Here is a 72,089-nt window from a genome sequence, read left to right as displayed (position 1 = left end):
CAACTTAGAGAAAATATTCTTCATCAGATACTCACTAAAGACAAAATGACTCACAAAACACAAGCTTGTTCAAAATGGTTTTCCTACTATAGGTACAGCAAGTTGTTCTTGAAGCACTCACATTCAGAGGACTTTATGCCTTTAAGGGGCATGAAACCCAATTTTTTTCTTTCTTAATTCAGATAGAGCAAGTGATTTTTTAAACAACTTTTTAATTTACTTCTATTATCTAATTTTGTTTTGTTCTCTTAATATTCTTTGTTGAAATTGATGTTTAGGAAGACCCAGGAGCTGCTGATTGGTTGCTGCACATCTATGTCTCTTGTAATTGGCTGACCTATGTGTACAGATAGCTCCCTGGTGTGCATTGCATCTCCTTCAACAAAGGATATCAAGACAATAAAGCAAATTATATAATAGAAATAAATGGAAAAGTTGTTTAAAATTGTATGTTCTATCTAAATCATAAAAGAACATTTTGGGGTTTCATATCCCTGTGATTAAATGTCACTAGCTCTTTATATTCAAACTACCCATAAGTAGAACAAGCTTTATTTGTGTTGGGTTCAAAAAAATATTGATGACATTGTTTTACTAGATTAAGTCAATCAAATATCAATATTACATTCAAATACAGATTTTCAAATGATAGTAGTCAAATTATGGCAATCAGATACAAATATTAGATTGGCTGCATTTTTTATTGGACAGATTGATTGGTGTTCATTTTGCAAATTTGAGCCATCCTATGAGTTTCAATTGTTTACTGGCTAGTAAGTCAAATTGAGAGTTAGTTTAACCTGCCTGCCAATGGACTCAAATTGGAAAAACTTTAGTCAAGTTAGTACAAACCAGCAGACAGATAGGTTTATGTAAAGGCAATTCCACGTGAGTCCAGATTATTATCAGTCATTTATGGAAAGTGTGACTTTTGGCGAACTACAATCTCTATTCTTTATGAACCTCATCCAACTATTTTCAGATTACTTTTTTTTGTTTTGTTTTGTGGATAGACCCTAATTTACTTTTTGTTAAACGGTTTGTGGATAGGCCCTACTTTATATGTTAAAGTTTATTTCTATTATCGGGAATGTGTACGTGTCTAGATCACTACATAGCAAAACTTTTGCAAGAATGCTTTAACATTTGCTAAAGCACTAAAGGGCATCAGTGATTATAGTCTATACGGTCCAGACATTTGCACACTACCAACCTAAGCATGCTCTTCAACAAAGAATATCACAAGAACAAAGCAAATTTGATCATATAAGCAAATTGGAAACTTTTTATTTTTTTTTAAATTGTTTGCTCTGTCTAATTTATGAAAAATTACATTTCATGTCTCTTTAATAAGGAGTTCAGGAGACTGGCATAAGAGAAGCAGTAATTAAATCAATTGATAAATAAAAATCCTTTTAGCAACAAAATATAACATCCATAAACATTATACATGAAAAATAAAATAAATACAAATGAATACAATTGGAACAGAATAGAATCTTTCAAACTTTCAGATAAATGATGTATTACAAAAAGTAATAAAAGTAACATACATTTATATTAACAAAAATATACACTGCTGCATTTTTCAATTTTTAAGTAACACTGGTTTTACCAGCTTATTTTGATTAAAGGGACACTGAACCCAAATGTTTTCTTTCATGATTCAGATAGAGCATGCAATTTTAATCAACTTTCTAATTTACTCCCATTATCAATTTTTCTTCGTTCTATTGTTATCTTTATTTGAAAACCATGAATGTAAATCTTAGCAGCCAGCCTATTTGAGGTTCCGCACCATGGATAGAGCTTGCTTATTGGAGGCTGACATTTACCCACCAATAAGCAAGCATAAGCCAGGTTCTCAACCAAAAATGGGCCGGCTCCTATGCATCACATTCCTGCTTTTTCAATAAAGATGGCAAGAGAACAAAGAAAAATTGATAATAGGAGTGAATTAGAAAGTTGCTTAAAATTGCATGCTCTATCTGAATCATTAAAGAAAAAAATTGTGTTTAGTGTCCCTTAAATATATACATTTGTCATTAGAGAATGTCTTTGTAGGTGAGAATAGGGGTTGGCCATGGGGAGTTTCAGAGCATTTTAAAGGCAGGGTCAGTGTTTTCCATTTAAACCTCATTTAAGCATGCAGAATGAATACAAACAAAACTCTTATTCTCTTGGTATCCTTTGTTGAAGGAGCAGCAATGCACTACTGAGAGCTAGGTGAACACATCAGGTGATGACTTGAGGAATATATGTGCAGACACCAATCAGCAGCCAGCTCCCAGAAGTGCATTGCTTCTCCTGAATCGACCTAGGTATGCTTTTCAACAAAGGATACCAAGAGAATGATGCAACATAGGTAATAGAAAATTGGAAAATTGTATAAAATTGCATGCTCTATCTAATTAAAGAAAATGTAATTTTGTCTTTACTGTTCCTTATATTATATTATAGTGTTATGGCCCGTGGTTCGCCTTTTTAAACTAAATATAATGTGGGATTCTTAAATGCTCAATCAAATATGTTTTTTTTTTTTTATAAAGTCTCAAGGCTCTAAAGTAAGTGGTGAGATTTCTCAAATAAATTTTGTTCTACAGTTTCAGCTATGTCTATTTTCAACATTTGTATTTTAGAAAATGTTGAACATATTCTGATTGGCAGTTCACAAATAAATGCAACAATTTTGTGCTAAACAGTATCTACCAAATATTGGTATGGCATTCACTTGCAATTTTTCCACAAGGGAACATACCTATATATTTTATGGCCTCAATTCTGTTTTTGTTCAGCATGTTCAGTTCATGTCAATCAATCTTTCTGATATTATCAACCTTTTTAAAAAAAATATATATATATTTCTAAAGCAAAAGTTTAAGATCCCTAACATGTAAATATTTTTTGCCTGAAAAAAGTTAAAGGGACAGTCAACACCAGAATTTTTGCTGTTTAAAAGATAGATAATCCCTTTATTACCCATTCGCCAGTTTTGCATAACCAACACAGTTATATTAATGTACTTTTTACCTCTGTGATTACCTTGTATCTAAGCCTCTGCAGACTGCCCCCATATTTCAGTTCTTTTGACAGACTTGCATTTTAGCCAATCAGTGATTACTCCTAGATAACTTCACATGCGTGAGCTCAATGTTATCTATATAACAAACATGAACTAACGCCCTCTAGTGGTGAAAACCTGTCAAAATGCATTCACATAAAAGGCGGCCTTCAAGGTCTAAGGAATTTGTATATGAGCCTACCTAGGTTTAGTTTACAACTAAGAATACCAAGAGTACAAAACAAAATTGGTGATAAAAGTAAATTGGAAAGTTGTTTAAAATGACATGCCCTATTTGAATCATGAAAGTTAATTTTGGACTTGACTGTCCCTTTAATTTAAAATTGTAAAGAATCATTTTAAAATGTAATATGAAATATTTATTTTTCTGGTAAGGATAACTTCCCCACATGTATTTGTGGACAGAAACATAGACTCATGGTACATGAATATATTTTGTTATTTTATTTTGCTGTAGTACTTTTTAAAACTCTTTTTAGATAATAAAAAAAATATTTTCTACACTGAACATTTTATTTCCATGTCCACTTTCATGATTCAGATAGGGCATGTAATTTTAAAAAAACGTTCCAATTTACTTTTATCATTAAATTTGCTTTGTTCTCTTCATATTCTTTGTTGAAAGCTAAACCTACATAGGCTCATAAACTGATTTCTAAGCCATTGAATGCTATCTCTTATCTCAGTGAATTTTACAGATTTTCACAGTTAGAACCCGCTAGTTCATGTGTGCAATATATATATCATTGTGCTCACTCACGTGGAGTTAGGCAAGAGTCAGAACTGATTGGCTAAAAGGCAAGTTTGTAAATAGTACTGAGATAAGGGTCCTGTCTGCAGAGACTTAGATACAAGGTAATTACAAAGTTAAAACGTGTATTAATATAACTGTGTTGGTTCTGCAAAACTGGGGAATGGGTAATAAATAAATAAATGATAAACTTTATTTGCTAGTAAAGCAGATGTGTATATCACAAGATCAGAATGATACTATATACAAATCTGAAAACATGTTTCTATATAGTAAACATTAAAAATATAAAAGGAAAGTAACAAAATCTCCTTACAGGTAAACAGATATCTCCTCCTTGTCTTTGGTGAGTTTGTCTTGAACTTTTAATGCATATCGAATACATTTTCAATTGTTTTATTAAGGCTTGTGCATAGTGTCTATCCTCAATTATTAAGGACTGCATTTAACTCTTTACCTGTAAGGAGATTTTGTTACTTTCCTATTGTATGCGGATACACACCCCTGTGGATCTTACCCCCGGTTGTTAAGTCTCCTCCACGCTGAAGGACGACAGCATTCTCTCCACCATTTGTACAGGTAACCAGTATACTTATCCCCCTTTTTCTTCTCATTGAAAATATCAATATGGTTCTCTATCAGACCTATATTAACAGCACAAATCTATTTTACATTATTAAAATATATAGCACTTTTCCTGTACAAAGTTGAAGGATCTATACAAGACGATGGAAGCTCAAAACCATAAATTGGTTTCATGATTCAGACAGAGTATACAATATTAAACAACTTTCCAATTTACTTGTATTATCAAATTACTTCATTCATATGGTATCCTTTGTTGAATGCTGCAGGGGTTTTTAAACCTGTCCTAAGGCCAGGTTTTCAGGATTACCTTGGATGAGAGCAGGTTAAAAACCATGTTTACTAATCAGCTGATTATTTCACCTGTGCTCCAGTTCAGATATCCTGAAAATCTGGCCTGTTAGGGCCAGGTTTGAAATCCCCTGCACTGCTGGGAGCTAGCTGAAATAATCAGCACATATATGCAGCCACCAATTAGTTGCTAGCTCACAGTAGTGCACTGCTGCTCCTGAGCATAACTAAGTATGCTTTTCAACAAAGGATACCAAGAGTACAAATCAAATTAGATAACAGAAGTAGATTGGAAAGTTGATTAAACTGACATAATCTATCTGAATGATAACAGAAAATGTTTGTGCTTCATGCCCATTTAAAGAGCTATGTATATCCTATGTAACACCTTTTCATTACAAGTATTGTCTTCAGTGTTGCAATACATTATAACATACTAGATGAGTGTGAACAATTTTGAATGCATTTTAACACCTTGCTTCTTGCAAACAAACAGCCAACTTCCATCTACCACTTGCCTTGTTTGGAGGAGCCAATCTAGCCTCTTTACTGAAGTATACAAGTATAGGGATTGCAATTTATTAGCAGAATATTGTTTGTTTAAAATGTCTTTATCTTATCATCTCTGCTCATATCAGTTTTGTGGCAAGTGTAGGCTGCAACGTGCACTTCCAGTTCTCAGAACTGGAGATCTCACACTATCAGAATTAAATAATAAGAAAAGAAAGCTAAATAAGTAACTAAAATATATTGCATATTTATATTAACTACACATAGGGGCCCATTTATCAAGCTCCGAATGGAGCTTGTGGGCCCGTGTTTCTGGCGAGTCTTCAAACTCGCCAGAAACAACAGTTATGAAGTAGCGGTCTAAAGACCGCTGCTCAATAACCCTGTCCGTCTGCTCTGAGCAGGCGGACAGGAATCGCCGGAATTCAACCAGATGGAATATGATCTGGTTGATTGACACCTCCCTGCTGGTGGCCGATTGGCTGCGAGTCAGCAGGGGGTGGCGTTGCACCAGCAGCTCTTGTGAGCTGCTGGTGCAATGCTGAATACGGAGAGCGTATTGCTCTCCACATTCAGCGAGGTCTTGCAAACTGGATCCGCACTGTTGGATCAGGTCTGCAAGACCTTTGATTAATTGGCCCCATAGTCTCAAAGTGTTTGCTGTCTCATATGCTGCACATACAAAACACAGAGCTGATTACAGTCAATAGTAGTAGTATATAGTAGTAGGATTACTTCTTTTCAACTATAGTTCATGTCCGCTACTGACAAATAAAAGATAGATAGATAGATAGATAGATAGATAGATAGATAGATGATAGATAGATAGATAGACAGACAAACAGATATAAGATTAGACAGACAGATAGAAAGAAAGAAAGAAAGAAAGAAAGAAAGAAAGAAAGACAGACAGATAGATGATAGATAGACAGATAGACAGAGATGAGATTATATAGACAGATACATTATGATAGATAGATAGATAGATAGATAGATAGATAGATAGATAGATAGAAAGATAGATAGCAGACAGGCAGATAGATATCAGACAGACAGATAGAGAGAGATAGCAGACAGACATACATATATAGATAGATAGATCAATAGCAGACAGATAGATAGATAGATAGATAGATAGATAGATAGATAGATATCAGACAGACAGATATATAGAGAAAAAGATAGCAGACAGACATACATACAGGTAGATAGATAGATAGCAGGCAGGCAGATAGATAGATAGATAGATAGATAGATAGATAGATATAGAGATAGATAGATAGATAGATAGATAGATAGATAGATATGTAGAGAGATAGATAGATAGATAGATAGATATGTAGATAGATAGATATCAGACAGACAGATATATAGAGAAAAAGATAGCAGATAGGCATACATACAGGTAGGTAGATAGATAGATAGATAGATAGATAGATAGATAGCAGGCAGGCAGATAGATAGATAGATAGATAGATAGATAGATAGATAGCTATGTAGATAGATAGATAGATAGATAGATAGAAAGATAGATAGCAGACAGGCAGATAGATATCAGACAGATAGATAGAGAGAGATAGCAGACAGACATACATATATAGATAGATAGATAGATCAATAGCAGACAGATAGATAGATAGATAGATAGATAGATAGATATTAGACAGATATATACTGTATATATATATATATATATATATATATAGAGAGAGAGAGAGAGAGAGAGAGAGAGAGAGAGAGAGAGAGAGAGAGAGAGAGAGAGAGAGAGAGAGATAGCAGACAGGCATACAGATAGATAGATAGATAGATAGATAGATAGATAGATAGATAGATAGATATGAAAATAAATCCATGTCTTTTGTCTAAGCAGTTGACATTGGAAATTGTGCAAACCATCAAATTAATGTATTTCCCTACCAGAGAGGTACAAAAGGAAATGCATTTGATCAATGTTGACCATATAGTCTACAAATGTTACATTTTAAGAATAACCGTCTTTTGAGCTGTGTGCTTTGCTTTAACTCAGATATATTGGAGCCAATGACTAATTTCAGATATGACAGGAATTTGAGATGGCCCATTATATGCCCGCACAGGAATGTTTATTCCCCAGAATAATACCTGTGTGGGCTGTTTAATATTTACATGTGAAAATTTGTGCCAATGTGTAAAAAGTCAAGCTTGTGTTGAATACTACTGCAGAAGGAGAATATGGACTTAGTGATGAAATACATGGAAAAAACTGTAAATAGAACAAGCTGCTGAATACTGACACATGACTGGGCTACTGAGCACAAACCCTCCTCAACAAGCATTCAAGAGCCCTAGATACATGAATTGTGCATACCTAGATTACCAGAGAACTACATGGTCTGTAATGCTCATATCAATGACTTACCTGAATTACACAAAGAACATTAGGACATAACTAGATTACAAGTGGAGTGCTAATTTATTGCGCTCCCATAAACGGGCATATTCGCCTGTTTACAAGCACATGATAAATAACCAATCATTTCAAGTGGCTGGTTATTTCTACCGCAAGATTGCGGTTCATTTTCAAATGATGCCTCAATTGCCCCCAAAATACAGTTTAGTGTAGTTATTACTAAGATACAAAAGTAGCAGTTATGATGGGTTAAAGTGAGCGGGTAGTGGGGTGTTAGAAAAAAAACAGCACTGAAAAGTGCCTTTAAATTGTAGTCTATGGCGACTGTGTTATTACTATAAATATATATGTATATTAATAGATACATATATGTTTATGTGTGTATATGTGTATATTTATAAACACATAAATATATATATATTCATATATATTTAAATTTGCTGCCCAATGCTGCGCGGATTACCCACTTCGCAAGTTCTCATGCCATCTGACAGCATGAAAACAAAGCTCCCATTGTAGCCTATGGAAGCACACTCTCAAGAGCGCAAAGCTTCAGTGCAATGTTAAAGCGAGGTCGCGTTTACTTTGCACCTAACGTGTAATACCTGTTCACATCTGCATGCACTGGTATTACTGAGTGGAGCGCAAATATCACTCTCGCATAAGCGATATTTTCTGCTACATTCGTAATATCGCTCATTATTGGTTACAATTGCCTCAAGTCACTAATTTGTCAGACACAGTTTGCTTTTTAAACACATATAAATGACTATTTTGCAGTTACCTGTAGCTTGTGTCTACACATATAAACATTTAAAAATCAGTCTTATACAGAGTCAATTCCCCTTGCATTGTCCAATTAACTACATTATAGGCAAATTGTTGCTGAATGCAATATCCTCATTATTAGGTGCTGGTGATACTGGAGCCTGAACAGAATATTGTGACAGCTCCACACTTAAAGGGACATGTAACAATTTGAGAATGTAATACAAAATTTTAAATTATTCACAGTTAAAAAATACATATATTTTCATTATTTATTTTAACTTTTTCTGTAATTTATCTTTAAAAATGTGGGTTTTGCAATTCTGAGAACTGAAAGTGCCTATTAAGTTGTGTTTTTAAGGTTTGTGCTAGGATTAGCGACATGGTAAGGCCTGAATTGAGCATAGGACATACAGTGCATTTTCCCAGTGGGCTGGGGCCAGGCATGGGCCAGGGGACTGTTGCCTTAGACTTGCCCAGTTGGAGCATTATTATTTATGCATGATGCTGGTCCAGCTCTACTCTGCTTCTCCCTGTCTTGCTGTGTCTGTGAGCTAGGTCAGGGCCAGGTTGCACCCCAAGAATTACATCAAAATGATCCTCATCACAATGGCTGGCTCTGTAGGCTGCATGTGTCGTGTCACATAGTGTCTACCTGTTGTCTGTCCTCTAGTACTTACTTATACACTTCCCTTATTTCCCTTATTGTGTTATCAACTTGTGCTTATCTGTAAACTAGAATTTTAGGTTTAACTGTGTTCTATGGCAGAGGTATAACTGCAGGAGCCTAAAAAAAATAATTGGAGATTGGGATCACACATCTAGGGGCCCTTTCTGGCCCTTCAGACAGTTGTGGCATTCCTAGGCTCCACCTGCATCATGTCTGGCCCTTTTGTGTGCCTCACCATGGCAAAAGAGGGCTCATGGTATACAAAAGCTGTATACATGTGCATTTATGGTGCCAGGGTTTACAAGATAGTAGCATAGAAACATAGTAACATAGTAGATGAGGTTGAAAGAAGAAAGAAATCCATCAAGTTCAACCAATGATGGCTACCAATTATTACAATGATGGCTACCAATTAGATGGCTACCAAGTATAGTTGTACAAATATAAACCTTCCACCATATTTGTACAGATAGATAAGCTGTGATAGTGCACATTCTCTGGTATGGACTAACCAAATGGGAAGGTCGACAGTCACAGAGAAGCAACTCCTCTTAATGGTGCCTGTTGATGTCTATGGGTGCCTATTGGTGGTTATTCCTAATTTAAATGTGAAATTCAACAGCTTCCGTATTTATTTATTTATTTTTATTACACTTCACTGGGTTTTTTTTACTATTTTATGACAACTAAATTAAAATAGAGTGACAGAATGTGTTTGTAAATTAAACTACTAGTACATTTTACTTGTAGGTTTTTGGTTATGGTTAAATAACAAAAAGTGGAGGGAGAATTGGGCTGATATATAAAAAAAAAACAGGCCTAATTTTGGTCCCAGTCCAGCCCTGGACATGGTTAGGTGTAGACTTGGGGGTAAGGCTTAGGTAACATTTAAATGGACATAAAAGTCAATTTGTTTAGTAATGTCTGAAATATAATTAGCAATTAAAATTGACCTACACAGTGCTTAATACACGTGTACACACCTGAGTTTATTTAGGAAAGCTTTACAAGAAAGGATTCCAAGTTAAAAAAGCAAGATTGATAATATAAGTAAATTGAAAAAAAATGCTTGAAAAATTGCATGCTCAGTCTGAATCAGGGAACTTTATTTTTAACTCTCATTTCTCTCTTATGTGCTTATAAAACAGAAAATCTGCAAAGCTTTTCTCTTCTCATAATCACAATTTGCAGGGGGCAGGTTATACAAACACATGCAGCAGTGGTTGATGAATTCTAACATTCATTTCTTTTCATAAGAATTCCATTTTCTAGGGAAGTTATGATCATCAGCTTTTTGAATCTCCTATTTAACATTGCAGTTTTCTGTGGCCTTGAACTAGAATATCTGCACACATTTCAGTTGGTTTCCAATGAACAACATTCCAAGATAATTCACTTGGTGCAGTATTGTGAACATATAGAACGTGCATAATAGAGCAGCAACTGTTCAGTTATAAAGGCACATATTTGAATGAGCTTTTGTCAAGGCTAGAAAGTGAATACTTAAAGGGACATTCCGGTCATAATGTAAATACACGTAGATTAAGTAAATCTTTGAATAGAAACATTTGCAATATACACATAAAAGTTATTACTGTTTTAGTGTTGACATTTTTCTCTGCACGTGCATGTGAAGCATATCTAGATAGTCTCAGTGCACCAGCATTTTAAATACTATAGCCAGTGGGGCTTGTATCATGTCAGCAATTATCAAATTGAGTCATCACCAAATATTACAAGCACATTAGGCTCTTTGAGCAAGAGCTGTGTTTAAAATGCTGGTGCACAGTCAGTGCATACTTAAAGGGACATGATGAACCCCACATTTTTTTCTTTCATGATTTAGAAAGAGAATGAAATTTTAAACATCTTTCTAATTTACTTCTATTATCTAATTTGTTTTATTCTCTTGATATTCTTTGCTGAAAAGCATATCTAGATATGCTCAGTAGCTGCCGATTGGTTGCTGCACATAGAAGCCTCGTGTGATTGGCTGACCCATGTGCATTGCTTTTTCTTCAACTAAGGATATCTAAAAAATGAAGCAAAATAAATAATAGAAGTAAATTGTAAAGTTGTTTAAATTTGTATTCTCTATCTGAATCATGAAAGAAAGATTTTGGGTTTAGTGGCCCTTTAAATACAATTTTGAAACAGCTATAGCTTTTATTAGAAGCATTTTTGCTAATACATGTATATTACAAAATGCAAATTTTTAATAAATCCATGTGGGTTCCAATTTTGGCTTGAATGTCCCTTTAAGGGGACATCACAGGATTTCTAATAAGTACATACTATACATACACAGTTGATAGGTTATTTAAGTCATTTTTATCACTACATTCCAAACAATCTACAAAAACTGCAGTCATTTTGTTAGCAAAAAAAAAAAATTCAGATCAGAAACACACCCCTTAAAAGGAAATGAATCCCCAAATTTTTATTTCATGATTCAGATAGACCATGCAATTTTCAAGAACTTACCAATGTACTTTTATTATCTAATATCTTTAATTCTCTTGGTATTCTTTGTCAGAAGGCATACCTAGGTAGGAACAGGAGCTGATGACTGGTGACTAAACATATATGTTATTGGCTCACCTAATGCATGTCTGTTTCTTCAACAAAGGATACCAAGAGAATGAAGCAAATTAGGTCATTGAAGTAGCCTAGAAAGTTGCTAAAATAGTATTCTCTCTTTTAATCTATTGTTTTAGTTTTGTGTCCCTTTAAGATTCTCTTCAGTGTGGTAAATGGTATTCTTTGTTCCTTATTATGACAGATATAAATGAGATATTGCATTTATCAACCATTTAATGTGCAGTATGTAGGTCATGCTGGAATGGGGGGGGGGGGACTTCAGTTTTTTTAAAGTTAAAATGACAGGAAATACAGGCAAAATAAATAATGAAAGTCCAATTTTGTTTCACCGATCCTAATTAAACTTTGTCTAGGGAATATTACGTTTTGAGTTTAAAAGTTGCATGCAAAATAATTGTTTTATAACCATTAAAGGGACAGGCAAGTCAAAATTAAACTTTCATGAATCAGATAGAGCATACAATTTTAACAACTTTCCAATTCACTTCCAATATCTAAATGTGCCCAATATTTTATATGCACCCATTTTAAAGGCACCAACTCCTACTGAACGTGTGCAAGAGTCACATTATATACTTACAGTATATGCATTTTGTGATGGCTGAGATGCATTAGAAGAGAAAATGTAACTAACTGACAAAAATATCTACTACTCATTTGAAATGCTAAGTGATTTTTGCATTGTCTTTTTATTATGTATTTATTGATTATGCTAGTCTACTGGGTTTAATTTAGTATTGAGCTAAATGTATATTTAAAGTAACATGAAACCCATTTCTTCTTCCCTGATTCAGATAGAGTGTACAATAAAAAAAACTTTACAATTTACTTCTGTTATTAAATATACTTTGTTTGCTTGGTCTCTTTTGTTGAAAAGTAGGTAGGTAGGCTCAAGACGTGTCTGAAGCACTACATGGTGGTGGTTTTCATGAATATTTCTAATAATTTTACATTGTGGGAACACTGCTGCCTTCTACTATTCAAAATCATTCTTGCAAAACAGCTACCATATAGTTTCCAGACACATACAAACTTCCTACATAGATGTTCCCATAAAAAAAGATAACATGTGAACAAAGTAAGCGAAAACTGAAGTAAATGGAAAACGTTTAGTTTTGTTAAATTGTATGCTCTATTTGAATCATGAAAGAACAATGTGCTTTATGTCCCTTTAAATAAGGTTATTACCTCTTTCAAATGTACTATATTTTTTCTCCCCTTTAAAGGGACAGTCTACTTTATTTTTTAATTTTTTTAAAAGATAGATAATGCCTTTACAACCCATTCAACAGCTTTGCACAACCAACTTTGTTATATTAATGCACTTTAAAACCCCTCAACTTCTAAATAGTGGACTTATGTTGACATATACTGTCTTTTATTTTTTGTGTCACCCACATAAAGAAGCCCACACAGACAGTTTAATGCATATACCACATAGGTGGAATTGCATGAAAAGTGTCAATGGATATTGAATTTCATGTGTGAATTTCATGCCAATTGTTATAGCCCTTCAGATAAAATGAAAGGACAGTTCTCCCAGGCATGGGACTTTTCCATGTCTCGGGTGTCTACAATGTAATAGTGAGATTAAGGGAGGGGTTAAATTCAATATCCATTGACACTTTACATGAAATTCCACTATGTGGTAATGCGTTAATGTGTCCATGTGGGCTTCTTTATGTGGGCAAGATGACTCAAAAAATAAAAGACTGAATATGTCAACATAAGTCCACTATTAGAAATGAAGCTATCACCCACCCTCCAGTAGCTGACCATTTCCTGGAAAAAAGGACATCGGGCCAATCATCTTAAATTTATGATAATTGATAGTGCCCAAAAAAATCTAAGGAGAGGTAATAGAGTAAGAGATATGCTTCTTAAAGAAGCCAAATGGATTTGGAAATTGAATACTATGTACCCAAAGACCTCAATAGGGAATTTGATCTGTTTCCTTTAATTTAATTTAATTTAACCAAATTGAAATATAGCATTACTAGTTGATAAGCCTGGTAGTCTATGTGTTAAAAATGCAACCCCCAAACTACAAAAAATAAAAAGTAAAAATACAGCAAAAAATAAACAAAGCAATCCAAAATAATAAAATTAAACCTAAACTAATACCCCTATAAAAATAAAAAATCCCCCCAAAATAAAAACACCCCCTAATCTAATACTAAACTACCAATAGCCCTTAAAAGGGCTTTTTGTAGGACATTGCCCTAAAGAAATCATCTCTTTTACATTAAAAATAAAGTCACCCCTAACAGTAAAACCCCCCACCCACGAAACCCCCCAAAATTAAAAAAAAACTAACACTAACAAACGTAAACTACCCATTGCCCCTAAAGGGGCATTTGTATGGGCATTGCCCTTAAAAGGGCATTCAGCTTATTTTCACTGCCCTAAAAAAGGACATTCAGCTCTTTTTGAAATTGCCCAATGAACCCTAATCTAAAAAAACAAAACAAAACTTAAAAAAAAAAAAGCCCCAAATAGGTACTCACGGTTTCAGAAGTCCAGCGGAGAAGGTCTTCTTCCAGGCGGGTCCGTCATCTTCATCCACAGTGAAGGCGGCACGCAGCGGAGGTCCGAAGTGGTCTTCCCAGATGTGGTGATCCTCGGCGGTGGTCATCTGTGGAGGCGTCAGCAGTCCTCAGTGGCAGCAGTGGTCCTCGGCAGCATGGAGGCTCATCTTCATTCCGCTGTCCGTCGTATACTAAATATTGAATGCAAGATACCGCAATCAATTTGGGGTACCTTGCATTCATATTGGCTGAATATTTCAAAACAGCCAATAGGATTAGAGCTACTGAAATCCTATTGGCTGTTCAAATTAGCAAATAAAGTTTCAGTAGCTCTGATCCTATTGGTTGGTTTTGAAAATTTCAATGAAAAGTGTATATAGGAGCGCCTACTGGCTAAGGTATATCACAGGGCTAAAAATAGGTCAAAGATTGATAGAGAAAATAGAAAAAACAACTAGATTAATAAACCAATTTTGACCAAATGTTACGTTTGAAATCGTTTTAATCAATAAGGTAATACACAATTATCTCATGTATACCGATGATATTTAAAAATGTAGACAAATTAAAATAAAATAAAATACAGAATAAAATACAATAAAATTACAATTCGATACGGTATAGATATAGAATCTATAAATATCTGAGCTTGTGGGCTACAGATTAGGATACAATATATTCACAATAGAGTAGTGATGATCCTTAGGGGACTATACTGGTGGAAATATAAGAAACCTTATTTACAATTATTAAATCCTATTGACAATTATTAAATCCGCAGAAAATTTAGTTAAGATTGGTACAAAGTAATATCTATTAATAAACCATAAAAAGAATGAAATAATGTCTATTCAGTGAACCAGTGGATAAAACACTCAAAATTGTGTCTAATGTGTCAGAACAAACTAATGAAGCAAAAATCATTCAAAAATCGCAATATATGAAAAAACAGTGCTTAATCAAATCTTGTGGATCCTAACGAAAAAATAAATCCTAACAAAATTTACTCATACGTGTCCTACCCTAAATTCGAACAATACCGGTATGTTCTGGTGTGACTTATCCGCTTCCCTAGCGGTAATACAAAAAAGACCAAAATAAATCAAATCACTGATTGTGCGCCTAGTGCGATGAAATAGCCCCTACAATATCCTAAATGTTATTGTGGGGGTAACGTTCCAAAAAGTGAAGTATAAAGGGGGGGGGAAACAAAAAAGCTTAAAAGACAAAAAGCTTAATAAACAAAGCAAAGCAGACAAATATACGTATTGGGTAAATTAGAATAGTCAAGTGTGTGTCCAAAGTCTCTTTGATGTCCCTCGATAGGGTCCGAATTGGTCAAAAATCCTGGGAGTGTAGCAATCCAAACAGATGCTGTATAAAATAATCAGCTTTCCAATTGCATTATACAAGTCTGCACATCCATTGGGAAATGTTTCAGATCCATTGGGCAGGAAAGAATTAGTGTCAGCCAAAAAAAAAACCAGCAGACCAGAAATTAGACTGAAGAACTGAGCAAGTCGCACTCTCGCCACCGTTGGCCACCGCAGTCGCACGCACCCACACACCACCTGTCCAGCAGTGGTCCTCGGCAGCATGGAGGCTCATCTTCATTCCGCTGTCCGTCGTATACTAAATATTGAATGCAAGATACCGCAATCAATTTGGGGTACCTTGCATTCATATTGGCTGAATATTTCAAAACAGCCAATAGGATTAGAGCTACTGAAATCCTATTGGCTGTTCAAATCAGCAAATAAGGTTTCAGTAGCTCTGATCCTATTGGTTGGTTTTGAAAATTTCAGCCAATAGGAATGCAAGGTACCCCAATAAATAGGGGTAACTTGAATTTAATCTTTAGTGTGCGGCGAACAATCAAATGAAGAGGAACCTCCACGCCTTCACCGAGGACCGAGGAGTGCCACCACCGAGGAGCACCACATCTAGAAAGACCACTCCGGACCTTCGCTCCGCACCGCCTTCGCTGTGGATGAAGATGATGGACCCACCTGGAAGAAGACCTTCTCCGCCGGACTTCTGAAATCGTGAATACCTATTTGGGGCTTTAGTGTTAGGTTTTTTTTTTAATTTTTGGGGGGTTTTGTTTTTTTAGATTAGGGTTTATTGGGTAATTTGCAAAAGATCTGAATGCCCTTTTAAGGGCAGTGAAAATGAGCTGAATGCCCTTTTAAGGGCAATTAAAAAGAGCTGAATGCCCATTTAAGGGCAATGCCCATACAAATGCCCCTTTAGGGGCAATGGATAGTTTGTGTTTATTAGTGCTAGGTTTTTTTATTTTGGGGGGTTTGGTGGGTGGGGGTTTTACTGTTAGGGGGGACTTTGTTTATTTTTAATGTAAAAGAGATGATTTCTTTAGGGCAATGCCTTACAAAAAGCCCTTTTAAGGGCTATCGGTAGTTTATTCTTAGATTAGGGGGTGTTTTTATTTTGGGGGGGCTTTTTTATTTTCTTAGGGATTAGATTTCATTTTTTATTTTGGATAGCTTTGTTTATTATTTTTTGTAATGTTAGCCTTTATTATTTTCTGTAATTTTAGATTAATGTAATGTAATTTTTTTAATTTTAATTGTAATGCAGTATTTTTTTAATGTAGTTAAGAGGTTAATTTAGGGGGTGTTAGGTTAGGGGGCTTAGTCATTAAATTAGTTTTTTGCGCTGTGGGGGTTGGCGGTTTAAGAGTTAATAGGTAAATTAGATTTAATGCTTTGTGGGGGGTTGGCGGATTAGGGGCTAATAGATGTATTAGGTTGTTTGCGATGTTGTGGTTGGCGGATTTAGGGGTTTATAATTTTATTAGTTTTTTTTTTTTTTCTTAATACTTCGTGCGGGCGGTTAGTTTATTTTTTTTTAATAGTTCGTATGGGCGGTTCGTGTTTTTTAAAAAAATACTTATTGTGGGCGGTTAGTTTTTTTTTTATTACTTATTGCGGATGGTTAGTTTTTTGGGGTTTTTTTAATACTTATTGCGGGCGGTTAGTTTTTTTTTTTTAATGCTCCGTTTGCCTTCGCTGCATCCCGGTGGATTCCAAAAATGGCAGGGTGGTGAAAGAATGTAGCTTTGCTGCATCCAGGTGAATTATTTTGACTGCGTGCGTGCGCAGCGAACATTCTGTTGACTGCCTCGCACTGCTAACATTCCTTTGTGGATGCGTGCACAACTGGCGATACCGACGGACATGTTAAAAACGCACTTATAGTATAGATGATACAGGCTATGTAGATATTTTTTTCATAAATATCGGTAAATTCTGGCTAACTTTTTCCTGTTTGGAAGCTACATTGTTTGCTGCAATTTTTCTTAATAGGGGAGTTCCAATGTTTGCTGGGGGTGATGGAGTTAAAAGTGTTTATGTGAGGTGTGTAACTTGGAAACATGGTCATGGAATCTGTCGCCGCCCACTTACTAGTGATTGGTCCTCTCTTTTATTGTTTGATGTATATATTGGTGTGTTTTGTTACTTTGTATCAGCTTGACAACTTTAAATAAAGTTTTCCCTGAATGGAGTGTGCTACATCACTGCTATTTATTTACCTATGGACTTAGGAATCTTGGAGGCAGATCCCTGAGGTATAGCACCTTTTATACACTTATTGTGTATCCGAAAGGATTTACAACAGATGAGCTGATCCCATGGTCTATCTATACAAACTTAGCCCATACATTTTAAACTCTGCATCTGGTATAACAAGTCATTGGAAACACATTAAAGTGATGGTAAATCCAAGCGTTAAACAAGCGCTAGGATTTACCATCACTAAATTCAAGGGGAGTTTAAAGGGACAGTTCACCCAAAAATGTTCTCCCATTTAAATTGTTCCCAATGATCCCTTTTACCTGCTGGAGTGTATAAAATTGTTTACAGATAGCTCCTTTACCCATATTTTGGCCTTTAAAATAGCTGATTTAGCTTGTGGTATCCCAACCTATACTGAAAGTTTTGATACTGGAGTCTCAGCTATTGAATAGCTTAAGTAAACACAGCCAGCAGAAGAAATTACACTCACAGAGGGGTGCAGGATAGTTAAGTAATAAAATTATAATTTTTCATTGCTCTCTCTATGTATTGAGCTTTAGTTTTCCAGACAAATATAAGATAAGGAAGCAAGTGTGTGTACACAAAGTGATAACATAATGAGATATGATATTACCTTAAACTCAACCCATTGTTATAGGCTTGGGTTTAAAATCACAAAACCAGCTACTTAATAAACACAAATAAACCTGAAATGTATTTTCTCATACATTTTATACTCTGCAGCTGGTATAACAAGTCATTGAAAATACATTAAAATAAAAACAATTTTACAGTGTACTGTCCCTTTAAGTGATCAGATCTAAAAAAAAGGGTGCAAAACTTAGGGGCACCAGCCGCCCACGGCACATCGGTCTACTTCACTGAGCCAATAGCCGTGTGTGCATACAGAAACCTGTCAGTTGACACACATGGCTATTGGCTCAGAGGTGCAAGCAGCACCTCATTGGTAGAAGGCCGATGTGTTGTGGGCTTCCGGAGCCCCTGAGTTTAGCACTGTGTAACGGCACAGAAGGGTGAGTTTAGCACCCTTTATTTAAGATCTGATCACTTAAACTCTCCTTGATTTTTAGTGAGGGCAAATCCTAGCGTTTGTTTAACGCTTGGATTTACCATCACTTTAAGTGTAAAACCAATTTTACAGTTCATGTCCCTTTAAGTTCTAAAATAAAATCTTTTACAGATTATGCAAAAAAACATTTCTAAATGCAATATTAAGACATAATACTTTTGTTTAATAAATTAGTCATGTATATTGTTCAACAACACAATAAGTTATCTTAGAAAATGACCATCATGGCAAAGAAACAAAAAAGCAGATCAATTTAAAAAAATAAAAAAAGCTGGACACTGTACCTCTTTTATACAATGACTGGTAAGAATTATATTGATTTGTTTGTCATGCTGTAGGTTTATGAGAATTACTGTAAATCGGTTTTATAATAATTTATAATAGCATTTTTATTCATGTACAGTACTTGCGTTTTTTACACTATATTTTAATGATACTGCAACATCTTTATGCTTAATGTAAAAAACAATGCATAATTCTAGAATTTCTATATATTTATGCATAGATATATAATGTATCTTATGTGCAGGGTCTGGGCAACCTAATGCATTGCTGACTACAATGCTTTTTTTCCTATCTCTGTCTCGAACTTATGAACATTCTAAATAAAAGAAAATTAAAGGGACATTGTACACTAGATTTTTCTTTGAATAAATGTTTTGTAGATGATCCATTTATATAGCCCATCTGGGAGTGTTTTTGTAACATTGTAATTTTTACATTTTTTTGTGCAATTTTTATTGTTTTATATATATATATATATATATATATATATATATATATATATATATATATATATATATATATATATATATATGATAATGTTAATGTAAAATACATTATAGGAATATATATAAAGGTATAGGTATATGGAGATGTATAAATAGAAATATTTACTTACATTAGAAATTAAAAAATTCCTGTATGTGAAGAACATTGGAATGTGAAATATTAATAACTCCTGTTGGGTTAGTACACGAGCGATGTGTTAGGTTCTTTTCTTCTATGCTCTTCTTTGAATTCTATGAAGCGATTGTGTTAGCACTGACGTGATATCCGAAGTCCTGACATTAGCGTGGATCAGGTTTCGTTTGCACACAAACTTTTTTACTTTCAACTTGTTATACTCGCACAACCTGACGCACGCAAAAAGATTAGTTTTAGCAAAACGTACGCTCAAGCGAGAGCGCCCATAGCATTGTAGGGTAAATAATGCAAAAACTACTAAACTAATCACAGAATATAATTTATGCTCTTATTCACTGCTTGTAACCACATATATTCATAGTGAAGCATTTGATTCCAAACAACTCCTCTGCCTAACACCTTTTTCAACACAGAGTGACTAACAACATTGCTAATTCATGCACCTGATAGCTGATGTTAAAGGGAAATTAAACACTAAGGGCCAGATTACAAGTTGGGTGCAAAATATCATTTTCATTAATGGGCCGGCTCCTAAGCTTACATTCTTGCTTTTCAAATAAAGATAGCAAGAGAAAAGTATATAAGATACCTATATATTGTCTTTGGTTCATAGATCAGAAGCAAATGTGTCAAAGTCTGGAATATGCTTGACTCACTCTTATTTCTCCTTATAAGAGTTTTAGAATAATAATATTTACATGCACAAGATACTGCAGTTAGATAGATGTTACCAATGAGAACCTATTTTTCAGTGATGTTATTTCTAAGCCAAGATATAAAACTTTATGGTAAACTTGTCTGTTTTTCCTTCTTGGCAAACTATTGTATTAAAGAACCAGTAAATACAGTAGATAAAGATAAAGACAATGCAATAGCACATAGGGGCCGATTTATCAAAGCTTCAACTGATAATGCGCTGGAAGTTCGCGCCAAATTTGATGCAAATGTGATCCGCCGTAGTTAACAAAGCTTCAAGATCATCAAATGTTGAAACAACATAATATACGCTCCCGCAATATCAATCTGACGCAGAACGATGATTGTGTTGTTCAAGCGGAATACTGATCATCCGTCGTCACATTCGATTCCATTTGACCCTCTTGCCAATTTATCAAACATTCAACAGGTTGCATCAATTCCAACGCAGTGTACCTATCGTACCCATAGAAATCAATAGGAGTCTGAAAACACAGAAAGGTTATGTTTGATGCTGCAAGAGAATAAAGCATGTTAGATAATACAAGTAAATTAGAAACTTTATTAAAATTGTATACTCTTTCTAAATCAAACAATATTATTGCTCCAAATTAGTGCACTAGTAGATATAGAGATAAAAATGAAATAAATTCATAACATAATATAGTTAATTTCGCACCAAATTTGACGCAACACTTTTTGCACCAAATTTGAAGCAATACTCAAAAACAACCCACAATCTAGTGAAAATTTTCACCACTTTTGATTGGGAAATGCATAATTGCATGATTTATGACATCAGCCAATCTAATTTAAATATACATTTTCTACAATCACTAACAAATCAAATTGCTTGATAGTTGTGTCATTGATCACTCATCAGAACTTGTAAGTGCCATTTGTTACATTGTGTATTATACTTTGAAAGTATGTATATGGGAAATTAGTATTAAAGTTAAACATTGATGATGACATTAGGAAACACAGTGTAATATTTTAGACAATGATTTTAAAATTTGAATGATGTTTGATTCAATATAATCTTAAACAAATAGTGCAAAGGGATAGTGTACCTAACATTAAACTGTCATGAATCAGATACATCAGAAATTAAAATCACCTTTTTACTGTCATGCTATTTTGAGTGTTTTTCTTCCTTCTCTTGAATTTTATTTTCAATAAGAAATGTCATCTTATATGCCAGCCCATTTTTTAACACCTGTGTAGAGGTGGTGTTTAAAACTTGACTGCAATCAGGAGGGGTTACACAGGTGCGGAGAGAAAACTGGCCCAGCTCTTAAAATATCCATTGATTACAAATGAATACATATGATACCCTGATTACATGTTATTTTCGCAATTATTCCTGCTCAGAATAATAATATATTTACACTATATACATATAGTGGTATAAATCAACACAAAGATATGAAAGACAACATTGTTTAGAACAAAAAAAAGGAATTTCGGGACATGTAAATATGTTTGCAAAATATTTCTGATATAACACACATAAATATATATATATATATATATATATATATATATATATATATATATATATATATATATATATATATATATATATATATACACACAAGTACTGTATGTGCAAAGATATATGTACAAATTCCAGCATTAATAATCATTTTAAAAAACAAAAAACATGAAATAGCATATCATGATTTCTAGAAATACAAATACACATTCATTTATGTTAAAATATATACAGTATCAGTTTTTTGTATAACAAATACATAGAAAATAACTTTCTATGAGATATTATTGTTTGTTCAGGTACAATTCTAGCTATTTCTTGGACATTAACAAATGAAAAATAAAAGATTAACTTAAGAGAAATGTGCTTGTTCGTGGACAGTAATGAAATGGTATAAATAAAGTTGGAAAAAACAAAAAATCGGCAACATCGATGACTCTAATTTATCAACAGTCTGATGCTTATCGCTCCGTACTTGACGTGCGTGTTTTTGACAGACTTTTTAATAATTAAGGCCGTTGAATGTATATTCGTGACAGTGATGTCTGGCGAGCGTATTGACGCAATGGTAAATAGGCCGTATTGTCTTAATTTCAAATGAGTAGTACATTTTTTTTAACAAATGTTAAAGTTATGTATAATTCCACTTCCCCTGTATCATGTGACAGCCATCAGCCAATCACAAATGCATATACGTATATATTATATGAATTCTTGCACATGCTCAGTAGGAGCTGGTGACTCCTTTTATGGCACACTCTGTGGCCCTATCTGCATCGGCCAGTGATGGTGCTGATCATTGGTTGGTGGGAGCAGCTGCAGGGAGGTGGGTGGGTGGCCCATCGCTGGACTAATTCCGGCAAGGTGGGCGGGGGCGCGAGTACCCGAGGGGGTGGGGGCATTGCGCGGCTGACCTATCAACGGATCAATGCTGGATCTATGGGAGAGGAAGGAGGGAGAGGGGAAATATTGTTTGAAAAGGGGATCTGGGTGGGGGGTACGATATTAAGGGGGGGGCAGCTACATTACTGAAAAATGGGGTAAAATAAAAAAAAAATAACAAAAAAACACATTTGTTAAGAAATTGGGTACTGGCAGGCAGCTGCCAGTACCTAAAATGGCCACAAATAGGAAGAGGGGGGAGGTTAAGAGAGCTGTTTGAGGGGGATCGTGGAGGTTGGGGGGTTAGGGGGGACCTACACTGCAGAAACTATGCATTTTTTATTTTTTTTAAATGCTTAAAAAAAAAGGCTTTTATTTTAGTACTGGCAGACTTTCTGCCAGTACTTAAGATGGCGGTGACAACTGTGTAATGGGGGAGGGAATAGAGCTGTTTGTGAGGGGTCAGGGAGGGATTAGGTGGCGGGATGTGTCAGGTGGGAGACTGATCTCTACACTAAAGCTAAAATTAACCCTACAAGCTCCCTACAAGCTACCTAATTAACCCATTCAAAGCTGGGCATACAACCATTTGTGCCATAATTGCACAAGCTAATTGTAAATAATTTCAGTGAGAAACCTAAAGTTAGTGAAAAAGTTAACGATTTTTTTTTATTTGATCGCATCTGGCGGGGAAATGGTGGCATGAAATATACCAAAAATGGGCCTAGATCAATACTTTAGGTTGTCTATTACACTACACTAAAGTTAAAATGAACCCTACAAGCTCCCTACAAGATACCTATTTAACCACTTCACTGCTGGGCATAATACACGTGTGGTGCGCAGCGGAATTTAGCGGCCTTCTAATTACCAAAAAGCAACGCCAAAGCCATATATGTCTGCTATTTCTGAAGAAAGGTGATCCCAGAGAAGCATTTACAACCATTTATGCCATAATTGCACAAGCTGTTTGTAAATCATTTCAGTGAGAAACCTAAAGTTTGTGAAAAAGTTAGTGAAAAAGTTAGCGATTTTGTTTATTTGATCGCATTTGGCGGTGAAATGGTGGCATGAAATATACCAAAATGGGCCTAGATCAATACTTTGGGTTGTCTTCTAAAAAAAAATATATACATGTCAAGGGATTTTCAGGGATTCCTGACAGATATCAGTGTTCCAATGTAACTATCACTAATTTTGAAAACAAAATGGTTTGGAAATAGCAAAGTGCTACTTGTATTTATTGCCCTATAACTTGCAAAAAAAGCAAAGAACATGTAAACATTGTGTATTTCTGAACTCAGGACAAAATTTAGAAACAATTTAGCATGGGTGTTTTTTGGTGGTTGTAGATGTGTAACAGATATTGGGGGTCAACGTTAGAAAAAGTGTGTTTTTTTCCATTTTTTCATCATATTTTATAAAGAAATTTATAGTAAATTATAAGATATGATGAAAATAATGGTATCTTTAAAAAGTCAATTTAATGGCAAGAAAAACTGTATATAATATGTGTGGTACAGTAAATGAGTAAGAGGAAAATTACAGCTAAACACAAACACTGCAGAAATGTAAAAATAGCCCTGGTCCTTAAGGGTAAGAAATAAAAAAATGGCCTTGTCCTTAAGGGGTTACACCTTTATTACAGTCCTTTCACTACACAACTAATTGATGCCTTTAGTGGACATGCTGAACATCATCTGTAACTAATGTAACATCTATATTTTCTATATATGATGCAGAAATCTGGAATGAATTGTCTTATACTATTTGTTTTGGCCAGGAGCATTGACAAAGTCTTTGATAAATCAATTGTAAAGCAACACCACTGACCACATCACAACCTGATACACACTGTAGTTTAATTCTAAGACTAGTTTACAGTTTTATTTTTCGTTGCTTTGGTGAATTTGTATCTATACACAATATATATACCGGTATATATAATAGTTTAACATGTTTCTAACATGTATTTTATATGTAAAATAAATCAGGAAGTTTTAGGTGTTTGAAGAGCCATTTGGAGCAGTCTGACAATACAAAAAACAGGTTGCCTACCTAGAAGTTAGTTAACCAATAACACATTTCATGTATATTAAAAGTTGATTTGCATCTTAGTGTTAAAGACCATTCAAATTACATGATTCAGATGCAATTTTTGTAAATCTGTACAATTAACTTCTATTGTCATTTATATTTATTCTGGGTTGAATGTTGGCCCTTTCCATGAATACTGATGCAGGCTCAGGAACATGCACATATCTTTAGCTTCGTTGCAATAGCTCCCCACTGCTAAAATCCCTAACAGCTATTAAAGGGACAGGAAACCCCAAAATATTATTTCATGATTTTGATAGAACATCCATTTTTAACTTTCTAATTTAATTCTATTATCAAATTTGCTTCATTCTCTTGTTATCCTAATTGCTGATGAAACAGCATTGCACTACTGGCAGATGAACATATCTAGTTAGCCAATCACAAGAGACAAATGTGTGCAGGCACCAATTAGCAGCAGCTCCCACTAGTGTAGAATATGTGTGTATTCTTATTCAACAAGGGATACCAAGAGAACTAAGCACATTTGAAAATAGAAGTGAACAGGGTACGGCGCTGGTTGTTTAGGGATTAATCCCCAAAATGTCACAATTCCCCATCACAATAACCCTTGTGACTAAAACTCCTAACCTTTGCTAACCCCTAAACCAGCACAATCTCCAATGCAATAATCCCCAATCCCGCTGCAACCCCTTAAGACCTATTAACCCCTAAACAACCACAACTCCCCAAATCAAATTTAAAAAAGGAAAAGTATTAATATACATTCCTATTGTTTGTTTTTTCTTTTAATATAAATTAGGGGGTTTGGGGGGTCTTAGGCTAGGGTAAAATTTAGGTGGGGGGTTGGTTTTGGGGTACATGGCAGAGAAGTTCTTAGGGCATGGCTCGCCTAGGCGGAAGGATCTTGGGGTAGGGGTCTAATGTAAGTAAAGTAAGGTGGTTAACAGTGGAGGAATTTTTAGCAATGCAGGTTATTGCTGTTTCTACATTTTTAGCACATTTTAGAGGAGAGTGTGATTATGTTTGGGGTTGTGTCAGTTTAGGGGTTAATAGCTGTTAGATGGTTTAGTGTTTAGGGGAATTTAGAGGTAGGGGTTACATGCACTGGGGGTCTGGGGTTTAAGGGATTATTGCAAAGGGGTTTAAGGGCTAATAGCAGTTAATGGGTATTGGTAGTGGGCAGTGTTACCTCTAAGGCCAATTTTGTGGGCAGCCCAGCAGTGAAATAGTTAATAATAGAACCACACATTGCAGTCTGCAATGTGTAATAATATGTTTGCTAATTTCTCTAACTTTTTCACTGCTGGGCCACTCACAAAACTGGGGACAACTGGTAGTGGGGTTTTGGTGTTTTTTTTTACAGAGGGGTTAAGTAGACTGTAGTGTGTGTTGGGGGGTACTCTTACCACTTGCAGTAACAGCTTACACCAGTGGTTAAAAAGCAATACTAAATATTGATTATCACATGCATTGGAATTGCTAAATACCTCTTTCAATAAAAAGTATAGGATGTGCTATTTTAGCTGTTTGCACAAAACAAGACTTTGGTTACATTTTTTAACCACTTGTAATACCAAGCCATGTTATCTAGCCCTCACTGTTGTAAATGGAAGAATACCAGATCTTAACAGATTTTTTTTTTCTAAAGCAGTGGTAAAATAGATCACACCCCAGTGATTACTTTGAACTTTTTTATTTTTTCTTATATGAAATCTAATTTAATAAAATAACTGTAAGCATATAAAGAAGCACATCAGAGAAAAATAATTAGGTTTTGTAAAAGTGATGATGATCAGTGAGAGAATGTAATTCTATATTTCACCACAGAGAATGTAGTTCTACAACTATCCAAAACCGTAATATAAGGAAGTTTGTCCATTTGACATTACAAGTGTACATCATTGCCACCGATAGAATATGCTGTGCTTTAATAGCTTTTCTGTGGCATTGACAATCAATTTGTGTTTAAAACAGGTCTTTTTTAGTGTCTGAAAACCTTTTTAGATTTTGCTTCAGAACCATCCCAATAAATAAATCAGAAAAAGTACATATTTAACTGATGCACCTATATGGTGTGATACTGGTTAGAGCCTACACTTCTCAGGTTTTGTATTGTGCTTGATATGATTGATTAAAACCTATGTGGAGTAACCAGGAACCATAGGAAAACTTTTATCTCCTTTGTGCTTGATAAGACTGCAATAACGTGATCTTGCTATATTTAGCTGAGAATTATACATCCGTTTAAAGGGATTTCGAAGTCCCTGCATTGTAAAAGATACTGTATATAATAAAAAAAAAATGTTTTTAAAGCATTTTTTTTAAATGTCAAATTGCCATTTTTGATAGAGGTTGCATTATTTTTCAGTCTAGGGACACATGCTCTGTCAAATTAGCAGCAGATACAAATAAGCATACCAAGCAATCAGATTGTAGCATGTATGCTGGCTATGGTTCTGAATTCTACAAAACACACTCCACGTTCTCTGGATCTATGAAATAAATAGTTTCCAGATTTGAATTGCAAGAAAATCTGGCAAGTTATTTCATTATTCAACAGTAAGCATTTTAAGGGGATACATTTTGAGTTTAAAGCCCTTTTAAAAGCAGTTTCTGTATAGGTGAAAGAGGCTGTAGAGTTTAATCACTAATTTAACCAAATTCTCTGAAACAAAGTGCACCAAGGCATGATGATTATTTATATTTGTAAAGTATCAGCATATTCTGCAGCATAATACAAGTAGTATAGTAATACATGATGATACATACTGCTGTATATAATGTAAATACTTATACAGAAGCCATTAAAAAGGTAAATTCATCACTAACAAAGAGGTTCATTACAATCCTTTAGAAAAGTTTATCTTATCATTTTCCTACTAAATTCGTCATTAAAGTCTATAGGGATTTTTGTAGATAAATCATTGGATAAGCTATTGTGATTATGCCAATAATAATTAAGCCAATTAAGTTAATTACATTAAAGGGACATTAAACACAAATTTTAAGCTGCATAACAATGTACCTTCATATCTGAAAATATGCAGCATTATTTTCTCAAATTGTCATATTGTTTTATGTTTTTTTCTTTTCACTGATTTCCCTGTCCCCCAGAACAAAAGATCTATTGGTAACCAATCACAGGCTAATACACAGATACAGCATGAACTCTGTTTGCACATGTGCAGTTAAAGGGACAGTCAACACCAGCATTTTTGTTGTTTTAACCCCTTAATGACCACAGCACTTTTCCATTTTCTGTCCGTTTGGGACCAAGGCTATTTTTACATTTCTGCAGTGTTTGTGTTTAGCTGTAATTTTCCTCTTACTCATTTACTCTACCCACACATATTATATACCGTTTTTCTCGCCATTAAATGGAATTTCGAAAGATACCATTATTTTCCTCATATCTTATAATTTACTATAAAAAAAATTATAAAATATGAGGAAAAAAATTGAAAAAATCACACTTTTTCTAACTTTGACCCCCAAAATCTGTTACACATCTACAACCACCAAAAAACACCCATGCTAAATAGTTTCTAAACTTTGTCCTGAGTTTAGAATTACCCAATGTTTACATGTTGTTTGCTTTTTTTGCAAGTTATAGGGCAATAAATACAAGTAGCACTTTGCTATTTCCAAACCACTTTTTTTTTTTTTTTTAAATTAGCGCTAGTTACATTGGAACACTGATATCTGTCAGGAATCCCTGAATATCCCTTGACATGTATATATTTTTTTTTAGAAGGCATCCCAAAGTATTGATCTAGGCCCATTTTGGTACATTTCATGCCACCATTTCACCGTCAAATGCGATCAAATAAAAAAAATCGTTCACTTTTTCACAAATTTTTTCACAAACTTTAGGTTTCTCACTGAAATTATTTACAAACAGCTTGTGCAATTATGGCATAAATGGTTGTAAATGCTTCTCTGGGATCCCCTTTGTTCAGAAATAGCAGACATATATGGCTTTGGTTTTGCTTTTTGGTAATTAGAAGGCCGCTAAATGCCACTGTGCACCACACATGTATTATGCCCAGCAGTGAAGGGGTTAATTAGGGAGCATGTAGGGAGCTTCTATGGTTAATTTTAGCTTTAGTGTAGTGAATTAGACAACCCCAAGTATTGATCTAGGCCCATTTTGGTATATTTCATGCCACTATTTCACCGCCTAATGCAATCAAATTGAAAAAAAAAAGTAAAATATTTCACAAACTTTTTCACAAACTTTAGGTTTCTCACTGAAATTATTTACAAACAGCTTGTGCAATTATGGCACACATGGTTGTAAATGCTTCTCTGGGATCCCCTTTGTTCAGAAATAGCAGACATATATGGCTTTGACGTTGCTTTTTGGTAATTAGAAGGCCGCTAAATGCTGCTACGTACCACACGTGTTTTATGCTCAGCAGTGAAGGGGTTAATTAGGGAGCTTGTAAGGTTAATTTTACTTTTAGTGTAGTGTAGTAGACAACCCAAAGTATTGATCTAGGCCCATTTTGGTATATTTCATTCCACCATTTCACCACCAAATGCGATCAAATAAAAAGAATCGTTCACTTTTTCACAAACTTTAGGTTTCTCACTGAAATTATATTTACAAACAGCTTGTGCAATTATGGCACAAATGGTTGTAAATGCTTCTCTGGGATCCCCTTTGTTCAGAAATAGCAGACATATATGGCTTTGGCGTTGCTTTTTGGTAATTAGAAGGCCACTAAATGCTGCTGCACATCACACGTGTATTATGTCTAGAAGTGAAGGGGTTCATTTGGTAGCTTGTAGGGAGCTTGCTGATCCCTCCCAAACAGCTCTCTTCCCTCCCACATCCCACAGTTGTCCCCGCCATCTTAAGTACTGGCAGAAAGTCTGCCAGTACTAAAATAAAAGGTTTGTTTTTGTTTTCGTTTTTTTGTTTTGTTTTTGTATTATTCTGCTGTTTAGGATTCCCCCTTAGCCCCCAACCTCCCTGATCCCCCCCCCAAACAGCTCTCTAACCCTCCCCTCTACCTTATTGGGAGCCATCTTGGGTACTGGTAGCTGTCTGCCAGTACCCAGTTTACAAAAAAAATTTTTTTTTTATTTATTTATTTTTTTCTGTAGTGTAGCTCTCCCCCCCAAAGACCACCCCACCCTCTCCCAGATCCCTTAGATCATTTCTATAGGAATTCCCTCCCCCCTCTCTCCCACTTTTCTACCAACATTTTTCCGAAGTGAAGCGGTTCCCACCCGCTCCCTCCCTGTGCACGCGCCGCCATTGCAGGCATCACTGCAATAACCGGAAAGCGTCTGGAAGCGGTCAGGATCGCTTCCACCGCTTTCCAAGACTGACGACGTACGGGGTACGTCCTCGGTCATTAACTGTAATTTTTTAGAGGACGTACCCCATACGTCGTCAGTCGTTAAGGGGTTAAAAGATACATAATCCCTTTATTACCCATTCTCCAGTTTTGCATAACCAACACTGTTATATTAATATATTTTTTACCTCTGTTATTACCTTGTATCTAAGCATCTTCTGACAGCCTCCTGGTCACATGACATTTTATTTATTGACTTTCATTTTAGTCAATTAGTGCAGTGTCTGCCACAAGCTACGTGCGTGATCACAATGTTATCTATATGGCTGACATGAACTAGCTCTCCCCTGTTGTGAAAAGCAAATAAAAAAGCATGTGACAAGAGGCGGCCTTCAAGGACTTAGAAATTATCATATGAGCCTTCCTAGGTTTAGCTTTCAACTAAGAATACTAAGATTACAAAGCAAAATTGGTGCTAAAAGTAAATTGGAACATTGTTTAAAAATACATGCCCTATCTGAATCATGAAAGTTTATTTTGGACTTGACTGTCCCTTTAAGGAAAGAGATTGGGGTACCCTTCAATCTTCTATTCCTTTAAAGTGGTTTAGCACTGATTCAACTTACTTAATTAGTAATAATTTATTTAACAGGTATTTAAACAAGCAGGCATGTATTCCTTTCTAATATCCATCGAATAGTAAAATATAAATATGTATAATTAATGTATTTTGCAATACTGTTTCACGTTTAAGAATGAGACATTTTTACATTGTTACAATGTTGAGTTCAATGGCCCTTTAAAACTGATTCCATGTATGGGGTCAAGGTGACCCCTAGTGGTGTATAATGGGTACTGCATGTTACAACACAGGATGTTGCACTGAGCAGTATTGTTAGTGTGTACAATAAAAGTAACTTCTGTGTACATTTGTGTCATTCTTGCAGTACCAGATTTACACATTTGGTATCACATGCAAACCATATGTTATCGTCTCTCTCTCTCATTTACTACTCTTGTGATGATATGTGTAGGGGCATATGGAAAATGTGTTTGGTACCCATATAAACTAATGGATAGTACATCATTTAATCATATTACAAACTTGCATGAAAAAAGCTGTTCATTTTAAAAATTTAATTTCTTTCAAATTTGAAAGAATTTAAATCTCTATTTCTGGACCTTAAAGGGACACTGAACCCAATTTTTTTTTCTTTTGTGATTCAGATAGAGCATGCAATGTTAAGCAACTTTCTAATTTACTCCTATTAGCAAATGTTCTTCATTCTCTTGGTATCTTTATTTGAAAAGCAAGAATGTAAGTTTAGATGCCGGCCCATTTTTGGTGAACAACCTCGGTTGTTCTTGCTGATTGGTGGATAAATTCATCCACCAATAAACAAGTGCTGCCCATTGCTCTGGACTTTCTTTTTCAAATAAAGATAGCAAGAGAGCAAAGAAAAATTGATAATAGGAGTATATTATAAAGTTGCTTAAAATTGCATGCTCTATCTGAATTACGAAATAAAAAATTTGGGTTCAGTATCCCTTTAAGAACTTATTGCTCAATGGCTATTGAACAGAACTCCCTTGTTACATTGGTGGACAGTGATATGCATATTTTTTTGCAGCACATAAAAATTGTTATACATCTTAAAATATTGTCTTAAAGATGCAACAAAGACAAATATTATTTAATATCACTTTAATCACTAGAAAGTCACACAGTCATACAAATAAAAAAATAAAAAATCTTGTAAAACAAAATATACTTTACTACATGGAACTATACAAAATATATAAAAGCCAGTTATCATTTCATATGCATTTCCCCCACAGGCTTTTTCATGATGAAATTATACACATTGATAAAACAAACACAATCAGGAAACAAAGGACTGTTAACCCCGATATTATCAAAAGCTATTTGCTTTAGCACAGATTGTCCCAATGACAATTAGCTAACGTCACTTATTTATTGATTGTCTTTAAGGAAGGTAACATATTGGTGACATGGGCTAGTTGCTTAGGTTGATATGAGCGTAATCAGGGAAGAATGCCTAACTGGGTACATAATCAGACAATGCTTTATATACTTGCGGCATGAATGCTTTTGAACAGACATAATGATTTTATCTCCCTGAGCATTATTATCCAGTCAATATAAGCAGAGTTTTGAAATATTTTTACAATAGTAAAACACTTTTTTTTTTTTAATTCATTTTCAAGAATGTATTTCCTGAAGATGAAGAGGAAAGGTGAATAAAGAAACATTTTTTTATTCTCAGTGCAGAAAAAAACTTGAATATATTTTAAAATGTCCTCTAATAAACAATAAAGAAACAATTGACCCTTTAAATTGCAAAAATGTAACTTTGTTCAAATTAGTGTGTTTTGTAACATTGCTTTAGAATGGTTTCTATAGAAACAGACAACATTTAAATTTGAGGGCATACACAGATGAAGTTTTTATTACCAGCACTTTCATATTGAATAAGGAAGTTTTGTTGACTTGGCTTTCATATCAACTTTGGACATTATGCTGAAGTTGTGTTTCTAATTGTGATTTTCCTAATATTCAATATTGAATAATCTGAATTTTGCTACAAACAGGGACTTCATCTTTCTTTACTGAAACCACATTTATGAAAACTTACTTTTACCAGAATTTAAAAACTGAGAAAATTAAAGGTATAGGAAAGTCAATATTAAACTAACATGATTCTGATAGAACATACCATTTTAAGACACTTTTTAATTCACTTTTATTTTCAAATCGGCTTTGTTCTCTTGGTATCCATTGTTGAAAATGAACACACACATATCTTACACTAGTGGGAGCTAGCTGGGGATTGGTGCCTGCACACATTTGTCTCTTGTGATTGGCTAACTAGATGTGTTTAGCTAGCTGCCACTAATGCAATGCTGTTCCTTCTACAAAGGATAACAAAATAATGAAGCATATTTGATAATGAAAAAAACATTGAAAATTGTTTAAAATTGTATGTTCAATCTGAATCAGGAATGAAAGTTTTGGGATTTCCTTTCCCTTTGAGCTAATAATGTAGCTCATAGAAGAACAAGGTAATATACAGGGAGTGCAGAATTATTAGGCAAATGAGTATTTTGACCACATCATCCTTTTTATGCATGTTGTCTTACTCCAAGCTGTATAGGCTCGAAAGCCTACTACCAATTAAGCATATTAGGTGATGTGCATCTCTGTAATGAGAAGGGGTGTGGTCTAATGACACCAACACCCTATATCAGGTGTGCATAATTATTAGGCAACTTCCTTTCCTTTGGCAAAATGGGTCAAAAGAAGGACTTAACAGGCTCAGAAAAGTCAAAAATAGTGAGATATCTTGCAGAGGGATGCAGCACTCTTAAAATTGCAAAGCTTCTGAAGCGTGATCATCGAGCAATCAAGCGTTTCATTCAAAATAGTCAACAGGGTCGCAAGAAGCGTGTGGAAAAACCAAGGCGCAAAATAACTGCCCATGAACTGAGAAAAGTCAAGCGTGCAGCTGCCAAGATGCCACTTGCCACCAGTTTGGCCATATTTCAGAGCTGCAACATCACTGAAGTGCCCAAAAGCACAAGGTGTGCAATACTCAGAGACATGGCCAAGGTAAGAAAGGCTGAAAGACGACCACCACTGAACAAGACACACAAGCTGAAACGTCAAGGCTGGGCCAAGAAATATCTCAAGACTGATTTTTCTAAGGTTTTATGGACTGATGAAATGAGAGTGAGTCTTGATGGGCCAGATGGATGGGCCCGTGGCTGGATTGGTAAAGGGCAGAGAGCTCCAGTCCGACTCAGACGCCAGCAAGGTGGAGGTGGAGTACTGGTTTGGGCTGGTATCATCAAAGATGAGCTTGTGGGGCCTTTTCGGGTTGAGGATGGAGTCAAGCTCAACTCCCAGTCCTACTGCCAGTTTCTGGAAGACACCTTCTTCAAGCAGTGGTACAGGAAGAAGTCTGCATCCTTCAAGAAAAACATGATTTTCATGCAGGACAATGCTCCATCACACGCGTCCAAGTACTCCACAGCGTGTCTGGCAAGAAAGGGTATAAAAGAAGAAAATCTAATGACATGGCCTCCTTGTTCACCTGATCTGAACCCCAATGAGAACCTGTGGTCCATCATCAAATGTGAGATTTACAAGGAGGGAAAATAGTACACCTCTCTGAACAGTGTCTGGGAGGCTGTGGTTGCTGCTGCACGCAATGTTGATGGTGAACAGATCAAAACACTGACAGAATCCATGGATGGCAGGCTTTTGAGTGTCCTTGCAAAGAAAGGTGGCTATATTGGTCACTGATTTGTTTTTGTTTTGTTTTTGAATGTCAGAAATGTATATTTGTGAATGTTGAGATGTTATATTGGTTTCACTGGTAAAAATAAATAATTGAAATGGGTATATATTTGTTTTTTGTTAAGTTGCCTAATAATTATGCACAGTAATAGTCACCTGCACACACAGATATCCCCCTAAAATAGCTATAACTAAAAACAAACTAAAAACTACTTCCAAAACTATTCAGCTTTGATATTAATGAGTTTTTTGGGTTCATTGAGAACATGGTTGTTGTTCAATAATAAAATTAATCCTCAAAAATACAACTTGCCTAATAATTCTGCACTCCCTGTATCAACAATAATATATAAACAAAACTTCAATATGATAAATAAAATAAAAAAACTTAATATATCCGATACTAATATAAATATCTCACCAGCACACATACATCATGAATTTGCCATAAATATATAAATGCACAAATATAACAAAGATAGGGAGGGTAAGAAAATAAGAAGAATTGGGAGTGCTAATCTTCTCATTGCTGAACTTTGGCTGTCTACGTATTATTCCTCTCACTTCATTTCCATTGGGCGCTATGACTGACACCTTAAGAGCTACCTACCTGTTCCTGCTACAGAATCCATTTCCTGCAGACGTGGTTCCAGATTTAAAGGGATACTCAAGTAAAAATAAACTTAAATAATTCAGATAGAGCAAGCAGTTTTAAGACACTTTCCAATTTACTTACATTATTAAATTTTGTAGTCTTTTTATATGCACACTTTCTGAGGAACAAGATCCTACTGCATGTGCACAAGTTCACTGGGTATAAATATATACTAGTCTGTGATTGGCTGATGTCTGTTACGTGATTCAAGGGGCTCTGAAATGAGAGAGAAAAATAAATTTGTCAGAAAGAAAATCTACTGCTTAATTGAAATTCAGAGTAGGTGTTATTTCATTGTCTTTTATTATGTACTTATCAATTATGTAACTGCATTGAGTGGTTCTTTAAACCAAGGTAATTTTTACGTTACCTTATAATCCTCCAGACTTACTTAACTTATTCTTCTTCCTATATATATATGTGTGTGTGTATTTTCTTCACATGGAATTAAACTACTGACCTGCAGAGGCAGAGAACAATTACTATCCTATATAGCTATATGCTGGCCTGAAAATGATTTCTCCATTTTAAAACAGTTTCTATGTAACACCAGATACCATTAACATGAGAGAAATGCATAAGACTTGGGAAATGAGTTGGACTGGAGTCTAAATTTTGAGTTGGACTGGAGTCAGATTTGGAAGCAGAAATTTGTCTTGAAAACCCAACTCTCTAAATGTATCATTAATCAAGCAAGAAAACAAAGAATGAGCCTGCTCCATCTTTTTCTGGGGAAGACGGAATAGAAGAAAGAAGAAACTAACCTACCTCAGCTGATGGAAGGTAAATGACCACATCTTTATCAGGGCTTTCATCGTTGTGTAAAAAAAAAGTAAGACATATTTGATGATGAAAATATTTTGGGGAGTCAATGTCTGTAAGGCTTTTAGACAGAAAAGCAACTTATTTTTGTCTGGCTCTTTGAAAACCTTGATCTTGAAAATGTATTTGATCTTTATCTTTGCTGTATCTAGCTACTTAATAAACTAATCTTGGAAGAGAAGACCCTTTGATGAAGAGTTTGATTTTAAAGTAGCTTTGTTAGCTAGCTTAGTATCAATGAGGAGGATACTGCACCCTTCAATAGATGGGGAATGCACAACAAAACCACCTGTTTCCCCAAGTCCTTATCTGAGGCTTTCAGATTTTAAAATCCTGACAAAGGGCTAGAGTTTGTTAAAACTGTAACTTATTCAAATTGAACCTCACCATCTGTAGGCCAATTTCTGGTATAAAGCACCTGCCAGATGGCGCATAGTCTCACATATTAGGCCAGACATGTATTTCTGGTATCCATGTGAGAGAGTTTCTTAACTCGTCTGTGAACGATACTTGCTGTAGTGCATCTGGGGGAAACAAAGAGTTGAATTATCAACTTCCACACTATCTTGACTGAAGGAGCTGAGGGGAACTTCCAAGTTTCATCCTACACCTGTACTTTTCAACTGAGAAAGCTTCACTGACAGGTTTTGAAGCCTCAATATTTAACCTCTTGACAGGAGGATTTTATTAAGGTTGCTTCCCTTTTGGATCCAAGGTGGTGGTCATTTACATAGGACATGTTGTGTAGCACAAGGCACCACTTTTTGGGATGTAGAAGAAAGAGCTTTACAAGAGTAAATGTCATAAGTCCCATACCCTCCAAAAAGATACATCTGACCTCTTTAAAAGAAGAGAGCTAAACAAAGTCAAACTAATTTCTCTTATTAAAATATATTAAATTGTATTTCTTTACTTTCATTTTTGTATTTGAAATAGCTTCTTTAGCCTGCTGATGTTGTTTAACTGCCTCCAATACTGAAAAGTTAAATACTTCAGTATTGGATATATAAAATCTATTTAAAGAGGCAGCAGAAGAAATCATCCAGGGGCAGAGGGGGAGAGGTGGTAAAGAAGAGAAAGCCCAACCCATTTGAAAGAGTGCTCCTGCAGCAGTTTTTAATACAATGTACTCTTATCAGCTGCTGCTTGAGCACATTGTCCCTTTAACAAAAGTCAAATGCATCATATGGAAATTTCTGTGCTAAAGGGCAGGGCAATCCTCTCCTCTTGTTTAAATTTGTCAATTTGACTACTGCGGTGATGATGTACCACAAATGTAACCCACCCTACTGTACTTGTATGTATTGTAATGTACCCCATGAATGTACTTTACTTTGTATAGAACTGCGGAATCTGTTGGCGCTTTATAAGTAACCGTTAATAATAAAAATGGTCAGTCTGTTAATATCATCCTCTGAACCCTTCATACGCTCACTTCTGTATGCTGGCATGTCAGAGCAACCGGCAATGCTGCACCAGCAGGGACAGTACTAGAGTTCCTACCTAGCTAATATTTTACCAACATGTCTGGTATTTTCAAGGTTCAGGTCCATGTAGGTAATAAAGAAAAAAAATATAAAAATATGGCCCTTGTTATGGTGAAACTCCTTCTAAATGTACGTTTAATTTATAATTTATTTAAAATAACATTGTAGCAGTTTGAGTTTTTGAGTTCTGCTGTATAATTATTTATGCAATTAGCATAGTTTTTTTTTATTTTCCAAGGTGGCAACCATTGACAGGATAGCTTTTAAAATGTTTTTGACAAGAAATATCCATGCAACAGCTACTACATTAACAGGATTGTCACTGGTCGGGAGGTGGTCCATGTCCAACCTGCAGTTTCTCAGCATCCTGGCGTTCAGGAACTGCCCAAACTACACCCAATACACACCTTCTGCCTCATACAACACACCCAGTTCCCATGATCTGTCCTGTCCACAACCAGATTCAGCCCACCCCTCCTGCTGTGCCCTACCCACCAGTAGCATCTCTAGGACTTAATTATATTGGGGCACAACCAGAGGCCCACTGGTGTTTTGTTTGGGCGGAGTCATGACAAAAGGGGCAGGACCAGGCATTCCACAGGCTGAGAAGGGCATTACATGGGTAGAGTCAGGTAGACAGCACCTCTCTGTATAGGATTCCCTCAGGACCACCAGCTCTTTCCACTGACCACCTGACTCTACCCATTAGAGTCAGGTAGTCAGTGGGAAGAGATGGTGGTCCTGAGGGAATCCTATACAGAGAGGTGCTGGGAAAACCGAGTGACAACACCAGTTGGTGAGGCACCTATGGACAACACTGCTGCCCATCAAGCACAGGTGGGCATCACTCACACATTTCCTAAACTTCCTGTCTCAGAAAGCCTTAAAGGGATACTGAACCCAAATTTTTTCTTTCATGATTCAGATACAGCATGCAGCATGCAATTTTAAGCAACTTTCTAATTTACTTCTATTATCATTTTTTCTTCGTTCTCTTGCTATCTTTATTTGAAAAGGAAGGCACCTAAGCTAAGGAGCCAGCAAATGTTTGGTTCAGCACAATGGACAACACTTGTTTATTGGTGCTGTCCAATCAGCAAGGACTTACATTCTTGCTTTTCAAATAAGAATACCAAGAGATTGAAGAAAATGTTATAATAGGAGTAAATTAGAAAGTTGCTTAAAATTGCATGCTCTATCTGAATCACAAAAGAAAAAATTTGGGTTCAGTGTCCCTTTAAATAAATGTTTGGAGGTATAAAATTGTAATCTATATAAAGGAGAGTAAAAGTCAATAAATAATTTGATGTCAAAATGCATTTACCCATATAAAACATCTAAAACAAGCATGTATCAAACATAATGAAAAAACTGAAGTTTCAGAAACAAAAACTGTTAAATATCCATGATAGCCATCACTTGATTAAAAATGTGCCCACAACTAAGATGGCCATTGCACATCACAGGCCCTGAGCTGTCACGAAAAATGAAAGGGGACAAGGAAAGTAAAACTGAACTATAAAAGCAGTATAGAGGGGGAAGCGCAAGCAATTTAAAAACTAGATGAAACAAAATAAAAATGGTAATAGTGTCACAGCGAACAAATAATGCATAATCTAGAAGAAAAATTAAGCAGTGCTACCAGCAGTCACACCCTAAATACACTTTTTATGAAAAAGGCAAAGAATTTGAAAGTGGTAGCCACTGAGATTACGTAACTTCTGAGGAAGCAGGAAAGAGGATGGCCTTGGGGCTAAGTAGCTTTATATATTATTTGTGAAGAAGAATAAACAGGAAATTCTCAGTTTAATCACCTTTGAGTAATATCAGTATTTCAGGGTTAACTTTACTGTGCCCCAATACGTCTGTGCACCAATGCACCTGCATTCAGAAATAGTATCTACATGGAAAACGAGAGGTTATGTCTACCACTCCAGCAATGGTTTAATGATTAAAAGAACAGAACCGCTTCTCCGGTGTTCACGGTGCTGATGTTGACTGGGGTACTGCTCTTACCCCCTCCATTAGTGCAACATATTAATGTCTTGAACATCTTAATATCTATATTTATTAGGGTATTGGAATAAAAATTAACAGTCACGTGTCATGCCTTCGTTCTTATTCATGCTGATGATATTCACATACTCACATATTTTATTTTAAAGGGATAGAATTTCCACGTCATTCCCTTAACCTTATAGTTCTTAAATCAATTTTGTGGAGCTTTAACACCTCCTAATGGTTTTTCTAATAACTACATTGATATATAATCCAAAGTGCCTTCCTTATAGTAACTATAAACAGAAACAATTTCAAGTAAAACAATTTAAAAACAATTACATTAATGTTGCAAGATTCAATCACTTTACATTTAATGGGACTCCATTCAGATTTACCTTACCTCACCTATTGCCTTCATAAAAAAACAGAAAGGTCAAAGTCTCTATTTAACCCCTAGGTGCCATACTATCCAGCTCATATGCCCAATACATTTCCCTCTGTTTTAAAAGACCTACAACTACTCACTATAGGTCAGAGAAAACTCTAACCCTATAACTGCTAAATTTAATTATTTTACAAAATGTATAATGGTACCAACATCTCCCCTCCAGACACCAAATATATAATCTATGTAGTACCACCATGCTGTGCCATAGCGCTTGAAGTCAACATTCTGATAAATCACCTTTTATTCCACACAGTTCCTGAATAAATTGGCATATGATGGGGCAACATTGGAGCCCATGGCAGTGCCTCTGATTTCCACACAAAAAATTATCCTGAAACAAAAAATATAGTTCCAATTAGTATAAGCAGCAATAAATCTTTAATAAAGGCACATTGTTCTTCTGTGTGTATAAACTTTACCAAATAATAATGTCTTAAAGACTATCCCTATTTCTGTTTCATGTTTAATAGATGTATAAAGGCTCTTTACATCTAAATAAAACAGTAAAAAAAAATTTGATAGTGGATATAAATTTTTTACCTTTTTTAAAAAGTCCCCTGCATCTTTAATATAAGACGTGGTTTTATTCACTTCTGGTTGCCTATATTGAAGATTTATTGGGGCATATATTGTTTTTTGTTTCAAAATGATTTTTTTGTGTGCAAATTAGAGGAACTGCCGTGGGATCTAACATAGCCCCATCATACACCAATTCATTCATGAACTGTGTGTAAAGCTGACATCAAGTGCAACATTATAGTATGGTGGCGTGACATAGATTATATTTTTTGCGTGGTCAGGAGACGTTGGTACCCTCATACATTTTATACAGGAATTAAATTTGGCAATTAGAGAGAGTTTTCTCTGACTTATAGTGAAGAGTAGGTAGTCTTCCTGGACACTAAAATATATAAAATTAAAAATGGTTTGGGATTTGATCTCTATACCAAAGAAACTGATAAAAAAAATACTTTGCTAACATGTGAAAGTTTTCATCCAAGAAAACTAGTGGAGTCACTTCATGAGAGCCAATTCTTGAGGGTTGATATGAAAATTGATGGAAAAAAACATTAAAAATATCAAGAATTTTACATAAATATTGGTATATTTTGAGAGACTGTAATGAGAACATTGAGGTTTAAAAATCCCTTATAAATGGCTCATATCAGATATATAGCAAAAGTCAAACATACATAACCCAATGCAATTAATTTGTTATCCTTGTTTGCGGTCAATGAGCTGTTGCTCTATGACAAAAGATGATGAAGTCACTGGCCACAAAAATAAAATAAAACAATGTTTTACTGGCGGAACGTCCTATATAATGTACATGATTAAATTTGCATGTTCTTTAATTTATATTTGAGAGGCCACCAGGAAAGCATGAGAAAGGGTAAATTAACATCGCTCAGATATATGGTGCAGGGATTTACAAGCCCCTGTGTGCAACCATTTTGTAGAAAAGGGGCATCAGATTAACGTTTCTGTTTTTTTATGAAGGTAATAGGTAGACATGTGCATTCATTTTCGGCCGAATATGTATTTGGCCAAATATTGGCCCATTCGTGCCTTTGGCGGCATACAGAGGGGACGATGGAAATTGGTCAAAATCATCCATAACAAGATTTTTTACATGTTTATTAGTGTAATTTATTTTGTTAGGATTTTTCAGCACCAAAAAAGGGGCAGAGAAAACATGAGAGGGGGAAGGAGCTGTTGACCTAGCATAAGGAGGTGTTAGTCCTTTGCTGTGTGGCCAGCCATAGTCTGCGACTGTACTGAGCTCCTTGCTTTTTTGGGGGTGCAACAAATTTAGAATTAAACTTTAATTCTTTCTGTACAGAAAACCCTTCTGTTAACAGCAGGTTTAGTTTATTAATAATTATATTGCTATAGTGGCATAGCCTGTGGCAGGGGGTGTAAAATAAAGTTTTTGTTAAACTTTAACCCTTTGTGTGCAGAAACATTTCTATTTTATTGGTTTTAACTGAACATTCAGTTTATTAAAATGTATTTATAATTGCTATGGGGGCATAGTCTGTAACAGACAGGTTGGCCTGCTGCCTTAACTTGGGCAAAAACAAATTTACAATAAAGTGTAACCCTTTGTGTGCATAAACATTCTTTTTTCGTGATGTTAGTTTAAATTTAACCTGCAAGTTAATTTATTAATTATATTGCTGTAAGAGCATAGCCGGTGATTGATAGGTACGTCTGCTGCCTTTTTTGTGGAACATACGTAAGTTTTAAATAAAGTTTGTTTAAGCCTTTGTGTAAATAATTATTTTTTTCTTTCATGCACATAACTGTGAATTTTTTTTAAATTTTGTTTTCTATAGCTGTCTAGGAAATATTTATAATATATATATATCTATATATATATATATTATATATCTAAATATGTATATATATATATATATATATATATATATATATATACTATATATATATATAAATAACATATATATATATATTTCTTTCATGTAATTAGCAAGAGTCCATGAGCTAGTGACGTATGGGATATACATTCCTACCAGGAGGGGCAAAGTTTCCCAAACCTCAAAATGCCTATAAATACACCCCTCACCACACCCACAATTCAGTTTTACAAACTTTGCCTCCGATGGAGGTGGTGAAGTAAGTTTGTGCTAGATTCTACGTTGATATGCGCTCCGCAGCAAGTTGGAGCCCGGTTTTCCTCTCAGCGTGCAGTGAATGTCAGAGGGATGTGAGGAGAGTATTGCCTATTTGAATGCAGTGATCTCCTTCTAAGGGGTCTATTTCATAGGTTCTCTGTTATCGGTCGTAGAGATTCATCTCTTACCTCCCTTTTCAGATCGACGATATACTCTTATATATACCATTACCTCTACTGATTCTCATTTCAGTACTGGTTTGGCTTTCTACTATATGTAGATGAGTGTCCTGGGGTAAGTAAGTCTTATTTTCTGTGACACTCCTAGCTATGGTTGGGCACTTTGTTTATAAAGTTCTAAATATATGTATTCAAACATTTATTTGCCTTGACTCAGAATGTTCAACTTTCCTTATTTTCACAGTCAGTTTCATATTTGGGATAATGCATTTTAACATTTTTCTTACCTTAAAATTTGACTTTTTCCCTGCGGGCTGTTAGGCTCGCGGGGGCTGAAAATGCTTCATTTTATTGCGTCATTCTTGGCGCTGACTTTTTTGGCGCAAAAAATTCTATTTCCGTTTCCGGCGTCATACGTGTCGCCGGAAGTTGCGTCATTTTTTGACGTTATTTTGCGCCAAAAATGTCGGCGTTCCGGATGTGGCGTCATTTTTGGCGCCAAAAAGCATTTAGGCGCCAAATAATGTGGGCGTATTATTTGGCGCGAAAAAATATGGGCGTCACTTTTGTCTCCACATTATTTAAGTCTCATTTTTTATTGCTTCTGGTTGCTAGAAGCTTGTTCTTTGGCATTTTTTCCCATTCCTGAAACTGTCATTTAAGGAATTTGATCAATTTTGCTTTATATATATGTTGTTTTTTCTCTTACATATTGCAAGATGTCTCACGTTGCATCTGAGTCAGAAGATACTACAGGAAAATCGCTGTCAAGTGCTGAATCTACCAAAGCTAAGTGTATCTGCTGTAAACTTTTGGTAGCTATTCCACCAGCTGTTGTTTGTATTGATTGTCATGACAAACTTGTTAAAGCAGATAATATTTCCTTTAGTAAAGTACCATTGCCTGTTGCAGTTCCTTCAACATCTAAGGTGCAGAATGTTCCTGATAATATAAGAGATTTTGTTTCTGAATCCATAAAGAAGGCTATGTCTGTTATTTCTCCTTCTAGTAAACGTAAAAAATCTTTTAAAACTTCTCTCCCTACAGATGAATTTTTAACTGAACATCATCATTCTGATTCTGATGATTCCTCTGGTTCAGAGGATTCTGTCTCAGAGGTTGATGCTGATAAATCTTCATATTTATTTAAAATGGAATTTATTCGTTCTTTACTTAAAGAAGTCCTAATTGCTTTAGAAATAGAGGATTCTGGTCCTCTTGATACTAAATCTAAACGTTTAAATAAGGTTTTTAAATCTCCTGTAGTTATTCCAGAAGTTTTTCCTGTCCCTGATGCTATTTCTGCAGTAATTTCCAAAGAATGGGATAATTTGGGTAATTCATTTACTCCTTCTAAACGTTTTAAGCAATTATATCCTGTGCCGTCTGACAGATTAGAATTTTGGGACAAGATCCCTAAAGTTGATGGGGCTATTTCTACCCTTGCTAAACGTACTACTATTCCTACGTCAGATGGTACTTCGTTTAAGGATCCTCTAGATAGGAAAATTGAGTCCTTTCTAAGAAAAGCTTATCTGTGTTCAGGTAATCTTCTTAGACCTGCTATATCTTTGGCTGATGTTGCTGCGGCTTCAACTTTTTGGTTGGAAACTTTAGCGCAACAAGTAACACATCGTGATTCTCATGATATTATTATTATTCTTCATCATGCTAATAATTTTATCTGTGATGCCATTTTTGATATTATCAGAGTTGATGTCAGGTTTATGTCTCTAGCTATTTTAGCTAGAAGAGCTTTATGGCTTAAAACTTGGAATGCTGATATGGCTTCTAAATCAACTTTACTTTCCATTTCTTTCCAGGGTAACAAATTATTTGGTTCTCAGTTGGATTCCATTATTTCAACTGTTACTGGTGGGAAAGGAACTTTTTTACCACAGGATAAAAAATCTAAAGGTAAAAACAGGGCTAATAATCGTTTTCGTTCCTTTCGTTTCAACAAAGAACAAAAGCCTGATCCTTCATCCTCAGGAGCAGTTTCAGTTTGGAGACCATCTCCAGTTTGGAATAAATCCAAGCCAGCTAGAAAGGCAAAGCCTGCTTCTAAGTCCACATGAAGGTGCGGCCCTCGTTCCAGCTCAGCTGGTAGGGGGCAGGTTACGTTTTTTCAAGGAAATTTGGATCAATTCTGTTCACAATCTTTGGATTCAGAGCATTGTTTCAGAAGGGTACAGAATTGGTTTCAAGTTGAGACCTCCTGCAAAGAGATTTTTTCTTTCCCGTGTCCCAGTAAATCCAGTAAAAGCTCAAGCATTTCTGAAATGTGTTTCAGATCTAGAGTTGACTGGAGTAATTATGCCAGTTCCAGTTCCGGAACAGGGGATGGGGTTTTATTCAAATCTCTTCATTGTACCAAAGAAGGAGAATTCTTTCAGACCAGTTCTGGATCTAAAAATATTGAATCGTTATGTAAGGATACCAACGTTCAAGATGGTAACTGTAAGGACTATCTTACCTTTTGTTCAGCAAGGGAATTATATGTCCACAATAGATTTACAGGATGCATATCTGCATATTCCGATTCATCCAGATCATTATCAGTTCCTGAGATTCTCGTTTCTGGACAAGCATTACCAGTTTGTGGCTCTGCCGTTTGGCCTAGCTACAGCTCCAAGAATTTTTACAAAGGTTCTCGGTGCCCTGCTGTCTGTAATCAGAGAACAGGGTATTGTGGTATTTCCTTATTTGGACGATATCTTGGTACTTGCTCAGTCTTTACATTTAGCAGAATCTCATACGAATCGACTTGTGTTGTTTCTTCAAGATCATGGTTGGAGGATCAATTTACCAAAAAGTTCTTTGATTCCTCAGACAAGGGTAACCTTTCTGGGTTTCCAGATGGATTCAGTGTCCATGACTCTGTCTTTAACAGACAAGAGACGTCTAAAGTTGATTACAGCTTGTCGAAACCTTCAGTCACAATCATTCCCTTCGGTAGCCTTATGCATGGAAATTCTAGGTCTTATGACTGCTGCATCAGACGCAATCCCCTTTGCTCGTTTTCACATGCGACCTCTTCAGCTCTGTATGCTGAAGCAATGGTGCAAGGATTACACGAAGATATCTCAATTAATATCTTTAAAACCGATTGTTCAACACTCTCTAACATGGTGGACAGATCACCATCGTTTAATTCAGGGGGCTTCTTTTGTGCTTCCGACCTGGACTGTAATTTCAACAGATGCAAGTCTCACAGGTTGGGGAGCTGTGTGGGGATCTCTGACGGCACAAGGAGTTTGGGAATCTCAGGAGGTGAGATTACCGATCAATATTTTGGAACTCCGTGCAATTTTCAGAGCTCTTCAGTTTTGGCCTCTTCTGAAGAGAGAATCGTTCGTTTGTTTTCAGACAGACAATGTCACAACTGTGGCATACATCAATCATCAAGGAGGGACTCACAGTCCTCTGGCTATGAAAGAAGTATCTCGAATTTTGGTTTGGGCGGAATCCAGCTCCTGTCTAATCTCTGCGGTTCATATCCCAGGTGTAGACAATTGGGAAGCGGATTATCTCAGTCGCCAAACGTTGCATCCGGGCGAATGGTCTCTTCACCCAGAGGTATTTCTTCAGATTGTTCAAATGTGGGAACTTCCAGAAATAGATCTGATGGCGTCCCATTTAAACAAGAAACTTCCCAGGTATCTGTCCAGATCCCGGGATCCTCAGGCGGAGGCAGTGGATGCATTATCACTTCCTTGGAAGTATCATCCTGCCTATATCTTTCCGCCTCTAGTTCTTCTTCCAAGAGTAATCTCCAAGATTCTGAAGGAATGCTCGTTTGTTCTGCTGGTAGCTCCGGCATGGCCTCACAGGTTTTGGTATGCGGATCTTGTCCGGATGGCCTCTTGCCAACCGTGGACTCTTCCGTTAAGACCAGACCTTCTGTCACAAGGTCCTTTTTTCCATCAGGATCTGAAATCCTTAAATTTAAAGGTATGGAGATTGAACGCTTGATTCTTGGTCAAAGAGGTTTCTCTGACTCTGTGATTAATACTATGTTACAGGCTCGTAAATCTGTATCTCGAGAGATATATTATAGAGTCTGGAAGACTTATATTTCTTGGTGTCTTTCTCATCATTTTTCCTGGCATTCTTTTAGAATACCGAGAATTTTACAGTTCCTTCAGGATGGTTTAGATAAGGGTTTGTCCGCAAGTTCTTTGAAAGGACAAATCTCTGCTCTTTCTGTTCTTTTTCACAGAAAGATTGCTATTCTTCCTGATATTCATTGTTTTGTACAAGCTTTGGTTCGTATAAAACCTGTCATTAAGTCAATTTCTCCTCCTTGGAGTTTGAATTTGGTTCTGGGAGCTCTTCAAGCTCCTCCGTTTGAACCTATGAATTCATTGGACATTAAATTACTTTCTTGGAAAGTTTTGTTCCTTTTGGCCATCTCTTCTGCCAGAAGAGTTTCTGAATTATCTGCTCTTTCTTGTGAGTCTCCTTTTCTGATTTTTCATCAGGATAAGGCGGTGTTGCGAACTTCTTTTGAATTTTTACCTAAAGTTGTGAATTCCAACAACATTAGTAGAGAAATTGTGGTTCCTTCATTATGTCCTAATCCTAAGAATTCTAAGGAGAAATCGTTGCATTCTTTGGATGTTGTTAGAGCTTTGAAATATTATGTTGAAGCTACGAAATCTTTTCGTAAGACTTCTAGTCTATTTGTTATCTTTTCCGGTTCTAGAAAAGGCCAGAAAGCTTCTGCCATTTCTTTGGCATCTTGGTTGAAATCTTTAATTCATCTTGCCTATGTTGAGTCGGGTAAAACTCCGCCTCAGAGAATTACAGCTCATTCTACTAGGTCAGTTTCTACTTCCTGGGCGTTTAGGAATGAAGCTTCGGTTGACCAGATCTGCAAAGCCGCGACTTGGTCCTCTTTGCATACTTTTACTAAATTCTACCATTTTGATGTATTTTCTTCTTCTGAAGCAGTTTTTGGTAGAAAAGTACTTCAGGCAGCGGTTTCAGTTTGAATCTTCTGCTTATGTTTTTCGTTAAACTTTATTTTGGGTGTGGATTATTTTCAGCAGGAATTGGCTGTCTTTATTTTATCCCTCCCTCTCTAGTGACTCTTGTGTGGAAAGATCCACTTCTTGGGTAGTCATTATCCCATACGTCACTAGCTCATGGACTCTTGCTAATTACATGAAAGAAAACATAATTTATGTAAGAACTTACCTGATAAATTCATTTCTTTCATATTAGCAAGAGTCCATGAGGCCCGCCCTTTTTTTGTGGTGGTTATGATTTTGTATAAAGCACAATTATTCCAATTCCTTATTTTATATAATTTCGCACTTTTTTATCACCCCACTTCTTGGCTATTCGTTAAACTGAATTGTGGGTGTGGTGAGGGGTGTATTTATAGGCATTTTGAGGTTTGGGAAACTTTGCCCCTCCTGGTAGGAATGTATATCCCATACGTCACTAGCTCATGGACTCTTGCTAATATGAAAGAAATGAATTTATCAGGTAAGTTCTTACATAAATTATGTTATATATATATATATATATATATATATATATATATATATATATATATATATATATATATATATATATATATATATATATATATATATATATATAGTTAGCAAATATTACTAGTTCCCCTTATCTAATTGACAACAAAAAATCCTTATATAATTACATTATTTTGTCAAATTGTTAGTCGGTCATAGTGTACTATTTTCCAAGCTGCCACCACCATTACCACCAGTAGTACCAGCACTATCACTACCAGTGCAGAGCACGTGTCTGCTTTTACTTGTGTAAGTGGGACAAGCCCTGTTGGTTCTGTTTCGCAGAGTCCAATACTATTTCCAAGGCCATTGTCTGCTCTTCTGGCCCAATCAACTAATGGAGCAGCAGCAGTTGTGGCAGAAGCAGTCTGGTTATCTTCTTCCACATCAGTTGTAGCATGTATTCCCACGTCCACCAGGAGTAGGAAATAGCCAGTGCTCACCGTCACCGCAACTAGTAGCAGCAGCAGCATGACTATCAGTAAGAGTCATGTAAGCCCACCCCCTATAAAAGAAGCAGATAGTGAGGGGAACTGAATGTGAAGAGGCTGTGTCATTGTTTGCCTCATAGCCTAGTAGTAGGATTAGGAGGGGATCCAAGTTTACCAAGAGGCCTCTGTGTACACATCAGCTCTTTACACAGTCTACTCCAAAAACCTCCTGCACCAGTGTTTGCCCCAGTGCCACCATCAGTTATACCACTGCCAGTTCTTTCACTCTCCTAATTCCATCCATGTTTTATAGCAGTAGCCTGGTGGGTTTATTACAATCTGAAAGGCCTGAGCAAGCACAGCAGCAGCACTAGGGCAGACGCTGCAGGAGATGTAGAAGACCTCATTGTGCCAAGCAGTCAGGGAGGGGATCAGTCTCTGTTTCGTGCAGTTAGGATCTTACTGCAACCTTCAGCATGTCTGCTTTTAGACCAGGAGTAATTTGATTACAAGCTAGAGGAGATGGCGGAGGAGGAAGATGAGATACCATCACAAAGTCCGTGCGTGACTGGCAGCAGCAGCACAACTGCTTGCCTTTTTGGAAAATCATGAAGTAGTTCCTGGTGGGATACTAAGCAGTGAGGTAGAAGCACTTGTCAGGTGGCTGAAGGAGCAGCTGAAAGGTCACATGCAGGACCATCTGAAAAAATACCCTGAACTGATGCTGGCCATCTTGTGTGATCCCAGAATTTAAGGGAAAATATCACTCAGAACTGATAACCTGAAAACTTGAAGGGACAAATTGATTTGCAGGGTGCGTGCAATCCAATAAAAGGAGGACATGCTGTGTGAGGGAGAAGCAGTAGAAGGCAGATATTCTTTGTTTATCTCCTACCAGCAGCTGCAGCAGCAGCACAACACAACTTAGTGGAGCAGCTGTTTTTTGATTCGAGGCATTAGACTGTTTGGTGGGACCAAGTGAAGCCCTCTCCAGAAGGGGGAGCAGTACAAGTGCCTCAAAGATGGTAAAGGCTTAGGCTTATCTTTGTGGACCTCCTCTCCCCCCTACAGCAGACCCTCTGAGCTATTGGGATAACAAGAGGACTATGTGGCCTGCCCTAGCTAAAGTAACCCAGGAGCTCCTCTCTTATCCCATAACCACCATGCAAAGTGAGCACGTTTTTTTATTAACTGGCAATATACTAAACATTCAGCACTCACAAATGTCACTGCACCTCATGGAGCAAATGGCATTTTTCAAATTTAACATTCCAGAGCTAGGTTACCCTGCCCTTAGCTTTGACATTGATTCATTTTGAAATATTTTCCACTCCATCTCCGGCAATCCCTGCTCCATAGTGGTCACCATCCTGAGGTGTACTTTTCAGAGTTATATACTGTCGGGTCTATCTACCTAGTTCAGTACCTCTGCTGCTTCTGCTACCATCATCTTCCATGAATGTCAGATCCTCAGGGAACTGTTGGCCACTGTGTCCAATGGGCTCTATGCACATTTTGTCCTCTTATTTCCCTGCCTAGATGTATATTTTTGAGGTTTATGTACTGTAAGGCCTACCTACATAGTTTAGTAAGTTTGCTGCCTGCTGCTGCCTGCTGCTGCCACTCCTGCCCTCTCTGCTCTGTGGTGGTCATCTTCCATCAAGCCAAATCCTCAGGAATCCTCAGGATGTCCGCTGTGTCTAAGAACTCTAGGCACCTTTTGTCCTCCTCCTCCCCTGCCTGGAGGCATTGGCGACACTAGGGTTGGTGTCACCTGTGCAGTATCTAATGGTGTCAAAAAATGTTTTACTAATGTTACTCAGAAAATGTAATAGTGGAATTAGTACAGTACATACATATACATACATAAACACACTCACTCATATTTACACACAAATTATTATTATCATCATTTTTTATAGCACTGCAAAATTATGTAGCTCTGACAGACATTTACACACGTACACATACACACACTCATACATATATAAACACACACACACATAGTCATACACACACTGATACACACGCTCATACACACACACACACTCATACATACACACACACTCATACACACACACACTCATACACACACTCATACATACACACAAACACACACACTCATACATACACTCATATACACACTCATACATAAACACACACTCATACACACAAGCACACACACTCATACATACAACATTGCTAAGTAAACCACTTTCTGTTTGAAGTGCCCTGCACTTTTGGACAACAACTAACATTGGTGCCCGTCAAATAGGCACTTAATATAGAAATACAAAACCTCTTACCCCCTGCACCCAGAAATTAGTTCCACAACATCAAACTTTTCCTTCCAAACTTTTTTTTTTTTTTTTTTTACTAGTACCCTTTTACACAATGGCATATAGCATATTTTGCCTTATTCAGAGCTACTATGCCCCTCTACTTTGATTTTGTAAGAGGAGATTGCAATGGAATGGAAGTAGCACATTATTGTCAATACTAATTGTTTCCAAGTCCCATTAAATCATTCTCTTAGTATATATTCCTAAGCACACTTTAACTATCACACACCTCAAAAAGTTGACAATATTTGTATCATAGCAGGACCTGGGCATTACATTCTAGAAGTTGTAAATATGGTGGCAAACTTAGAGATAACCTTCCAAACTTTATATCCTCATTACATTAAGCAAAAGTACCTTTTAATGTGTTCCAAGAACTGCGGCACAGTTGCAGGAGATTTTTTAAGGTTACATATATGATTGCAATATAGTTACTTTAAGGTTTTATTTTTTTGGACATTTTAATGATTGTAGTAAACACAGAGGTTAACTTTTAAAATTCTACAAGGAATCATCATGGTAAGGTTGCCTTGCTAAGTGTAGTAAACCTAAGTTTAACTATAAGACTTTATATGAAACAGATGTATTCATCAAATGAACATTACTATTATGATAAGATACAAAGCAAAAGGCCATTCACATCCACAATGTGTTTGCCTTGTAATACAAAGAGGGCTTGACTTATTGAGTAGAAAATAAAATGACAGCTAGAATGTAGCCCAGGTAATATGTCACATTGGATTAGGTGCCATCTGCAGTCACATTGCAATTAGCTCTAGTGCATCCTTTCTAAATTCAACTATCAAACTAAGATAACGATCTAACTAAAAGGTAGTAGCGCAAATTCTGCAGACAACATAACAATAAGGTAACCTATTACTGCCCTCATTGTATTTTTATCAGTGGTAAAAGGCACAATTTTCCATTTCATACAACTATTGTGACACACACTAAGCAGTTATAGGATGGCAACTTGGTATAATAATGAAATGAAAGCTGAAAGCCAGAGTGCACCATTACTGGCTTGGCTTGGGCTAAGTAATACAAAAGCAGGTCCCACTCCCCTGTTCCCCCCGGCCCAGTCCACCCTGAGTGATGCACACTTTACTAAACTTACCCCAGATCGATCTTCTTATGTCTTCAGATTTGCTGCCTACTTGTGTTACAAGCTTCCTGCTCTCTTCCTCTGTCCTGCACTGTGGGCTGGTCATCGTCATGTTGCTCCCTCTTTCCAGTCACTTTCCTCCTGGTGGTGCTGTGTGACTATAAGTAACGTGACCAGTCTGGATTGTGATGGAATGGCGGGGGAGCCAGCACGTATGGTGGGGTGGGCACGTGCTGTGCACAGCGCACTATAGATTAAGGCACCGTTGCGTGCCAGGCCTGAGTATGTCCCTGCCTGCCTGGTGATGTCACCCCCCCCCCATGAGCGTTTCACCCTTGTGCAGTCCACACCACCCACCCCTCAGTGACGCAGGAACTGCTTGCAACTATGTCCAAGGGGCTCTAGGCATCTTTTGTCCTCCTACTCTCCTGGAGGTGTATTTGAAAGTTTATGTACTGTCAGGTCTATCTAGTTCAGTAACTCTGCTGCTCCTGCCCTCCCTGCTCTGTGTTGGTCATCATCTGTCAATGCCTAATCCTCAGGGAACAGATGGCCACTGTGTCCAAGGGGCTCTAAGAACCTACTGCCCTCTTCATCCCCTGTCTGGAGGTGTATTTTTGAGGTTTATAAAACTTTATGTACTGTCAGGCCTATTTACCTAGTTCATTTTCCCTGCTGAATGCTGATGCTATCCCTGCTATGTGCTGGTCATCATCTATCAATGCCAAATCTTCAGGTAACTGATGGCCACCATTTCCAAGTGACTCTAGTAAACACATATTTGTCCTCCTTCACTGGAGGTGTATTTTTGGGGTTTATTATTATCAGAAGCCTAGTAGGGTTAATCTGAATCCGGCAGCTGTCTCTCCTGTTCCTGCCTTTGTCTGAGTTGAGTCTTCAGGGAGAGCCATTAACTACAAACTTGTTACAGAGCAGGTGTGTGAGAAAATGAGGAATGATAGTTACTTTAGCATGGGGGATGTAAAAACAAAAATTACAGTTAAATGAGAAAAAAAATATGGAAAGGTTGAAATTATGCTTTTATTTTAAATTTATTGTTTGAATTCTCTTTGTAAACTTGTTCCAGTTCCTGAATTTACTTGTTTCCCAGTTAGCAATGAACATTTGTATTGTTGGCATTTCCTAGCAGTGTAATCTTGTGGGTAAAATAAATCTCTTGTATGTAGTAATTTATTGAGTTCCTACCTTCTCTTCCTTATTTTGTAGTCTAAACAAATAAATGTTTTCCAGGCTTCCCATAGGCTTTAATGTCATGCAACAAATTTCAGTTTGACCGAAATTCTCTTCCGAATATTCAGCCGAACTGAATGGACACACAACCAAAATTTTGACGACCCAAATAGATCAAACAAATCTGAAACCAAAATTTTAAAAGAAGCTAATTTTTTCCCTGTGCATATCTGATAATAGGTGAGGTAAGGTAGATCTGAGTCCCATTAAATGTAAAGGGATTGAATCTTGCAACATTAATGTAATAATTGCTTTTAAATTGTTTCTACTTGAAATTGTTTCTTATTCCAGTTACTATAAGGCACTTTGGATTGTACATAATTGTAAATATTAGAGTCATTAGGTGGTGCGCTAGAACTCCACAAAATTAATTTGAGAACTACAGGGAGTGCAGAATTATTAGGCAAGTTGTATTTTTGAGGATTAATTTTATTATTGAACAACAACCATGTTCTCAATGAACCCAAAAAACTCATTAATATCAAAGCTGAATAGTTTTGGAAGTAGTTTTTAGTTTGTTTTTAGTTATAGCTATTTTAGGGGGATATCTGTGTGTGCAGGTGACTATTACTGTGCATAATTATTAGGCAACTTAACAAAAAACAAATATATACCCATTTCAATTATTTATTTTTACCAGTGAAACCAATATAACATCTCAACATTCACAAATATACATTTCTGACATTCAAAAACAAAACAAAAACAAATCAGTGACCAATATAGCCACCTTTCTTTGCAAGGACACTCAAAAGCCTGCCATCCATGGATTCTGTCAGTGTTTTGATCTGTTCACCATCAACATTGCGTGCAGCAGCAACCACAGCCTCCCAGACACTGTTCAGAGAGGTGTACTGTTTTCCCTCCTTGTAAATCTCACATTTGATGATGGACCACAGGTTCTCAATGGGGTTCAGATCAGGTGAACAAGGAGGCCATGTCATTAGATTTTCTTCTTTTATACCCTTTCTTGCCAGCCACGCTGTGGAGTACTTGGACGCGTGTGATGGAGCATTGTCCTGCATGAAAATCATGTTTTTCTTGAAGGATGCAGACTTCTTCCTGTACCACTGCTTGAAGAAGGTGTCTTCCAGAAACTGGCAGTAGGACTGGGAGTTGAGCTTGACTCCATCCTCAACCCGAAAAGGCCCCACAAGCTCATCTTTGATGATACCAGCCCAAACCAGTACTCCACCTCCACCTTGCTGGCGTCTGAGTCGGACTGGAGCTCTCTGCCCTTTACCAATCCAGCCACGGGCCCATCAAGACTCACTCTCATTTCATCAGTCCATAAAACCTTAGAAAAATCAGTCTTGAGATATTTCTTGGCCCAGTCTTGACGTTTCAGCTTGTGTCTTGTTCAGTGGTGGTCGTCTTTCAGCCTTTCTTACCTTGGCCATGTCTCTGAGTATTGCACACCTTGTGCTTTTGGGCACTCCAGTGATGTTGCAGCTCTGAAATATGGCCAAACTGGTGGCAAGTGGCATCTTGGCAGCTGCATGCTTGACTTTTCTCAGTTCATGGGCAGTTATTTTGCGCCTTGGTTTTTCCACACGCTTCTTGCGACCCTGTTGACTATTTTGAATGAAACGCTTGATTGTTCGATGATCACGCTTCAGAAGCTTTGCAATTTTAAGAGTGCTGCATCCCTCTGCAATATATCTCACTATTTTTGACTTTTCTGAGAATGTCAAGTCCTTCTTTTGACCCATTTTGCCAAAGGAAAGGAAGTTGCCTAATAATTATGCACACCTGATATAGGGTGTTGATGTCATTAGACCACACCCCTTCTCATTACAGAGATGCAGATTACCTAATATGCTTAATTGGTAGTAGGCTTTCGAGCCTATACAGCTTGGAGTAAGACAACATGCATAAAGAGGATGATGTGGTCAAAATACTCATTTGCCTAATAATTCTGCACTCCCTGTATAGTGCTAGGGGAATGGTGTGGAAATTCTCTCCCTTTAAAAAGCAATAGAGTATGTGAATATCATCAGCATGAATAAGGGCGAAAGCCCAAAACATTGCTGTTTATTTTTATGCCAATACCCTAAGAAATATTTTCTCTAAGGTGCTGGTAATCTTTGCTAATTGTGCTTAGAATGTCTCTACTTTTTTACAGGAGTAAGACTCATATCATTGTGTTGTGTCACCATCTGCTGGTCAATGATGAAACATGAAGCTGTATAACCTGGATACAATTCTCATGCATAAAAGAGAGACTGTACTCACACCATTATTGCATTTCTTTAAAGGGAAAGGGACATGAGACACAAACTTTTGCTTTCATGATTCCGATAGAGCAAATAATTTTTATAAACTTTTTATCATACTTTTATTATCAAATTTGATTTATTCTCTTGGCATCTTTTGTTGAAGGAGCAGCAAGGCACTACTGGGAGCTAGCTGAGCACATACAGTGAGCCAATGACAACAGACAGCCACAAATCAAAAGCTAACAGGCAGACCCTGCTCTCGGCCGATTGGTTGACCAGGAGCTGGGGGTGGGATGGCATAAGATTAGATCTGGTATGCAGAAGCCTATTCACTCATTGCATTTAAAATTAAATTTTGGTGCTTTTTTAATTTGAGTTGCCCATTAAACTCAGTTGTTTTTTCAACAGATCAAATACTTTCAGAAAATATGTCAAGAAATCCATTATACAGAATTAAGAAAGTGTTTATGTTTGTTATTTTCTGTAGTATACACGGTAAACAACAGTTTGGGACTTTTTTTTTTCTTTAAATACTGCAAATGAATAGTTTATATTTACAAATTAAAATTACTTCACCTTCCCAAGAAACTTACATTTGGGATTTTATAGCTTTGTTTTATCCATGAGAAAAGTAAATAAAACTTAGAAGATCAAATTTATTTTTGTCACTTTATGTAGAATTTTGAGGTTTTCCCAATGTACGCATGTTCTTTAAAAAATCTCTTAGCACAATAAAAATTTAAATTATACCAAACAAAATACGTTCAGTCAAAAATCATCCTATACAGTTTTTTTAAAAAAAATATAATATATTTTTACACTCATCCATTTTGCTTATTTAGGGCTAGTTTCCTTAGTTTCCATTGAGGTGGTAAAGTTTGGAAACTGGTGGTAAAAACATTTCTCTCCATTAAAGTCTATGGAGAATTTTTATGTTACCACCATACTTTACCAACTCACAGGAAACTAGTCATATTTGGATATCTGCAAATTCCTATTTACGCAGGGAAGCAAAGATCTATGGGCCTCAACAAAATTAGGCCAGCAGTTGTTTCCAGGTGATTAATGAATATGCTTTATTATGGTACGGGGAAGTTAAAATGAGTAATACCACTATACTATAAAAATGGCCAAATACTCTTTCATTCTTATGTAAACCAACCAAGCACCCAATCCCTAAACATCCACTAAGGATTAAAGTCCATTTGGATATATAGAAAATTATAAACCCTCTCTGGTCTTGTGCAGAAGAATAATCCATCAAACTAAGGGGGTATAATAGCTCAGCCTTTTTAATTCTAATCATAAACACTACACCACCGCCAAGCACTGTTCTATAGCACATAACTTCTAATCACCCCCCTTTGCATGTAATCCCACCTGAGTTTAATAATTTGAATTGTTGGAAAATATTGAGAGGGCAAAGGTAAATAATGTACATTTCCCATTACCATTTATTATTGCAGACAATAAAGAAGGAAAAGAAATAATAGCAAAACATCATAGTCCACAGCAGAGTCTTGGTGGTGTGGGGAGGAATCTTAACAGTCCATAGAATTAAAATAGAAAGTGACAGGCAAGACAACAAAACAGAATACAAGTACAAAAATGACATGTCATGGCCAGTTGTGGTAACAAAACAAGAACAGACAAACAAATGAACAGGGGATAAGCCAAGGGGTTAGTAATGTGTGAGTATGAAAAACAAGAAGGATCAATAAAATTCCAGGTGCAGGACAAGACAGACAATCAAGCACCATCTAGAAGACTCTTTAGAAGAGACTTCTGCTGGAAGCATAGGTGTAGAAGGGGGAATCTGGGTTTGACTATATTACTTGGCTATGTGTAGTGACATTGCCAGGGTTCTTGTGGCTACTAATAAACCGTATGGCAGACACTTGCTCTTCCTGCCAAGTTCCTGCAACCCTGGTGCAGCAATAAAAGTCAGACCCCTCTGGACCTTCTGCCCTATCCAGAGCCCACACTTGGTGAGACTTGTGGGTGCAGTGTGGTTAAGGGTTACCTTAATAGAGCAAGTGGAATTTTTGGACTGCACAATTAGTTTTAATGTTCTCAATAGGTTCCCAGAAAAGGTTTTCAGAACTGTAACATTTCCAGTGAACCAGATATTATAGAAGGCATTAATGCCATATGAAATCCAATATATATTTAACTTTAAATACTTCATAGCCTTCAAAAAGGATAGGCTTAGAAGACAACTGACTGACCTCTGCTGATCAGTTTTTTAAGATTTGAACAGGAATTTATGAAAATTGGGATGAAAAGAATACATTTTTGGAAGGTCCAACCACAGAGTCACAGTATTAACAATTTTAAAAATTTGGAATAGGTCAAAGTAGTGAGGACTGAATTTTTTAGTAGGGCAAGGTAAGTGAAGGTAAGCAGTAGACAAGCAATACTTGTTTCCTAATGTCTAAGATGGAGAAGATGACTGAGATTTTTAAAAGAAAGAAAGAGAAATTAAAAATGCTGTTGGCAGGGATGAAACTACAGGGGGTTCAGAGTCATATTTGCGACTGTGCCCCCAAGGGTGGGGGCCCAGCTTCAACAACAACAAAAAAAATATTTTTTTTTTACAATAAAAAACGTTGACCTGCCACTGTCTGCACTGATATCATGTGAGTGTGACATGATGCTTCACTAGTGTCTCTGACTACAGGGCTTAGTGTTTCTGTTTTACCTATTGGTGTTTATGTGTGTGTGAGTGTGTATGTGTGTATGTGACTGTGTGTGTGTGTATTTATGCATGTATGTGTGTGTGTGTATGTTTGTGGAACCAGCAAATTGCAGACCTTGTTACTACAGCATGGGTGGGAGGGGGGTAAACAGTGTCAGTCTATACAGTACCACTATATACAGTACGGGGGGCTGGACCATGACACAGACTACTGTGGTCACTTTATAAAGTACTGGGGCGGGTAGGGTCAGGCCAGTCATCTCACCGGCAGATTACAGACTGTGTCACTGACTCAATATATACAGTACTGGTACTGGTATAGTACTGTGGGTTAAACAGTGTCACTATATACAGTAATGGGGGGGTCAGACCATCTCACAGACTGTGGGCACAGGGTACCTCCTTTTGTAGACATGTAATCTGATTCACATTTTTTTTTCTGTGTTAAATGTAAAAAAATATATATATATGTATCAAATTCACTTTTTTGGGGTGGGGGGGTGGGGGCCCTTCTTAGATTCTTGCATCTGGGCCCTGTGGTTTCTAGTTATGCCTCTGGTTGTTGGAGCTAATGGATTTGAGAATTAAGTTCAGTTCAGTTGTTGCAACAATATCGGCTAGATTTAGAGTTTTGTCGGTAACGACCCGCGTAGCTAACGCTGGCTTTTTTTCCCCCGCACCTTTTAAATACCGCTGGTATTTAGAGTTCACAGAATGGCTGCGTTAGGCTCCAAAAAAGGAGCGTAGAGCATAATTTACTGCCACTGCAACTCTCAATAACAGCGGTGCTTACGGATGCGGCCAGCTTCAAAAACGTGCTCGTGCACGATTCCCCGACAGGAAACAATGGGGCCGTTTGAGCTGAAAAAAAACCTAACACCTCCAAAAAAGCAGCATTCAGCTCCTAACGCAGCCCCATTGTTTCCTATGGGGAAACACTTCCTAAGTCTGCACCTAACACCCTAACATGAACCCCGAGTCTAAACACCCCTAACCTTACACTTATTAACCCCTAATCTGCTGCCCCCGCTATCGCTGACACCTGCATATTTTTTTTAACCCCTAATCTGTCGCTCCGTACACCGCCGCAACCTACATTATACCTATGTACCCCTAATCTGCTGCCCCTAACACCGCCGACCCCTATATTATATTTATTAACCCCTAATCTGCCCCCCACAACGTTGCCGCCAGCTACCTACAATAATTAACCCCTAATCTGCCGACCGGACCTCACCGCTACTATAATAAAGTTATTAACCCCTAATCCGCCTCACTCCCGCCTCAATAACCCTATATTAAATAGTATTAACCCCTAATCTGCCCTCCCTAACAACACCGACACCTAACTTCAAGTATTAACCCCTAATCTGCCGACCGGACCTCACCGCTACTCTAATAAATTTATTAACCCCTAAAGCTAAGTCTAACCCTAACACTAACACCCCCCTAAGTTAAATATAAATTTTTATCTAACGAAATAAATTAACTCTTATTAAATAAATTAATCCTATTTAAAGCTAAATACTTACCTGTAAAATAAACCCTAATATAGCTACAATATAACTAATAATTATATTGTAGCTATTTTAGGATTAATATTTATTTTACAGGCAACTTTGTAATTATTTTAACCAGGTACAATAGCTATTAAATAGTTAATAACTATTTAATAGCTACCTAGTTAAAATAATTACAAAATTACCTGTAAAATAAATCCTAACCTAAGTTACAATTAAACCTAACACTACACTATCAATAAATTAATTACATAAAATACCTACAAATAAATACAATTAAATAAACTAACTAAAGTACAAAAAATAAAAAAAGAACTAAGTTACAAAAAATAAAAAAATAATTTACAAACATTAGAAAAATATTACAACAATTTTAAGCTAATTACACCTACTCTAAGCCCCCTAATAAAATAACAAACCCCCCAAAATAAAAAAATGCCCTACCCTATTCTAAAATTAAAATAGAAAAGCTCTTTTACCTTACCAGCCCTTAAAAGGGCCTTTTGCGGGGCATGCCCCAAAGAAAACAGCTCTTTTGCCTGTAAAAAAAAAACATACAATACCCCCCCCCAACATTACAACCCACCACCCACATACCCCTAATCTAACCCAAACCCCACTTAAATAAACCTAACACTAAGCCCCTGAAGATCATCCTACCTTATCTTCACCACTCCGGGTATCACTGATCGGTCCAGGCTCCGAAGTCTTCATCCAAGCCCAAGCGGGGGCTGAAGATGTCCATGATCCGGCTGAAGTCTTGGCCCAAGCGGGGGCTGAAGATGTCCATGATCCGGCTGAAGTCTTGATCCAAGCGGGAGCTGAAGAGGTCCATGATCCGGATGAAGTCTTCTATCAAGCGGCATCTTCAATCTTCTTTCTTCCGGATCCATCTTCATCCCGCCGACGCGGAACATCCTTCTTCACCGACGACTTCCCGACAAATGACGGTTCCTTTAAGGGACGTCATCCAAGATGGCGTCCCTCGAATTCCGATTGGCTGATAGGATTCTATCAGCCAATCAGAATTAAGGTAGAAAAATTCTGATTGACTGATAGAATCAGCCAATCAGATTCAAATTCAATCCGATTGGCTGATCCAGTTCTTTTTTTATTTTTTGTACTTTAGTTAGTTTATTTAATTGTATTTATTTGTAGGTATTTTATGTAATTAATTTATTGATAGTGTAGTATTAGGTTTAATTGTAACTTAGGTTAGGATTTATTTTACAGGTAATTTTGTAATTATTTTAACTAGGTAGCTATTAAATAGTTATTAACTATTTAATAGCTATTGTACCTGGTTAAAATAATTACAAAGTTGCCTGTAAAATAAATATTAATCCAAAAATAGCTACAATATAATTATTAGTTATATTGTAGCTATATTAGGGTTTATTTTACAGGTAAGTATTTAGCTTTAAATAGGATTCATTTATTTAATAAGAGTTAATTTATTTCGTTAGATAACAATTATATTTAACTTAGGGGGGTGTTAGTGTTAGGGATAGACTTAGCTTTAGGGGTTAATAAATGTATTAGAGTAGCGGTGAGGTCCGGTCGGCAGATTAGGGGTTAATACTTGAAGTTAGGTGTCGGTGATGTTAGGGAGGGCAGATTAGGGGTTAATACTATTTATTATAGGGTTATTGAGGCGGGAGTGAGGCGGATTAGGGGTTAATAACTTTATTATAGTAGCGGTGAGGTCCGGTCGGCAGATTAGGGGTTAATAATTGTAGGTAAGGTAGCAGCAGCGTTGGGGGGGCAGATTAGGGGTTAATAAATATAATATAGGGGTCGGCGGTGTTAGGGGTAGCAGATTAGGGGGTACATAAGTATAACGTAGGTGGCGGCGGTGTGCGGTCGGCAGATTAGGGGTTAAAAAAATGTAATAGAGTGGTGGCGATGTGGGGGGGGGGCCTCGGTTTAGGGGTACATAGGTAGTTTATGGGTGTTAGTGTACTTTAGAGCACAGTAGTTAAGAGCTTTATGAACTGGCGTTAGCCCAGAAAGCTCTTAACTCCTGGCTTTTCTCTGCGGCTGGAGTTTTGTCGTTAGATTTCTAACTCTCACTTCAGCCAAGACTCTAAATACCAGCGTTAGAAAGATCCCATTGAAAAGATAGGATACGCAAATGGCGTAGGGGGATCTGCGGTATGGAAAAGTCGCAGCTGGAAAGTGAGCGTTAGACCCTTACCTACACGACTCTAAATACCAGCGGTAGCCCAAAACCAGCGTTAGGAGCCTCTAACGCTGGTTTTGACGGCTAACGCCAAACTCTAAATCTAGGCGTAAACCAGAGAAGGGAGCTGGATGAAATCCATAATGCACAAAGAAAGGTGATGTGAGAATTAAACAATTAACCTAGTTATTATAGAGGTAAAATGGTAATCTTGAATCTGCTTTAATGTTTGGTTAGTAACATATTTCTGGTAATCTTGACCTAATGAAAGCCACCACAAAATGATAAGCTTCTGTCTTGATAATATTCCAATGGCCAATGAACAAGGAATAATGGAAATGTTGTAAGATATACTGTACTTTTTTAAGGGTATAACAAATATATTGTTATGGTGTAGTAGACACCCTTGAGACTTGAGAAAAGGGTTAATAGAGAAATTATATTTGACATTTTTAATCTTGATCTTATCCAGAACTAACTGGAAAAGAGGAAATGACCTGACTGAAGTATTGTGTCCAGAGGACTGGGACCAAAGGTAAATTCATTAAAAATCCTAGATAATAACATCTGTTTTCTGGTTCTTTGATCCTAGTCAATAAGTAATTTGGAAATTGAATTGAGAGAAAAAAAGTACTACTATTTGAATCTTTTTAGAGAATTCCACTTTTTTCATGATCAGTAAACATAGTAACAGGATGCAGAACTTTCTTTAATAGATGTTCTATTTTTCAAATTCATATTTTATTTGACAAAAGCTTTCAGTTTCCTACATTGTGATTGGACAACTCAGTTGGAATCAATAATGAGAATAGTTTACTAGTACTGGCTGCAATACATGCTTATCTCCAAATTGTTGTGAAGAATTGTTCCAATGCAAAATTCTGAGGCGTCTACCTACAAAAATAAAAGTGTTAGGTTGACTAAAAGTTTTAAATGTGGACTCCTTGCCCACTTTGCCTAGAAGGATATAGCTGCACCTCCACTGTCAAGGTCATATTAACTGAAACATATATCTGGGTTAGCTGTACAAATACTTTGTTCAGAGGAGAATTGCCTGGTATTTTGAGTTGGACTGTCTTTTTGGATGGAATCAGACTGATATACTGTAGAAAAGATCTCTTTTGTAAAAGAGACTGCACTCTGCAGTAGGTGGAGACCATCCTATAGAGCAGGGTATGAAGCACTTTCCATCCCAGTTGAGCACTTCTCTTCTGTATTTTATTCTGACTAAAAGCTTCTTTGATTCTTCAAGATGAATCATATGTATATAAATCTTGGAGTAATGAGTAACAAAATGACTGTAGAAAGGTATGTATCTTATAATCAATTATGTTTTTCTTTTAGAAGCCTTTTCAAACCAAAATTGCTTAAATCTTATGAGCATCCGATAGAAAGATACTGTAAATCCCATTTTTGGTATTACCTGTTATGACATGAATAAGGGCATGCAGCCCGAAACGTCTTTTTCTGTTCCCTCTATGCTGGAATAAAGTTGAATACATATTTCAAATTCACAGTGCTACTGGTATTGTATTAGTAAAGTGTAGGCACCACACACACACACACAATTGTAGAAGCAACGTGTCAGTTCATATTGCTAGCCAGATGTTGCAAACCAGGAAAGCAGAAATCAAAATTATAGCCCAAAAGATATGTCAGAAGAATGATCAGGACCATGTGAGGCACCAGTGCAGGATCAGAGAAATTAAATAATAATCCAGGGGATCATCAATAAGAAGACAAAACAAGAAAAAAGAAGCAAAGAGTCAAATAACCAGGTACTATCCAGAGGACTCGCCTACATTTTTATAGGAGGCCTCTACAGGAAACATAGGTATGGCAAGATAAATCCAGCAAGTTACAGCCAATAGAATGAAAGCTCAATCCTATTGGCTGATTGGATCAGCCAATAGGATTAAAGTTCAATCCCATTGGCTGATTGCATCAGCCAATAGGATTTTTTCAATCTTAATTCCGATTGACTGATAGAATTCGATCAGCCAATCGGAATCTAAGGGACGCCATCTTGGATGACGTCACTTAAAGAAACATTCATTCGGGAAGAAGACTTCGTTGGAAGAGGATGCTCCGCGCCGGATGTATGGAAGATGGAGCCGCTCCATGCCGAATGGATGAAGATAGAAGATGCTGTCTGGATGAAGACTTCTGCCCGTCTGGAGGACCACTTCTCCCGGCTTGGATGAAGACTTCTCCAGGCTTCGTTGAGGACTTCTTGCCGCTTTGTTGAGGACATCTCCCGGCTTCGTTGAGGATGGATGTCGGCTCTTCAAAACTGTAAGTGGATCTTCAGGGGTTAATTTTAGGTATTGTTAAGGGTTTATTGGGTGGGTTTTATTTTTAGGTTAGGGTTTTGGCCGCAATAGAGCTAAATGCCCTTTTAAGGGCAATGTCCATCCAAATGCTCTTTTCAGGGCAATGGGGAGCTTAGCTTTTTTTAGTTAGGGTTTTATTTGGGGGGTTGATTGTGTGGGTGGTGGGTTTTACTGTTGTGGGGGTTGGTTGTATTTTTTTTTCAGGTAAAAGAGCTGATTTCTTTGGGGCAATGCCACGCAAAAGGCCCTTTTAAGGGCTGGTAGTTTAGTTTAGGCTAGGGTTTTTTTTATTTTGGGGGGGCTTTTCTATTTTGATAGGGTTATTAGATTAGGTGTAATTAGTTTAAATATCTTGTAATTTGTTTTTTATTTTGTGTAATTTAGTGGGGGGGGTTGTAATTTAGGTAATTGTATTTAATTTATTTAATTGTATTTAATTTAGGTAATTGTAGTGTAGTGTTAGGTGTTAGTGTAACTTAGGTTAGGTTTTATTTTACAGGTAAATTTGTATTTATTTTAGCTAGGTAGTTAGTAAATAGTTAATAACTATTTAGTAACTATTATACCTAGTTAAAATAAATACAAATTGCCTGTGAAAAAAAAATAAAACCTAAGCTAGCTACAATGTAACTATTAGTTATATTGTAGCTAGCTTAGGGTTTATTTTATTGGTAAGTATTTAGTTTTAAATAGGAATTATTTAGTTATTAATAGTAATAGGTTTTATTTAGATTTATTTGAATTATATTTAAGTTAGGGGGTGTTAGGGTTAGGGTTAGACTTAGGTTTAGGGGTTAATAAATTTAATATAGTGGCAGCGACTTTGGGGACGGCAGATTAGGGGTTAATAATATTTAACTAATGTTTGCGATGCAGGAGTGCGGCAGTTTAGGGGTTAATATGTTTATTATAGTGGCGGCGACGTTGGGGGTGGCAGATTAGGGGTTAATAAGTGTAGGTAGGTTGCGGCGACATTGGGGGTGGCAGATTAGGGGTTAATAAGTGTAAGATTAGGGGTGTTTAGACTCGGGGTTCATGTTAGGGTGTTAGGTGTAAACATAAAATGTGTTTCTCCATAGGAATCAATGGGGCTGCGTTACTGAGCTTTACGCTGCTTTATTGCAGGTGTTAGACTTTTTCTCAGCCGGCTCTCCCCATTGATGTCTATGGGGAAATCGTGCACGAGCACGCACAACCAGCTCACCGCTGACTTAAGCAGTGCTGGTATTGGAGTGCGGTATGGAGCACAATTTTGCTCTACGCTCACTTCTTGACTTTTAACGCCGGGTTTATAAAAACCTGTAATACCAGCGCTGTAGGTAAGTGAGCAGTGACAATAACGTGCAAGTTAGTACCGCACCCCTCTTACCGCAAAACCCGTAATCTGGCCGTTGGTTTTTAAGATACAGTAGGCTGTGGCCTTACAGAAATGTTAAATAATACCAGCACTCACTAAGGCATATAAGATATTTCAGATAGTAAAAAATTAATGGGTGAATCTTGAGCAAAAAAGCAAATTCATACAACATAAACTCACTGGCAGAAGCTTGACAGACATGTCTGCTGGAGGTAGGCAAAAGCAAAATTGCCCCAACTTTGAAAAACATTTCAGATGCTTCACACAAATAGATAGCTCAGATGATAGCAGACTTTAAATTCACTTCAGAGGGAAGTAGGCTTGGGGTGGACCCATAGGTAAGATAGAAGAAGACTCAGGGGTCAATTTATGTAAGTGCGAGTAGACATGATCCGATATAGCGGATCATATCCGCTGCATATCGATAAATGCTGACAGCATACGCTCTCGACATTTATCATTGCACCAACAGTTCTTGTGAACTGCTGGTGCAATGCCGCCCCCTGCAGATTCACAGCCAATCGGGTTGATTTCTGTCCGCCGCCTCAGAGCAGGTGGAGAGGTTATGGAGCAACAGTCTTTAGACCGCTGCTTCATAACTTCTGCTTCCGGTGAGCCTGAAGGCTCACCGGAAAGACGGGCATCAAGCTCCGTGCGGAGCTTGATAAATTGACCCCCTAGACTGCAGTAGGCTGATGCTGAACACATTGTTAAGTTGGCAACAGATAGTGGCATTCTTGATAGGAACTTCAGAGGGCAGCAGGCTTGTTAGGCAGTTCAGGTCATGGCAGGCTTAAAACTCACTACAGATGGTGCACCTTTCAGATGGAGGCAGCCAATGTATGTTTACTTTGTAGTAATTTATTCTACAGAATTATTACATAATTCATACACACCTTATAATTATCGTCATGCAAACACAGTAAAGAAGAACTAGCCGTCAAAATAGACCCATCACTAGATGCTGCAACACCCATATGCACAGCTTGCTGCCAAAATTCCATCAACCTCTCCAAAAGGGGCATTGATGTGCTGCAAACAGACTATAGGCTTCAGCTCATTGGTACATTGAATGGTTTCTCACCAAAATCAGACCCAACCTCTGCTTCATCACCGCTCTGCGCCCCTCACAACTCAACCACATAAATTTCCCACAAATGAGCAGCAATTTTATAGACACATAATGCATAGATTTTATCTTAATTGACTGCCAGCAACATGCACAAGCTGAAATGAGACAAAAAGAGAAAGGGCGCCTCCTAGTGTAGCCAATATAGAACTGGACAGATATAATCAGATATAAATTTTATACTCACAAATTGTGAAGGGAAAGATAATGCCAAGGTGAACGCTCTGGGAACTCAGCAGTGTCCCAGTTGACTGGGCACCAGATGGCAGGGCAGCTCCTCCTGTTAAATTGTTATGGCAATCTGTAGAAATGGAAGATATATAGAGGGTGACTCCTAGTGCAGATCAGTTAGCTTTAAATTCTCCCACTAACAACTCCCCTTGGAAGAATACTCACACAGTGGGAAGCACACTATAGTGCTAATGCAGCCTGCTGGGTATATTGCAGTGGCCCAGCGCACATATACACTCTGGTAATGAACAGTTCCAAGGTTTTTTGCAGGATGTTCCAATAAAACAACAGGAGACTTCAGTGGATAAAAGGAACTTTATAAAAATCAATGAATCATATAAAAACAGTCAGTAAAACACGCTACGCGTTTCTCAGAGTTAACCACTCTGTTTCCTCAGGCAAGTAAACCTTGGAACTGTTCATTACCAGAGTGTATATGTGCGCTGGGCCACTGCAATATACCCAGCAGGCTGCATTAGCACTATAGTGTGCTTCCCACTGTGTGAGTATTCTTCCAAGGGGAGTTGTTAGTGGGAGAATTTAAAGCTAACTGATCTGCACTAGGAGTCGCCCTCTATATATCTTCCATTTCTACAACATGCACAAGCTAGTGTTTTATATACACTCTGAGGGATAATATTTATTTATTAGAGAGAGGGTATTCTGAAGAAAGGAAAAGAGAGAAAGAAAAAGGGGGAGATAGGGCGACAGACATAATTGAAGGGGGTAAATGGCTGAGGGAGACACAAGGGGGGGAGAGAGTAAGAGACATATAAAGGGAATATAAACACATAGAGACATACAGAGAGGAGAGGCTTGGACACAAATGGAGAGAGGGAAACAGATTGGATAGAAATAGACAGAAAAGACTAAGAGAGGTAGACACATAAGAATAAATACACCAAGGAGAAATAGAGGGGGATTTAAATACAGATGGCCCTCGGTTTACGCTGGTTCAATTTGCGCCGTTTCAGAATAACAACCTTTTTTTCAGTCATGTGACTGCTATTGAAAAGCTTTGGAAAGGAAAGCAAAGCACTAATTAAAATAGCCAGTAGGTGGAGCTGTCCGCTTGTTTTGCAGCAAAGTTATGCAACTTAACAGCCTGAAATTGATCTGTGTATACAGAGCAGACATTAGCTATCGAGCAACAAGTTTTAGCAGCCACTTCCCTATTATCTTCCTGTCTAGCAGCTTGAGGTGAGGGTGCCTAACTGCATATTAATCACTGCAGATTGAAATGCATAGAATAGGTGCAGACCCAATATTATCTAACATGCTAACAATGCAGAGAACTGATTGCAGAAAAATGCAAGTAAAAAAAGGTTTTTGTTCATTAAACTTAGTTTGATGATGATGCAGTCTGTTGTGCAATTATTTTATTAGGTGATGTTTAGCAAATGTTTTTGTTCATTAAACTTAGTTTGATGATGATACAATCTATTTTATTAGGTTTATAATGTTGTTTAGCATTTAAAGTCTTCATTTCAAAGCTTTACAAATAATGTATTAGGTGTTACTTTTGAGAGGGGCCTATAACCTAACCCCCTCACTTCCTATTGACTTACATTATAAACTGGGTTTCAATTTACAACAGTTTCGATTTACAACCATTCCTCCTGGAACCTAAACCCGGCGTAAACTGAGGGCTACCTGTATATACACAGAAAGAGAGAAAGTCACAGATGGGGAAGATACATATACGGAGGGAGAAAGACAAGGAGTAGGATGCAGGGGTGGAACTATTATTGGTGCAGCAGGTGCAGTTGCGCCAGGGCCCAAGTGCTGGAGGGGCACATAGCAGCCAGACTATACATGCACATGTGGAGAATGTGTACAACCCTAATGCAGGGGAGCCTTTAATTAGTGCAGGTTGTCTATTCCCAAAATCATTATACAGAGCAGCATATACATATTGCCATTGCTTACTACTGGGTGCCTTTAGGGGACCCCCCAAAAAATTGCACTAGAGCCCTCTGTTGAGTAGGTCTGTTACTGATAGGAAGATAGGGAGATAGAGACAGAATTTTTTTTAATCTGCTATGCCAGTAAAGCTAATTTAAATTCAAAGTTAGAAGGGACAGAGAGAGAGAGAAAAAGGGGAAGAGAACAGCTACTAAGACCTGCTAGGCCCAACTCCATCCTCCTCTTTCTACAGATTAAAAACCTCAAAATGTATCTTTTTACTCCCCCCTAGCCTTGCTTCCCTGTCTACGCCTATAACTGATTGTGTTTTTTCTTTTTTTCTTCAATGCACAGTTCAACCAAATGTGTGGCTACTGATAGCACTATTATCCCGCATATGTCTCTTTGGTTAGACATCTTATGCATGCACATATTTCTTCCTCCCTGGTACACACAGTGTGTAAACAGTGAATAGAGCTGCATACTTTGTTGTAGCAAGGTGCCGGTTCTGTGCAAGAAGAAGAACCTTCAGATAAAAAAGGGAGTGGTAAGGGCCTATGGGCCAGCTTATATACAGAACTTTTAAAGGGAAGAAAAAAACAAAAGAATAAATGTAAATTATTAAAGGGGATATATATTATCAGCCATATTATAGCCAAACTGCAATCTAATAATGCCATTTAAATTAAGCATAACCAGACAGCTCAGCAGCAAGCTGAAAAAGGAATATAAACGTCATTACCCAGTAAACCCCATAAACATAAATTACCAACAAAGAACATTCCCATTTCACCCTGTGTGATAATACTGACAGACACGATTTTGGCGTTAGAAAAGGTCATGTTTTATTGATCCTCATAACTGTCAAATAATACCAAATCAAATCATAATCTAGAATTGTATCACAATTCAAATGCACCAGCATTTAGAAAATGGGCGGCCCCGTGTGACCAAGTAGCGTGACCGCGCACAACTCAGGGGTGTAATTATGGCAAATAACAGGCCTGGAGGTCTGCAGACTAGGAGGGCATGTGAGTTTGACCAACAGACCACCACTCAATACCCCGATACCCTACATACCTCCCTCCATTACCACCGTACCCACGTGCCACGCCACCACATTTCCCACCAACAAAAGAGGAGCCTCTTACTGCCACCCTTATTCTCCCATGTGACCTTTTCTTACCTCTATAAAGGACTGGATTACATTTCGGATGTCCTCTGTGAATATGTAATTTCCTTTGCTTCTTAGGTGGACTCCATCAACTCTGTATAGCTCCTGGTTCCTAACCCCAATTAAAGGATGCTCTAGTACCTTGCCTAATACTTCCTCCATCCCTTTCCTTTTTTGACTGATACAGTCCCTCCAGTATAGTCTATATATAATGCTTGACCAAGCTAAACTAGTTTCTGGCCACGCCACTTTATACCATCCCAGTGTCTTTCTTACTTGCTCTTGCAACCCTATGGATGGTATAGATCCTATGTCGTTGCCTCCCAAGTGTATAATCAACACATCTGGTTTGCCCCACTTTCTCCTGGACACCTGTGCTACTTCCATCAACTGACTCCACTTCATTGCTCTCTGTCCTATCCATCTAACTCCTACTTTCCTATAACAAAATCCCAGGTTCACTCTGTGCTTGGTGTTTGCGGCATGTATTGTGGCCCAATGCCTGTAGGAGTGTCCCAATATCCAGACTCTTAATGCTCTCTCTGTAACAAAACAATCAAATTATTAACTTCACGCCATACATAAACCAGAATCATATACAACTATATACAAGTTTTTGTTTTTTTTTAGTCTTTTTGACAAAGGCCTAATAAACTTTTTGAAGGCGTTAGAGTTCCACCTGCCCAGCTTTTTTATCTGCTCTGCGGGGGCTCCTAGTGAGGCAGCGTTTGTGGCAGCCCCTATCCAAAAGGAGTATGGGGCTACATGGTTATCTTTCCACCCCAATTTTGCTACTGCTATCTCAAATACCATTTTAAACTGACATTTTGTTAGGGGACCCACATCCTTGTGTCTGGAAAAACATACTGCCCTCTGCTAGGCCTGCCTCCAAGAATCTACTCACACATCCCACTGGGCATATTTTATCCCTCCTTCTCTGCTATCCATGACCCTTTTCCTTCCCTGTCTGTCTTGGATTTACTAATAAACACTAGTACCACTTTATCAGCTAACCTTACATCCCCCAACTTTAATCCGCAATCCATTGATCCTTTGCTTGGCGCTACTAACTCACCTATGCGCAAGCCCATTGAAAAAGTCAACACAAAAGCTGCTGAAAATAACTTGACTTCAAAAACATCGGCACATACATAACCTAGAGAGCAGATAAGCGCACAAAGTCTCTCCGCTGTAATGGGTTCCCTTTTGTCCTTCTCTTTTTCTTCCCCTACTGACCAACCTCTTACTATTTTCTTAACTATGAATCTTTTGGTAACATCCTTTTCTTCCAATAGCTGAGCAAAGTAATAAATACCAGCCAAATATACTACCCAACATCACCTTTTTGACTCCTAACTGCTTTAGCCTTACCAAATAATCTAAAAATAGCTTATCCTTGTTCTCTTCTTTATCCTCTATAAATTGCACCCAATCCTTCCAGTGCTTACTATAAGCCGCCCACATCTGCGGAGCCACTGACTTTTGGACCAAACTCCTGATAGTTTCTAATTGTTCCCAATCTGCCAAAGATAAATGGGGCATTCCTCTCCTTTCTGTTCTGCATTAGGTGCTAACCTCCTGAACACATCACATTTAAATCTGGACAAGGAATCAGCAATAACATTTTTGACGCCTGGAATATGCTTAGCCCTAAAGCTGATATTATGCTCCAGTGATTTTAAAACCACTGCACATATGCAATGACCTGGGGAGAGGATGCCGATAGGTTGTGCAATACATCTACTACTCCCTTATTGTCTGACCAGAACAATATGCTTTTATTTGTTAGTTCCTTACCCCACAGTTCAACTGTGGTAACAATTTGGAACAATTCCAACAAAATCAGATTCTTCGTCCAACCTTTTTCTTCCCATATCTTGAGCCATTTCCCTACACACCATTTGCCAGTCAAAAAGGCTCCAAAGCTTGCTCCCCCCCCCCCC

Source organism: Bombina bombina, chromosome 5, assembly GCF_027579735.1.
Source record: "Bombina bombina isolate aBomBom1 chromosome 5, aBomBom1.pri, whole genome shotgun sequence".
Taxonomy (NCBI): Eukaryota; Metazoa; Chordata; class Amphibia; order Anura; family Bombinatoridae; genus Bombina; species Bombina bombina.
The sequence above is the reverse complement of the archived record's forward strand: the minus strand, read 5'-3'. Positions refer to the sequence as shown.